Here is a 72,089-nt window from a genome sequence, read left to right on the forward strand (position 1 = left end):
CCACTTTAGGTTCGAAGAAAGTCTTCAGCCTCTCACTCTTAAAGACCAAGGAACTCTCTGTGTTGTCTAAGGACGGCGACGCCATCTGAAAGGGTATAGATATCAGCGCCTCGGTCTAATATCATCATATTGTATCGTCTCTTATAAGGAACAGCATTTTCTTATTGTAAGATGGCTTCTGTCACAGAAGATGTCATCCGAGAGACGGCGGCCGTCTCTTATAACCAGTATACCTCCTCCTCCTTTGAGGAGAAAGCTCCCTTCAGTAGAGCTGAAGATGGTGGCGTGTGGGCTACTCGTCTCGAAGCAGCAGCAGCGGAAGGAGAAGCCGATAGTCACTTGGACATTATGGTTGAAGATCCGAATCACAGTGACAAGAAACGGGCAGTGCTTGAGCTTATAAGCTTTATTTTCGACGGAAATGCCAAAGAAGCGATAAAAAGAAAGAAAGGCAAGAAGGAACCTCTATACAACAGAAGGGGCAACAACAAATATGCATTTGTCGTCACCGTCAAAGAACTTTACAACATGTTTCTGAGCAGCGTCATGTGCTTCTGGCACGCTTCTGACCTCAAACCGTCCCATGACATAAACAGTTGGAAGAACGATTTGACCGACGACGAGAGGCATTTCATCAAGAACACGCTCGCCTTCTTCGCGACTGCCAACGGCATCGTAAATGAGACACAGGGGCGTTTATTAGATTATGACAATGATGACAGCAATCTATCATTGGATGTAAAGATGGATTATCCCTCGTTGAGACGATTACTCTTTTTGGAAGAACAATGAAGGAGTCCCCCTCAGATGAATCTTTTCTTCTTCTCTTTCCCTTTTTTCCACTCCTAATAAACTGTGCAGGCTTTTGATGTTCATCTGATCAACCCTAAAAAAGCTGCACAAGGTTTTGGTGTAAAACTCTATGCAGGCTTTTGATGTTCATCTGATCAACCCTAAAAAAGCTGCACAAGGTTTTGGTGTGATCAACCCTAAAAAAACTGCGCAGGGTTTTGGTGTAAAAAGCTGTGCAGGTTTTTGATGTTCATCTGATCAACCCTAAAAAAGCTGCGCAGGGTTTTGGTGTAAAAAGCTTTGCAGTTCTTCTGAAAGGCCGAACGATACTGGCGATTGAGCCAGGTCCGGAACGGAGAGGGGACATACGCGCACGGATTTAATCGGAGAGAGAAGTTCCGACCTCAACCCTCACTCTCCTCCTTCCAATTGTTAGAGTTGAATTCAGTGGTTGTTGCGCAGCTTTTTCTGTTCCTCTCTCGCTCTGCCCCTTTCTATCTTTTTGAGTCTCTCTCACAATTTCCGTCTAAATCTACAACGAAAAAGCTGCGCAGGTTTTTGGTGTAAAAAGCTGTACAGTTTTATGATGGTTAGAATTTTTTTTATTTTCTGAAGCCCTAACGATACTGCCGATACCAGTTAAGCCGTTCCCGGGATGAGCCGGGATGAATTCCCAGAGCTGCATGTGCGGATGCAGCCAGAGAGAGAAGTTAATACCGATCGCGACCCTTACTCTTCTACCTCCATATGCTAGAGTTGAATTCAGTTGTACACTCGAGCTCGGCTCAACTGGTGTCGGCGTGGTGTAAATTTGGTTGTTTTTCAGAATTTTTCTTGACACAAGATCAACATCAAAAACCTGCACAGCTTTTTGGGGTTGATCTGGTAATACGCTAAATAATTGCCGGTGGGAGCTCCCAAGCCAAATTCTGTCACACTATCGAACTGCTATAAACGGGCGCGCGCCGCGGGCTTTGACACCACACCCCTCCCATGCTCAAAACTGTAAACACTCGCATTTCTCAATTGCTATTACCCAGCTGTCATCTCAACCATGTGGTCTTCAATTAACGACAAGGACTCAGAAGTCCTTTCTAAGTGCAACACACACCTAGAACTTGCAAAGGACAAAGTAACAAAGATCATCGGCGACTACAAAGAGATCATGAGCGTTCTAACACCCATCACGATGGTGGACACCCCCAGCAGTTCCCACGACGTGTCATCGGCAGCCAAGACGGCAACTAAAAGCGAACTGTACGAGACCACGGTGGAAAAGTACGATGAATTGATAGAGTTGACCAAGAAAACATCGAATATGGGGTAGAAAGACTAGAAGAGATTGAACAGAGGATAAGGCTGGAGAAGGTGGCATCGTTCCTTTTCGAAGGCGGTAAGATGTGCAAAGAGATCATCTTCTGCTTCCATCACGAAGACGACGGAAAGAAGGGCGTCTGCGTTCGTCTGGGCGGTGTGTACGTCACAGCCTTTGCCTGCAGTGAGGACAGGGAATCCCTATTCTTCATAGATTGCAGCTACCCTCTGGTGGCCGAACCCGCTACGTTTATCACTGGCGTAGAACTGGCCTTTGACAATCACGATGCAGACCTGATAGTTGAACACTTCAACTATGCAGTATTAGAACCGGGCAAAATCAAAGTGTACCAAGACGATATCGAGGAGGCTAATCAATTTATTGATGGATCGTCTGTCCAAGACCGGGAGCAATGACTTGAAGGAACATTCCAACGTGTTTGACTTGCAAGTGTTTAATAGCGAGGGCCGCGGGCCGACGTTGTCAATAACTAGAGACATCAAGGACTGGATCTGTACCCAGTACGGTTCCACTCTGTCTCAATCCGACTCGAGGAATATAAAGACAAAGAACTTCTTCTCTACTGTTCAACAGTGTAAAAAGAGGAACATACCTTCTTCTGACAACGAAAAGAGTCGTAGGCGGCGCAAGAACGAAGACAGTTCGCCTTCTAACGTTAATGAAGAAGAAAAAAATGACGCAGAAGCCACTTGTAAGACACAAATCAAACAAGTTGGAACTGTCATACCGCCTGTCATATTTAGTGAACCCAGAGAAGCCTCCTCTGGTAACATTATGAGTGAGATCATCGGAGAGTACGCCAGTGTCATCGCTAAACACACTGCCGAAAGTCCAAACGGAAACGTGAGACTAGCTTCGACCATTAGGCTCTTACTTTCGTTGAAGAAGCGTCTAGTAACCAAGATTACGATATCCAGCGATACGATTTCGTTGATTCAACCCGTCGAACTACCCTCCTCCACCGGCAGCTTGTGCGAAGCACTCTTTGCGAGAAGCGAAAGCGCGTTTGCGGAACGAGAGGCTACCGAAGATGCGGGCATTGTTCGTCTGTTGGAGAAGGCTCGAAGACGGAAAAAAGAAAAAGTTGGCCGACAGGATGAAGGGTTTAATAAACATGAGACGGTGTTGCGAAGAGCGGGCCGCCTACAAGCATCTGATGAGCGTATCTATACTAGATAAGATGGTGGGCATCGTGAGTGGAGAAGGAACCGTATACAGCCCACCCCTGAGGAACACAGCCAAGTGGTACGTGAAAGTGATAATTCACAACAGAGTGTGTGATTTAATTGATGTTATGAACCCAGAGAGTGCCGAGTTCATACCCGAACTCATTCGGCAGATCATTTACTCGCTGGATTGTTTTTTTTTTTTAATTTGACATCAATTACAAGTACCTTTTGGACAGAAACATCATTAGCCCTACCGAGTTCGAAGATGTTCGCATGTCTTCGCCTCACAGCCTCTACTCACCCGGGACTAGACACGCTTTCCTCATCGAACTTAAATCCAGAGAAGCTGCGCTACCCATCGTGGCGACAAGATTACCCTTTATGACGAGTATGATTACGCAAGTGCACATTGGTGACTCGTTCTATCTGTGTGTCAACAATTATAGTACCGGTAACTTTTTTTTTTTTATGTAGGAAGGATACTGGCCAAGGGCAACAAAAATCTAATAAAAAAAAATGCCCACTAACATGCCAGTCCCATAAAAGGGTGAAAGCAGTGGTCAAAAATTGGTGGATAAGTGTCTTGAAACCTCCCTCTTGAAGGAATTCAAGTCATAGGAAGGTGGAAATACAGAAGCAGGCAGGGAGTTCCAGAGTTTACCAGAGAAAGGGATGAATGATTGAGAATACTGGTTAACTCTTGCGTTAGAGAGGTGGACAGAATAGGGGTGAGAGAAAGAAGAAAGTCTTGTGCAGCGAGGCCGCGGAAGGAGGGGAGGCATGCAGTTAGCAAGATCAAAAGAGCAGTAAGCATGAAAATAGCGGTAGAAGACAGCTAGATATGCAACACTGCGGCGGTGAGAGAGAGGCTGAAGACAGTCAGTTAGAGGAGAGGAGTTGATGACACGAAAAGCTTTTGATTCCACCCTGTCTAGAAGAGCAGTATGAGTGGAACCCCCCCGGACATGTGAAGCATACTCCATACATGGACGGATAAGGCCCTTGTACAGAGTTAGCAGCTTAGGGGGTGAGAAAAACTGGCGGAGACGTCTCAGAACACCTAACTTCCTAGAAGCTGTTTTAGCTAGAGATGAGATGTGAAGTTTCCAGTTCAGATTATAAGTAAAGGACAGACCGAGGATGTTCAGTGTAGAAGAGGGGGACAGTTGAGTGTCATTGAAGAAGAGGTGATAGTTGTCTGGAAGGTTGTGTCGAGTTGATAGATGGAGGAATTGAGTTTTTGAGGCATTGAACAATACCAAGTTTGCTCTGCCCCAATCAGAAATTTTAGAAAGATCAGAAGTCAGGCGTTCTGGGGCTTCCCTGCGTGATATGTTTACCTCCTGAAGGGTTGGACGTCTATAAAAAGACGTGGAAAAGTGCAGGGTGGTATCATCAGCGTAGGAGTGAATAGGACAAGAAGTTTGGTTTAGAAGATCATTAATGAATAATAAGAAGAGAGTGGGTGACAGGACAGAACCCTGAGGAACACCACTGTTAATAGATTTAGGAGAAGAACAGTGACCGTCTACCACAGCAGCAATAGAACGGTCAGAAAGGAAACTTGAGATGAAGTTACAGAGAGAAGGATAGAAACCGTAAGAGGGTAGTTTGGAAATCAAAGCTTTGTGCCAGACTCTATCAAAGGCTTTTGATATGTCCAAGGCAACAGCAAAAGTTTCACCAAAATCTCTAAAAGAGGATGACCAAGACTCAGTAAGGAAAGCTTGAAGATCACCAGCAGAGCGGCCTTGACGGAACCCATATTGGCGATCAGATAGAAGGTTGTGAAGTGATATATGTTTAAGAATCTTCCTGTTGAGGATAGATTCAAAAACTTTAGATAGGCAGGAAATTAAAGCAATAGGACGGTAGTTTGAGGGATTAGAGCGGTCACCCTTTTAAGGAACAGGTTGAATGTAGGCAAACTTCCAGCAAGAAGGAAAGGTAGATGTTGAAAGACAGAGCTGAAAGAGTTTGACTAGGCAAGGTGCAACCACGGAGGCACAGTTTCGGAGAACAATAGGAGGGACCCCATCAGGCCCATAAGCCTTCCGAAGGTTTAGGCCAGTGAGGGCATGGAAAACATCATTGCGAAGAATTTTAATAGGTGGTGTTAAATCTGAAATAACCTCAATAGTCTTAATTTTATGAGTGTTGTTCTAGTTTCTTAAGTCTCCCTCAAAATGGACGGCCAAGCTCTCGTTTTCGTTTACTGTCACATGGTCACGTTCCTATAATGTGCCAGTATTTCTTGCTGCTGTGTTTCTAGTCCTAAATAAGGGACTTTAGCCAAGGAAAAGAACTTTAGTAATTTATATTCATAAGTATTACATTTGCTAAGTATAAGTTTATAAATCAAAACTCATTGTGTGATAGTTTTTTGTATTTTTGTAAGAATGTACTGAGAAAGGAAGAATTAGAGCTGTTGACAAACATGATGGCGTCTCACTTAGCCCTAGAATCTTCTCCTATTTCCGAGTTCTGCACGATGGAGAAATAGACATTCTTCATTTTGGTGCCCAGACCCGGGAAAGCAAGTACCTAAGTTCAAGATTTAGACAAGTTTGTGCAGTGACAACGAAATGGAGAAGCTTAAGAAGAAGAGAACGGCGTGTAGGGGCTGGGTGACAAGATCCTCACAAGCTCTCTCAGAGGTGCTAGCTCAGCCCACTCCCACCCTTAGTGAAATGGAGTACGCCATTCAAGAGTTTAACAAAAGACTAACCAAGTTAGATGAAGTACAAGAAGAACTAGAAGGTGAAGTCGAAGCTGAAGAACTGGACCAAGAATTAGATGAAGCTCACGCCTTCAGACAAGAAAGTATGAAACCTAGACTTCTAGCTGAGGACAAGATAAGAAAGTTAGCAGCAGCAGCACCAGGTGGGTCTCCAGTTCCAAGTAGTGTAAGTGGATCTCAAGACTCAGAAGCTGTGAATGTGAAGTTACCCAAATTGGAGCTGCCAAAGTTCAGCGGTGAAATCACACAATGGCAGTTCTTTTGGGACCAGTCCAACTCCCACATTAATGCTACTAACCTTCCAGTAATTAGTAAGTTTACCTATTTGTTGTCTTTACTGGAGGGGGATGCCAAGAGTGTGGTCAAGGGGTTGGCACATACCAGTGAGAATTATCAAGTTGCCTGTGACTTACTGAAAGACCGCTATGGGAAGCCAGAAAGAATTATTTTTGCACACGTCCACGCCTTGCTTTGTGGTCATGTCAACCTTAATCAAAATGGAACAAAGAGTGTTGCTCAACTATGGAAGTTGCGCGATGAAATCCTAACACACATTCGTAGTTTAGAAGCTTTAGGTGTCAGTGGGAAGCAGTGTGAAGTGTTTCTCACCCCTATTATCCTGTCTCGTCTACCCAATGAACTGAGGCTAGAATGGGCCAGGGATGGGGATGGACACGAAAGTGATTTGGAGTGGCTGTTACAATTCCTTCACAAAGAAATATCAAGATTGGAAAGATCTGAAGCCTTTAAGGGTAAGAAAAGCATTAGTGACGAAAGGAAAGAAAGTAAAGGTTCTAAGGAAGAGGTATACTCAGCTGCAGCCCTCCATGCTTCTTCAAAACAAGAAAGCTCTCTCTGCTCTTTTTGTAGTAAAAGGCATAAGTCGGAGAATTGTTTTGCTGTGTTAAAGTTAGATGGTAAGGAGCGAGGTGAGAAGATAAAAGGTTTGGGTCTCTGTTTCAAGTGCTTAAACAGTGGACATATGTCAAGAGAATGTAAATCCCACATAAAGTGTACAAAATGTAATGGTACTCACAATGTACTTATGTGTGGCGTAAAGTTAGAACCAAGTTTAAAAAAGGAAGAATATAAAGAAAGTAAAAGTAGTGACACTAGTGCCAAACCTGAGAATGTAGTGCTTCTGTCTGGACAGGGTAGTAACTGCACTATTTTACAGACCGCAAAGGTCCAAGTAAGCACAGGAGATGGTAATGTTGTAGTAGCTAAGGTTACGTTTGATAATGGTGCAGATAGAACCTATGTCAGCAGTAGTTTTGTGAAAAAGTGTAAGCCACAATGGGTCACTAGTACACCTATATTGTACTCCAGTTTTGGAGGTCAAAGTGCTGGAATGAATGAACTTAGAAATGTTTATAGTTTAAAGTTATGGAATACTTAAAAGAAAGTTGTACCCATTATTGCAGCTGAAATAGCTAAAATATGTCAGCCTTTAGTGAGACCTATTGTACCCAATGCAGTGCTTAATTCATTTTCTCATGTTGCATTAGCAGATGATTATCAGCAGGACTCTCCTCTTGAAGTTGATATCTTGATTGGATTAGACTTCTATTGGACATTGATTTCACCTACAGATGCCATTGAACTGAATAGTGTTGTAGCCATGAATTCTGTCTTTGGGTATGTACTATCTGGTAAGATATCTGAGTGTGCTCCCACACCCTCTCAGTACTCTGCTCCACAACTGTTATGTATTTCCAGTGTTTCAGATGCTGATTTAAGAAGATTTTGGGATCTGGAAACTGTAGGGATTAAGCCTAAGGAAGTTGTAGAAAGTTACAGTGATGCCAGAGTACACAGAGAATTTGAGAGTACAGTGCAGTTTGTGGATGGCCGATATGAGGTCACTCTACCATGGAAAGATGAATTTGCTAAAGATAGGCTTATGAACAATGAAGGTTTAGTCAGAAAGAGGTTAAGTAAGTTAATGGTTAAGTTGGATAAGGACAAAGAACTAAAGAAAGAGTATCAAAAGGTGTTTGATAGTTATGAGTCTGATCTCATAATAGAAGAAGTACCAAGTGAAGAAGTATCAGGTGTGAGTCCCGTGTACTACATGCCACACCGTCCAGTAGTGAAGTTGAGCAGTACAAGTACTAAAGTAAGACCAGTTTTTGATGCCTCTGCCACTGGTTACAATGGTGTGTCATTGAATGACTGTTTGCTGTCTGGCCCATCGCTCAACCCGGACTTGGTTGAGGTACTCATCCGCTTCCGTCGTTGGCCCTTTGCCATAACAGCAGACATAACTAAAGCATTTTTGCAAGTAAGTGTTCAAAAGAATGACAGAGATGTTCATAGATTTTTGTTACCAAGAGAGGATGGTACGGTGCGGCACATGCGATTCACACGTGTACCCTTTGGTAACACAGCTAGTCCCTTTCTGTTAAATGCTACTATCAAACATCATTTGGACAAGTATCCAGAAACAAGTGTAATACAAGAACTGAAGTCTAACATGTACACAGATAATTGGTTAAGTGGTGCAGATTCAGTTGTAGAGGCATCTGAAAAATTCTGTGAAGCACGTAGTAATTTAGCTGATGCTAGTATGGATCTTACAAAGCTTGTGTCAAATAGTTTCTTGATTACATCCAAGTCCCATGACCAGTACCTTGTAAGTGGAGATGAACCTAATACTGTGTTAGGGCTGAAGTGGTGTAATTCACAGGATACATTCTCTTTTGTTGCCATTAACCCAGACACCAGTGTTGAAATAGCCCCTACAAAGCAGAGCATACTTAGTGTTATTGCCAAAATCTTTGACCCTTTAGGATTAATTAGCCCCTTTGTCATGTACGGCAAAATTCTCTTTCAAGAACTCTGGAAACTAAATGTAAGTTGGGATGAAGAGATGCCTTCAGATTTGAAGTCAAAGTTTCAGAAATGGCTTCTTAGTAATCAATGCCTCAAATCATTTCATGTAAACAGATGCTATTTTCCAGAGCTATCTTGGGGGGAGCTACGCAATGTAGAGCTACATGGGTTTGGTGATGCATCAGAGAAGGGCTATGGAGCATGTGTATACTTGCGAGTAACCTTAGAGGACAATTCATCTAAGGTATCGTTAGTAGCTTCCAAGTCAAGAGTCGCTCCCATAAAGACTGTTACCTTGCCGAGATTAGAGCTAATGGGAGCTCTTTTGTGTTCAAGACTGGTGGACTTTGTTAAGACTTCCCTTAAGTTAGATAGTAACACTCAAGTTGTGTGTTGGACAGATTCCACTATTGCCCTGTCATGGATACAAGGAGAAACTAGTAAGAAAGATGTATTTGTGTCTAATAGAGTAAGGGATATCTTAGAGTTAACACCTAAAAATTGCTGGCAACATTGCAGAAGCAAAGACAATCCAGCTGATTTGATAACACGGGGTTTGTTAGCAGACAAGCTTGTGGATAATTCTATGTGGCTGTTTGGGCCTAGTATGCTAACAAACACCCCTTGTCATCATAAGGAAAGTAGTACCTTAGTCAGTGATACGAAGGAAACGAGCACCAAAAGTACTGTCTGTCTCAGTGTTCAAGGAGAACCAGAATCTCCTTTCATAGACTTAAACAAGTACAGTGATCTGAGTAAGGCTCTAAGGGTTACAGCTTATGTTTTAAGGTTTATTAACAACTGTAGAAATGTGAAGAATAAGTTGAAAGGTTCCATCACTACTGAAGAGATTGATTTGGCTAAATTGAAGATGATTTATCTCATCCAACGAGAAGAATTCTCTGATAAAATAAAGACCCTCATGAATAATAAAGCTATTCCTCAAGTGTCTAAGTTAAGCAAATTGGACCCATTCATAGACGATAAGGGATTGTTAAGAATCAAAGGCCGTCTTAAGTTTTCAGACTTAGATTATGACACTAAACATCTTGTTATAATACCCAAGGGTCCTCTTGCCAAGCTTTTGATAAGATTTCAACATAAATTTCTGAAGCATGCAGGTGTTGACACTGTCATTTCATCTCTAAGGACCAACCTTTGGATCATAGGAGTGAGAAGACTAGCTAAGACAGTAGTGATGGAGTGTTTAAGCTGCCGTTGTCTTGATTCTAGACCATGCAGCCAACCTGTGGCTCCATTACCTAAGGAAAGAGTGACATCTGCTCCACCTTTCAGTGTCACTGGACTAGATTTTGCTGGCCCTTTGTTTTGTGCTGATTATTCTAGTAACAAGTTTTATGTTCTCTTGTTCACTTGTGGTGTTACAAGAGCCATTCATCTTGAACTCACAGAGTCACTATCCTTGTCTGACTGCCTCTTAGCTATAAGAAGATTTGTTGCTAGGAGAGGCTTACCTAGTATCATGTACTCAGATAATGCAAAGACTTTCATAGCTGCTCAAACTGAAGTACAGAAGGTATATGGTCATCTAGCCCCCAAATGGAAATTTATAGTCCCTCGGTCTCCTTGGTGGGGTGGCTGGTGGGAAAGACTCATTAGGTCAGTTAAACTTGCCTTAAGAAAGACTTTGAACCAAAATTATGTAAGTAAGACTGAATTAGAAACCATACTAGTAGAAATAGAGTCATCCATCAATTCAAGACCCTTGACCTATGTGAGTAACGATCCTGACTCCTCTCAGTATCTTACCCCCTCACATTTCCTCCTAGGTAGGGTGCCTCACAGTAAACCCTCACAGGATTTAGAACCACGTATAGTAACTTCCAAGGATTTGACTGAGAGGGAATGTGTGAAGAATCAGAGGCTAGAACATTTTTGGAAGGTCTGGAGTAATAATTATATAACCAATTTACCTCAAGTTGTCAAAGGATTCACTCATAATTGTAGTTTGTCTAAGGGTGATCTTGTGTTGATCAAGGAGGACAACATTCCAAGACTGAAATGGCCTCTTGGAGTTATAACTGATGTTTTTCATGGTAAAGATGGACTTGTAAGAAGTGTAAGGTTAAAAACAAGTAAGGGAGAGATTACTAGGTCTATCCAACGGTTGTATAACTTAGAAGTAACTAGATCTGATGACTTTGATCTCTCTTGTAAGCCTATGATCTATAATAACCCTGATGTTAATGGAAATTCATGTGATGAGGACACCAGTTTGTTTGTGGATACTATTAGTGATGATAATGTGATTTCTAAGACTAGATCTGGTAGAATAATCAAAGTTCCTGCTAAGTTAGACTTATAAGATGATGAAGTGAAGATTGTAATATGTGTCATTAAGTTTAAGGATTTTTGTAAGATTTACATATATATTCTTAAGATAGGTGGCTTTAACGCCCCCTATGGGGGGAGAATGTTAAATCTGAAATAACCTCAATAGTCTTAATTTTATGAGTGTTGTTCTAGTTTCTTAAGTCTCCCTCAAAATGGACGGCCAAGCTCTCGTTTTCGTTTACTGTCACATAGTCACGTTCCTATAATGTGCCAGTATCTCTTGCTGCTGTGTTTCTAGTCCTAAATAAGGGGCTTTAGCCAAGGAAAAGAACTTTAGTAATTTATGTTCATAAGTATTACATTTACTAAGTATAAGTTTTTAAATCAAAACTCATTGTGTGATAGTTTTTGTATTTTTGTAAGAATGTACTGAGAAAGGAAGAATTAGAGCTGTTGACAAACATGATGGCGTCTCACTTAGCCCTAGAATCTTCTCCTATTTCCGAGTTCTGCACGATGGAGAAATAGACATTCTTCAGATCTGATGTTATATATGACAATATAGTACATCAAGCGTAGTTTGGGACAATTTCCGCAATTTGAATCTACCGCCTTTGACGTGGTATCCCGCCAGTAGAGGGGAGTAGTAGCGTCGCCACTCGCCAGTCCAGCAGCCATCATTCAAAGCTCAAGATAAGGACCCACGTGGGCTGTGCCTCCTTCATTTCTGGTAAGTTAATCATTGATGTTGTTTCTGTATTGATTAATGTTGGATAGTTATGGCTGAAGTTTGTGTGTAGAATCAGTACATGCAGTTGTGGGGCTGTATGATGCTGGTATGTTCTTGCTTGGGTAGGGGCATGTTATGCAATGTTACAGGAGGCTGCAATGGTCATCTGTAATCACTTTGGTTCTTGAAGCTTGTGAAGGGCCAGAATGCATATTCTTGAAGTCTGGAAGGAGTCGTCTGCCAGCCTGTATGGACACTAGGCTGTAGCTCCAAAACTAACTGTAGGATTCTCTCTAAAATAGTCTCATTGAGATTCTCGCACAAAATTATGTATACGTAACTTAATCTAACCTAACCTAACCGCCACAAGAGTAAATGGGCCGAAACATTACCAGACTTCGGAAATATGCCTCCTGAGGGATACGGGTTAAGGTCTCTGGTAAATTTATAGTTTAAGCCAATGTCCCCAATCTCTACCCACGGCCCACGGCGTTATTATTAATTTCCGACAAGTAGTGTAATCATTAGAAATGATGTGAATAGTGAGAAGAACAAAATGAGGTAGGTTATTACCACGTAGTGTGTAATGGCTTAAACTATAATAAAACCCTAACCTAACCTAACCTAACCTTACCTAACAACTGAAGTTCAGGCAACAATACACCATTTATGTTTACCTGTGGACTTAGAAAAAGTTGAGAGCCCTGTGCATTCCCAGGCCTATTGTGGCGTTATTATTAATTTCCGACAAGTAGTGTAATCATTAGAAATGATGAGAATAGTGAGAAGAACAAAATGAGGTAGGTTATTACCACGTAGTGTGTAATGGCTTAATCTATGATAAAACCAGGTCTCTTCACGCATATCAGTGCCGTATTCGTTCCGTGCTGTTTAGTGCTTCAGTGTCAGTTAAAAAAAAATTTGTCATTTTGGAATTCGGCGGAAGCATTTACACACGTCCGGCGAAGTACCGTGTTTTGACTGAAGTGATTGTTACGTCTCCGTCCCGTGAAATGGAATATCATCGTCACTGGTATTTTAAAAAAGATGTCGGACGAGTGTTTGAAACAAAGTAGAAGAAATTGAAATGGTGATAAATACTCTTTTTAATTGATGTAATTAATCACATTGTACATCATACCTTACCACAACACACCACATCACACCACACCACATCATAACACACCACACCATACCACACCACACCACACATCACTGAGCAATGTCATCAAACAGTTTTTGGACATTCTTAAGTACTGGAAAATTTTTGTTTCATCATTAATTAATTCCTCGTACAGAGTAGCAAAGTCTCCTTCAGTTTCTCTTTTTCTTCCACGTTTCATGTACCCACTTTTCTTTTCTTCATTTTTTGTTAAGCAAGCATCTTGCTCTTCATCAAGAATTACGACAATCATAGCCAACTCCACATCTGAAAGGATATGTGTGCATAGACGTCACGAAAGCGACATGGATATCACTGATACTAAACCTATACGATACTAATACGGCACTGATAGGTGTGAAACCACCTTTGAGTGTACTATTCAGGTAGTGTACCCACTATCTGCCAATTTCACTGGGACAAAAGCACAATTAGGTGATTGTTTAACAACAGCAATAATAATAATAATAATTATTATCATAATGATAATAATAATGATAATAATAATAATAATATGATAAAAGGAGTTAAGCCATCCATATAGTTAGCTAGATTGATATTATCATTATTATTGTTATCATCATTATTACATATCAAGGTATCATGACATTATTATTAATAATATATTATTATTATTATTATTATTATTATTGTTATTATTATTATTATTATTGTTATTATTATTATTATTATTATTATTATTATTATTATTATCATCATTATCATATTTCAGCTATCCAACATCAGAACAGTATATGAATATGGCAAATGCTGTTTTGACATCATTTCCTGCCATCCTGAGAAACAGTGATCTCGAGGAGCATGAATTGCAGCTGCAATGGAAATTGTGCATCCAGCGCAAGTTTCAGAATTCAAGGAAGAGGCAGGATTCCTCAGTGACTGAGGTGACATCAAGGAAAAGAGAGATCCCTTGCATAGCGCCAAAAGAGACTACGTGTCCACTGATGTATGGAGTAAAGGCTTACCTTCCACCAAGGCCCCATTCAGAAGATGATGAGTCATTAGAGAGACATAGACAGTGGCTTGCTCTACATTGGATGAAGAAAGATCCCGAGTTAGATAAGGTATGTGATATTTGTACGCTTGATTTATCTTTTTTATATTTCAGAGACTTCTTTACTGGTGTTGTTTAAAAATACCTGCTCTTATGTAAGCAATTTCAATGGTACTGGTGGATGGCCACTGAAAAATGATGCTCATATATATATATATATATATATATATATATATATATATATATATATATATATATATATATATATATATATATATATATGAGGGAGAGAGGGAGGCTGGCGGGACAGTCAACTTATGAAAACTAATTTTACTTTAATGATTTTCCTCAGGCTGAACACCTCATGCAGTTGACTCTCTCTGAGAGACGCAAAAAAATAATCAATGGGAACATTCTTGTAGCAGAAATCCTGAACTTGTACCCGTGGATTCAGACTTTTGATGGTGTAAGTGTGTATATATGTACACTTTATGGATTTTGCTACCTATTGTTACTAATTGTCAACTTTATTTGTAGGGCTATAATGTATACAGCTATTTATATTTTATAGTAGGTAATTGATATTTAACTACCGGTACTTCCATTCTCCCTCTCAGACTCAAAGGCCTCAGTGACGGAAGATGAGCACTCATAACTAAGTACAGTTATTGCAGATGCTCATCTCTGTAACCTTCACTTATAATTATTTGATGCTTATATCTTTACAGATAATCAAGGAGTTCTTGAGATTAGAACCACAAGCGGATGAACCAGACCCAAGAGTAGCAGTTTTGAAAGGGCTGGAGAAATATAGGCTCCCAATAATTGCCATTCTCAAAAAAAGAAAAGCAGTTCCTCTGTATATGGAAACCTTACTTGAACTCTATGACCATGATGAAAGTCAATGTGAGTAATGTCTAGTTCAACTTGTTCATTTCAGTAGCTGGTAGCAATTTAATATATGTATCTTTTCATCATTAGCAATGCATCTTTCACTTTTATAAGCATAGTATTAATGAAAGTATGCTGCATGCAAAAACCAAACATTGTATTAAGCATGACCTATCTACCTGTAATGCTTGCACCAGTTTCTATAAAGGTACTCATTTAATTGTTAAATTCCTGCTCTTCTATCAATTTTTTGGCTGAATGCTATGGCTAAATAATTGTTTGCAGCATAAGTGATGTTAAAGATTTTAATAGTGTAAAGCATCTCTCTCTCTCTCTCTCTCTCTCTCTCTCTCTCTCTCTCTCTCTCTCTCTCTCTCTCTCTCTCTCTCTCTCTCTCTCTCTCTCTCTCTCTCTCTCTCTCTCTCTCTCGTAAGGAAAGACATTATTTCTAGTGTAAATAAACCCGATAGGCTGTCCAATTTGAAATTTAAAATGTAAATATTATCAATCTTTTTAGAATTGTTAGCTGCATCCTCTTCCCTTGCAGTCCAATAAGACAGGTCACTAATCCGCGTGGAGATAGAATTCTTGGAGTCACCTTTGCCGGCGATGGCACAAGTGCAAACAGTCTGATAAAGGTTTCTTCCATGGTTGTGATGAAGTTCAGGACTTTTCACACTGTTTTGGTGGATATGATGAGAAGAATCGGGAGTTCGGAACATCAATACGTTATGTCCATAGGAGGAGGCAGTAGACACATGCCGAAACGATAATTACTCCCAGTGAGGTCTAAAGCACTGTTCAGGGGGTGCTGTGAACTTATCATTAAACCCAGCTGTGACCTCACTGAACGTTTCCCTTTGTGTCTCACAACACAAGGGGGCAGTCACAGCCTGCCTTCTAAAGACAACTCTCTTCCTCCACACAAAACTAGAAGCACCTAATAACACACACACCCTTCACTCAAAAATTTTAAAATCATCATGGCGACTCCTACACCAGCCTCGGAGTCCCCATCTGGGGAGGGGACCATAAATGTCCCCAGGTCGGACTGCCTTTCTGTCGACGACCCTAAGTGTCTTGACACCCCCCTCAACTTTTTCTTCATTAACTTCTGCAACATTCGTGGTCTAAGATCTAATTTTCAATCTGTAGAACACCACCTCTCCTCTTCTAAACCTCATCTTTTCCTCACTGAAACTCAGGTGTCTCAGGCAACTGACAGTAGCCCCTTTTTTGTTTCCTCCTACTTTCTCTATCCTCATTTTCAATCCAAAGCTGGATGCTGCGTTTATGTGCGCAATGACTTAACCTGCTCTCGTGTCCACGCTCTTGAATCTTCCGAGTTTTCCACCATCTGGCTATGACTACAGTGTCACTCTCATACTAAATTTATCTGTGCTGTATACCTCTCTCCTAACTCCTCTGACTATAAGAAATTCTTTGACTACTTAACTTCCAAAGTGGAGCACATTCTGACCTTCTTCCCTTTTGCAGAGATCTCCATTCTTGGAGATTTCAATGCTCACCACCAGCTTTGGCTTTCCTCTCCCTTCACTGACCATCCTGGTGAACTAGCCTACAACTTTGCTATCCTCCATGACCTAGAGCAATTGGTGCAACACCCTACTCGTATTCCTGACCGTCTTGGAGATACGCCCAACATTCTTGACCTTTTCCTGACTTCTAATCCTTCTGCTTATGCTGTCACCCTTTCTTCTCCATTGGGCTCCTCCGATCACAATCTCATATCTTTATCTTGTCCTATCACTCCAATCCCTCCTCAGGATCCCCCTAAGCGAAGGTGCCTCTGGCGTTTTGCCTCTGCCAGTTGGGGGGACCTGAGGAGGTATTCTGCCGATTTTCCTTGGAATGACTACTGCTTCCGTGTCAGACACCCGTCTTTGTGTGCTGAGCGCATAACAGAGGTGATAGTGTCTGGCATGGAGGCGTACATTCCTCACTCTTTTTCTCGACCTAAACCTTCTAAACCTTGGTTTAACACAGCTTGTTCTCGTGCTATACATGATAGAGAGGTGGCCCACAAAAGATACTTAAGCCTTCCATCACCAGAATCTCATGCACTTTATATTTCTGCCCGGAACCATGCCAAGTCTGTTCTCCAACTAGCCAAAAACTCCTTCATTAACAGAAAATGTCAAAACCTTTCAAGATCTAACTCCCCTCGTGATTTCTGGCATCTAGCCAAAAATATCTCCAATAACTTTGCTTCTTCTTCTTTCCCTCCTCTACTTCAACCAGATGGCACCACTGCTATCACATCTATTTCTAAAGCTGAACTCTTTGCTCAAACCTTTGCTAAAAACCCTACCTTGGACGATTCTGGGCTTGTTCCTCCCTCTCCTCCACCCTCTGACTACTTCATGCCATGTATTAAAATTCTTCGTAATGATGTTTTCCATGCCCTCGCTGGCCTAAATCCTCGGAAGGCTTATGGACCTGATGGAGTCCCTCCTATTGTTCTCCGAAACTGTGCCTCCGTGCTTGCACCTTGCCTAGTCAAACTCTTTCAGCTCTGTCTGTCAACATCTACCTTTCCTTCTTGCTGGAAGTTTGCCTACATTCAACCTGTTCCTAAAAAGTGTGACCGTTCTAATCCCTCAAACTACCGTCCTATTGCTTTAATTTCCTGCCTATCTAAATTTTTTGAATCTACCCTCAACAGGAAGATTCTTAAACATCTATCACTTCACAACCTTCTATCTGATCGCCAGTATGGGTTCCGTCAAGGCCGCTCTACTGGTGATCTTCTGGCTTTCCTTACTGAATCTTGGTCATCCTCTTATAGAGATTTTGGTGAAACTTTTGCTGTTGCCTTGGACATATCAAAAGCTTTTGATAGAGTCTGGCACAAAGCTTTGATTTCCAAACTACCCTCCTACGGTTTCTATCCTTCTCTCTGTAACTTCATCTCAAGTTTCCTTTCTGACCGTTCTATTGCTGCTGTGGTAGACGGTCACTGTTCTTCTCCTAAATCTATTAACGGTGGTGTTCCTCAGGGTTCTGTCCTGTCACCAACTCTCTTCTTATTATTAATTAATGATCTTCTAAACCAAACTTCTTGTCCTATCCACTCCTACGCTGATGATACCACCCTGCAACTTTTCCACGTCTTTTCATTGATGTCCAACCCTTCAGGAGGTAAATATAGCACGCAGGGAAGCCACAGAACGCCTGACTTCTGATCTTCCTAAAATTTCTGATTGGGGCAGAGCAAACTTGGTATTGTTCAATGCCTCAAAAACTCAATTCCTCCATCTATCAACTCGACACAACCTTCCAGACAACTATCCCCTCTTCTTCAATGACACTCAACTGTCCCCCTCTTCTACACTGAACATCCTCGGTCTGTTCTTTACTTATAATCTGAACTGGAAACATCACATCTCATCTCTAGCTAAAACAGCTTCTATGAAGTTAGGTGTTCTGAGACGTCTCCAGCAGTTTTTCTCACCCCCCCAGCTGATAACTCTGTACAAGGGCCTTATCCGTCCATGTATGGAGTATGCTTCACATGTCTGGGGGGGTTCCACTCATACTGCTCTTCTAGACAGGGTGGAATCAAAAGCTTTTCGTGTCATCAACTCCTCTCCTCTAACTGACTGTCTTCAGCCTCTCTCTCACCGCCGCAATGTTGCATATCTAGCTGTCTTCTACCGCTATTTTCATGCTAACTGCTCTTCTGATCTTGCTAACTGCATGCCTCCCCTCCTTCCGTGGCCTTGCTGCACAAGACTTTCTTCTTTCTCTCACCCCTATTCTGTCCACCTCTCTAATGCAAGAGTTAACCAGTATTATCAATCATTCATCCCTTTCTCTGGTAAACTCTGGAACTCCCTGCCTGCTTCTGTATTTCCACCTTCCTTTGACTTGAATTCCTTCAAGAGGGAGGTTTCAAGACAGTTATCCACCAGTTTTTGACCACTGCCTTGACCCTTTTATGGGACTGGCATTTCAGTGGGCATTTTTTTTTTATTGATTTTTGTTGCCCTTGGCCAGTGTCCTTCTTACATAAAAAGAAAAAAAATGTCGGGGCATGTAGGTTCGGCTGGGGTTTTCTTTATTTTTCTTTTTTTTTTTTTCGATCAGTACTCATCATATTCTTACAAGGACTTGCTACGCGAAGCATTACTGCATTATGATATTACTAAAATAGTGTCTCAAATAAAAAACATAACCGTATACTCGTACAAAAAGGTTTGCTGCTGTGACACAAAGGACAAAAATCATTAGTATACTGGTCGTTCTGAGTATTCAGTCAAAATGCTTGTCATTCATATAATTAGGAGGAGCTTTACTTTTGTTAATTCTTATGTGATAAAACAATAATTACAGGAGGCTTTTAAAAGATTGGTACTCAAATTAGTGGACTGTCCTATTGGATGTGACCATATCTTCACTTTTTCCTTACACAGTTAATTTTCTTTTCTTTATTTGATTTACTTATTATCAAATTTATTTATATATTTATTTATTTGCACCAGATGCTTGCTTAATTATATTGGGGTTACTTCACCTGCTTGGAGAAAGGAAAGACTCCATTTTTACTAAGGTTAAATTTCAGTACCTTTCATTTTAGATTGGTGTGTATATATTGAAATTTCTGAATATATTATAACCTTAAGATATACATCTACATATGAATTTTATTTTAATGTCAAAATGTTATTAATGTTTACACTATTATTTCTTCCTTAAGGTACCAGAAGAAGAACTAAGAACAGGGCAGTCTAGTGTGTCCATTCAACATGTTGGGGACATACATGTCAGACAGATTTTGTGTATTATTTGATGGTGCACCTGTAGCTGAACCAACATGTATTTTTATGGCTGTAGTCTCATTGGTAGCAGGGCTTTATGTGTTTAATATTGAACACCCAAAAAATTGTGAACATTTTCCTCCATTTCACAACATCCCTATCTCTTAGGTATCAAGTATGACTAAGGTAACACTTCAAAAACAAGATCTCTACTTGTAAAACTCAATGAAGTAAAGACAGAATTGAGCTAACAAAAATGCATAAATCTGCTTTCCAAATATATTAAACTCCACACATAATGCACTCTCTCTCTTCTCTCTCTCTCACTCTCCTCTCTCTCTCTCTCTCTCTCTCTCTCTCTCTCTCTCTCTCTCTCCTCCTCTCTCTCTCTCTCTCTCCTCTCTCTCTCTCTCTCTCTCTCTCTCTCTCTCTCTCTCTCTCTCTCTCTCTCTCTCTCTCTCTCTCTCTCTCTCTCACTCTCTCTCTCTCTCTCTCCCTCTCTCACACACACACACACACACACACACACCACACACACACACACATACACACACACTAGTTAATTACTAGTTAAAGATTAATCAGTGAAATACATAACATTATGTTAATAAGTTTTCTAAAAGGAAAAGGAAATACTTGTACTTCCCCTTCTTTCCACCCAGTATTCATGAAATCTTACTGAATTGTTATCTTATGTTATATATATATATATATATATATATATATATATATATATATATATATATATATATATATATATATATATATATATTATATATATATATATATATAGTATAATATATATAATATATATATATATATATATATATATATATATATATATATATATATATATATATATATATATATATATATATATATATAAAATGAATGGAGAGTACGCTCTCCTCACTCTCTCTCCTCTCTCTCTCTCTCCTCTCTCTCTCTCCTCTCTCTCTCTCTCTCTCTCCTCTCGTCTCTCTCTCTCTCTCCTTCTCTCTCTCTCTCTCTTCTCTCTCTCCTCTCTCTCTCTCCTCTTCTCTCTCTCTCTCTCTCTCCTCTCTCTCTCTCTCTCTCTCTCTCTCTCTCTCTCTCTCTCTCCAAATTGGGTAGTATTCTTCATGTACCATATGATGCATATATTTTTATTTTTTATACATTTTTTACCTTTTTTTTAAATTTTATTTCTCTATGTTATTGCAACTGATACGTGAAGCTTCTTTATTACTGTTCTGAGCATTTCTGTAGATTTGTTTAGTTAGTATATCCCATAGAAATACTCATTTTCTTTTTTTGTGTGGCTTTAAAGGATTAATAGTGACATATGGATATGATCTGGGTTAAAAGCTCGTACAAATAAGGTTAAATGTCTATTTTTGCACTGGTTGTTTCCCCAAGTTTCTTAAAAGTAGTGTGATATAATGATTAGCAGTGGACTAATTAATTATTCTTTACAGGCTCTGTAACTCCTTACATTTCCTTTATGTTAACTTTACTTACATATTTTTTCCTTTAGTTTATGAATGGGAGGAAGGTTTAATATTCATATCTTAAGAGATGCTTACTTTCTTTTCCACATTGCAAGTTTTAGTGATTAATACTCACAAATGTGTATTATTTACTTAATGGCTTGTCAAAACAGGTTTTTTTTTTTTTTTCTCATACTAGGATGAAGTGTTACTAATGGAGTTTATTTTTTACATCTGTTTTATATATCATTACAGTTTTGAGGGGAGCTTTCTGTTAAATGTTCAAGTGAAAAGCATATTATACTATAGATGATAAATATTAGTGTTTTTTTTTTTTTTTTAATGCAATGGAGTGGAGGGAACATTTAATTGTATATGAATATATTGAATTTATTACCTATTTCTTTCCCTAACCTTCAGACAGCAGTAGCTAGCTCCTAGTATTAAAGATACTAATGATTCATCATCTGCCTAAGAAAGACTAACTAATTAGTCATTTAATTGACTAACACCTATGATCCACTTTACTAATGTGGTTAGTAGAAGCAGTGAACAGTACGAAGGCATTAGTCAGATATATTTGAGTAAGACCATACTCAGGTTGAGTGCTCAGTTAGTCACAAATTGACTAACATTATGTTAGTCACTGTGACTAATGCTGCCACTCGTTCTAGACCCCATGGGTTTTACTAAGAAAAGTTAGTAAGCACGACTAATTTTGGTTTTGTGTGTATGCTTTCCCTCACTGACTAATATACTGCGAAAAATACCTTAGAGGGTAAATCTTTCCTGGATTACAAAAAAGCGGTCAAAAAGTACAGTTTCTTTTAACGAAAAGAAAAAGAGTCTAACCAAGATAGACTTGGTAGTGTCTTGTACGGATAGTGGAAAAGAACTATGCAGGTGCGAAGGGTTAAATGATTGCAGGACCATGTACAAGAACAACACAATCAAGTAGTTGACGTGTACGAAGGCAGAATGATGAGGAATGGGGGAAAACTGAAGAAATATATCGCTTCCGGCAAGACTTTAGCGACCACCACAGCCACAACCGGCGACGATAAAGAGACGACTGAGGAAGAGAGAGGAGTAAGCGCCACTCTGTCCACTGTTGCTGCGCAGTGTACCAAGGAGGAATCATCATCATCAATAGAGCCTGCGTCACTAGGAAAAAAAACAACACTCATGATGAGGCTACGTCGAAAACAAAAAGAAAAAGTGTTGGTTCTGTGTCTGTCATTGGCAAGGCGCCAGCTAGTCCCGTTATAGATACTAGGGAGGAGATACACAGCACTAATATGATACATTTTATATTTGAAATGTATAATGTAATTAGTAATGTAATAATGTATAATTGTATAAATTGATAGGGGGTCGGCGGGAGGAATGACGGAAGCGGGTATAAAAAGAGCTTCGCTGGCTAGCTCAGGCCACAAGTCTACCGGAGTAAGATACCTGGTAAAACTCGGCCCCGAGCACCGAAGGAGAGTGGAGAGAACATAGTCTTTAATGGCCCACAGTCGTTATGTCTTCCTGCTATAGACACCACCATCAGTGTTCCTCCAGCCTTACTCCCGGCGAAGTTCACATTGAAACTGCTGCTGCCCGGCACGAATATCAAGATGATGAAGAAGGACCTTCTGCTGGAGGAGAACCTTCTGCTGAAGGAGGAACGGTATACAGTCTGCTGCCTCTTACAAGCTACGAAGAAGACGAGGAGTCAGGAGCAAACGACGGATGGAGGAGAATACTGACAACTCTACATGTAGTATAGACTCTCAAATTGAAAGCAATAATCTCCTAAACATACCTTTCGAGCATCGAGATCTTCTTTTAGAGGCTAATGTCCGAGATTGTTATATCGCAGCCAGGTGTTAAGCCGAAGACGGCGACTGCCAACGGCATCTCGTCGGAAACGTTTACAAGGATGGAAGCTATATCGATGGAGGGTGCTTTGAAGGATACAACGTATCCTACGGAAAGAATAGCAGAGGTGAACAAAATGTCGTTTTTTGTTAAGTTATTAATCAATTATCTATCGGACTCGATACGAGCAAAAATAAGAAGAATAAGATTGACAAAAAGTGCGTCGTACCTACCAATTATGAACAGGGCAATCTCCGTGGCAATACCCTACTTGAGTACTTACCCGGAGCACTGAGAGGCATGGCGAACCCTACTGATCCAGACAAGCTCATCTGTGTAAGTAAACAGGACATGATGAACACTAATGGAGTCATTCTTCACAGCGGCATGAAGCTCGAAGAATTTATCAAGATGTTGGTCATCACTCTTCGTGCTGGAGACAAGAGTCATGTGACCTTTGTGGGACGGATTTTCTACGTGATCATAGACAACGAAGAACGTGTCAGGATGAAGAAATGTGAAGATGTACTGGAAGACTTGGCAGAGTTCATCGCCATATGCACGCCCGTTACGGACAAGAACATGCACGCCCGTTACGGACAAGGACCGCCTTGGTGTGCCGTATTGTTTGATGGCGACTACGATAGTATGGAGGTTGAGAAAAAGCCGAGACAAAAGAACAAGAGAGCTGCGATGGCACCCACCGCCTCAAACAGTAACGATGATGAGTTTGTCGAGACAACGGATAGATTCAAGAAGGCTTTTAAGTACTCTGATCTCACTAGATATCTCCATGAAATGTCACTCGAGCAGCTGGGAAAAGGCAATGTAGAGAGTTCTTTGGTGAAAAAGATGATAAACTGTAATATGAAAGCTGCCAGGAACGTTGAACACGACAAGATTCTCGATGATGCCAATTTTCATCTGAGAGCAGCCTACGGGGCGGCTATTCAAGGCAAATATTTATACGACGAATCGTCGAGAGGAGACATATACAGTCAAGAATACGACAGTGATGAAGATATCTACAATCCCTTCATTCTCGAGGGAGAAAATGCGTTCTTCTACGTGGCTATCCCGCAAGACATAGAGTACGCTCAGAATGACAATGAAAATAACAAAAATTTTCTCCTTACTCTGACCCCGGCAGAGAAGCTGAGGCAGGAGCATTTTCGATATTGCACCTATAATTCACACTGCAAGAGTAGTGGCAAGGTTTCTCTGCCTCCTTCCGATGACAAGTGATGACAACGTGGTGATAATATTCTAATATTGAGAAAAATGATCCTGAGCGACATCAAAATGACCATCACAGAAGCTGCGAGAGCCTCGTCTTTTGTCTTCTTTGATAGATGCATGAGAAGAATACTCGTATATAGAAATCTAAATAGGATCATTCAAGCTGCAAGTTTTTTACATGAGAAAATTCAGATGGTCGAAAAAGGATATATAAAAGGAGATCACCCCATTAGTCTAAATCATAGAGGCGAGGACCTCTCCAGAAAGAAGAGCTTTACCAAACTATTGCTTCTGCTGTCGCTGTTTGGCGTTGGCACCAAATTCTTCAGAGAACCCATCGAAGTCCGCATATACGGGTCTGAGAGCCAATCACGTCAGAGTCGTGTTTGGCAATGTAAACCAAACGGATTTTGCGGTTATCAATCCTAAAAAAGAGATTGAGGACGAGGAGCGGCACTGTGGACGTATCAATGATCGACGTACAGTCTACTTCGATATAGGGAGTGATAATGCATGTTGCATAATCTTCATCTGTCGGGACTACAGACGTCTTTCATCTCAGAAGATGGCTTCTTCTTTTTCATCTACGGATGGCCGTGCCAATGGCGTCAAGTATCCCTTCCGTTCCACACACACACTGCTATGGAAGAGTTGCGAGCGGGATAACGCCTTTGCAAACACTATGAAGGGGAGCAAAAAGAGAACTGCCGGAACCGCCTCCTCAAATATGATGCACGGCAACAACAATCAAAATGCGTTGGATGTGCGACCGGTATCGTGTTCCACCTCGGCGAGTTGCCGGGTGTGGGCAAGACGGCCACCATCACATCCCTGATCGAAGACTAGGCCGACACTAACATGACCGGCAAGGGCGCAGTCTTACTCTGCAGCAAGACGAACGCCGCCAAGTCGAGTATGTTCTCTTCCTGTGTCGACCAATCGACGCCGGGTAAGGGCAGTGGGTACATGGTCGAGTCCAAGTTCGAGGTCGAGTTCGTTACCATCAACTCGGTCTTCGCCATACCGGTTATGAAGAACAGCGCTGATACTGAAGACGTAATGATCCAGAGTTACATCAACAACCTTAGTCGCAAGTTTATTAGCAACATTTGTCTTTCTGACATGATTGTGATGGATGAGTACACCATGACTAATATCAACGAGATATTATTCATAGATTGTCTCCTGAGAGCTTCCAGAGGCAGACCCAACCTGCCGTTCGGTGGTACGCCTGTGATATTCTTGGGCGACAACAGACAAAATTCTGCAGTGATAGATAGGAGGAACTCTTCCACCACAATGATCAGAGGAAGAGCCCTTGATGTGAACCTCAATAAAGATAAAACGGAAGAAACGAACGTGATTGATTTAATTTTTGAAGTGTTACTCAAAGTATTGGTCACCTTTCTACAAAGCAAAGACTTTATCACTCTGTTCACTAAAGGCTCTTGTTGACAGACACAGTTACGCCAAGAGTCTGATTGATGATAGCATGGCGTAACAAATGAGGTTTCAAACAAACAACCCAGGACGTCTTCTTCTTCGACGCCTCCGGAAGCAGCAGTAGAAGACAGCAGCAGTATGGACGGTCTGGATCTCTTTGACGATCTCGACCTTGAAGAACTCATGACCGAGATGTTAGACGTGTACGAAATTGGAAATTGGAAAAGGAATTGCAAAGCTAGCCAAGATCACAGGCTACGACGTGCTCATAGAGGAAGCTCTTCGAGCCGAGATTGCCCACGTCGACAAGTACCTGACTTGCAAGGGCGAGAGAACAAAGATGGTGGACGACATGGTAGAAGAGATTGTGCACTTTGCCACGCTCGCAATGCGAGAAATTATAAACACTGAACGAGAGAGGCTCTATATCCTATCCGGAATGACGGACGTGTTACAGGACTGTCACCTTCTGTCTTCGGCCAATGAAGAGATCATCAACATTAAACTAAACTGTGGAAAGGATCCGAAATGTTTAGATTCGACCGAAATCGTGGCCAGAATATCGGAAGTAGTAGAAGACGAGAGGGCCGAGCATGTATCCGACGCAATCATGAATCCCATATTTAGATCTTAAGATGAACCGAAAGGCTTCGTTCCGTTAGCCGAAGTGTTCAAGTTCAACATAAAGGAATTGATGGAAAAGATAAGTAGAGAGGATTTGACCGCTCAGAATTTAACAGAGTTGACTAACAGAGCGGCTAGAGGCGAAGTAGCTTCTAAGCAGCGCGAACAGAAACAGAGAACGGCTGTCGAGTACGATAGTGAAGAAGAAGAAGAGGGTTACTATGAGGATTATGGGGATGAAGAACAAGAAATCATAAGTCGAAGCGACAAACCCAAAGAGATTGACATTAACGGATGCTTCATTTGCGCAAGAGTATTACAAGTGCTACCTCCTCTTCTCCCCTGTTTCGCATGCCAGGTTTTGGCACGCCTACCTACTGGCTCGGGACGTTCAGACTGTAAATCGATTCGCTTCGCCCATCGTCTCTCCCTTCTCAAAGAAGAGCGCCGGCGAGGAGACTATACAGTTTCAAGAGCCCTATTGGTTGAGAGCATTGTCTTTGCCCGTTAACTCTTCTTTAGATACTTCTAAATCGGCCTACGCAGCCTACCTCTCTAAAGACGATTAGCATGGCCCTTCATCATGTACAGCATATCCCTATTCGACATGATGGGCGACATCAAAGTTCTGGTAGACTTTAGAGACTTTACTTATTCGATTCCGATCGGATTTGATCACAACTTTCAATCAATATTCCCTTCCATACTATCAGAGTTCTTGGTGACGACCAAAGCTACCATCTCTAACGAAGTCAGGGACGTAAAGAGCAGTGGTAAAGAAGATGGGCATAGACTATTCTCGGCAAAGCAAAATCGCCAACTGCGTGTTTATCGAATCGAGCATATTTGCAAAGGCCAACATATACGCAAACATGATGAAAGAAAAGAAAATAAAAGTAGAACAGACGCTTTGGATAAGCTACTCGGCGGAGACAAGGACGCGGCCGTCGCCGAAGGTGTGAAGAAGAGAAGAGGAGGTGGTAGCAGAGGTTCGGTCGGTGCCCTGGCTCTCACCAAGGGTCCCAACCAGAAGATCATCACCAATCTCGTAGAAAAGACCTAGCTGCATTGAGGTACAAATCTCGTTTCGGCTGCACCGAAACAACAATTTGTTCTTGCTGCATCAAGCCATCCCCGTCGTTGTAGTAGCATCGAGGTAACAATTTCGTTGTGGCAGCATAGAGGAAGCAGGCTCATCGTGGCTGCAACGAGGCAACAACCTCGTTCTGGCTGTATCTAGTCAACATTCTCGTTTTGGCTGCATCATGCAAAGAAACTTGCTGTGGCTGCAACGAGGCACCAATTTCGTTGCGGCTGCATCGAGGCAACAATCTCGTTGTGGCTGCATCGGGCTAACCCCCTCGTTGTGGCTGTATCGAGGCAACAATCTCGTTATGGTTGCATCAAGGAAGCAGGCTCAGTGTGTCTGCATCAAGGCAACAATCTCGTTGTGGGTGCATCAAGACATGCACCCACAACTTGTTGCATTGTTGCATTGAGGCGACAGTTGAGCTGCATCTAGTCAACTCCTTAGTTGTGGCTACATCGAGGCAACAATCTCGTTCAATCTACATCGAGTCACTTATCTCGTTGTCGCTGCATCGAGACAACAATCTCGTCGTGGCTGCATCAAGCCAACCGCATCGTTGTGGCTGCATGGATACAACAATCTCTTTGTGGCTGCATCTCTCTATTCCCCTCGTTGGGGGTGCATCAAGGCAAAAAAAAATGTTGTAGATGTATCAGGACAGCAAGCTCGTTGTGGATACATCGAGGCAACAATCTCGTTTGGTAGCATCGAGCTTACCCTCTCCTTCATGCTGCAACGAGGCAACGTTCTTGTTCTGGCACAATCGAGGCAGGAATCTCGTTTTGGCTGCTTCGAGGCAACAATTTCGTTGTTAATCCAACGATGAAACAATCTCGTTATGGCTGCATTGAGCCAACGCCCTCATTATGGCTGCATTGAGGCAACATTCTTGTTGTGGCTGCATCGAAGCAACAGTCTCATTATGGCTCCATCGAGGCAACCCATCGAGGCAACATTCTCGTTGTGGTTATATCAAGGAAACAATCTCGTATTTTGGCTATTTCTTTGCTTCATTACTTCGTTGTTGCCTTAATGCAGCCATAACGAACGCGTTGGCTCGATGCAGACACAACGAGATTAGTGCAGCTTCAACGAGCTTCTTGCCTCGATGCCACTACAACTAGATTGTTGTCCCGATGCAGCCACAACGATATTATTGCTACGATACAGCCACAACGACATTGGTGCCTCGATGTAGCCAGAACGAGATTGTTGCCTCGATGCAGCCACAACAAGATGTTGACTCAATGCAATGAGTTCGTTGACTCGATCCAACCACAAAAAGATCGTTCCCTCGATGCAGCCACAACGAGGTGCTTCGCTATATGCAATCACAACGAGGTTGTGACTCGATCCAGCAATAGCGATATTGTTGCCTCGAGAAAGCCACAACGAACATGCATGTTCGGTGCAGCCAAACGAGATTATTGCCTTGATACAGCTATAACGAAGGGGTTGGCTCAATGCAGCCATATTGATTGTCTCGAACTTACAAGGAGGTCGTTGGCTCTATGTAGTCACTACGAGATTGGTGCTTCACTATTACAGTCACAATAAGCTTGATGCCTCGATGCAGCCACAACGAGATTTTTGCCTCGATGCAGCCACAGTGAAATTCTTCTCTCTAAGCAGCCACAAAGAGATTGGTGCCTTGATGCAACCACAATGACATTCATGCTTCGATGCAGTCACAACGATTGTTGTCTCGATGAAGCAAGCTCGTTTTGGCTGTATCGAGGAAACAATCTCTTTGTTGCTGCATTGAGGCAAAAATCTCGTTGTGGCTGCATCAACCCAACCACTTCGTTGTGGCTGCATCGAGGCAGGATTCTTATTCTGGTTGCATCTATGTAATCCCTTCGTTGTGCCTCCATCGAGGCAAACATCTCGTTGAGTGTGCATCGAGGCAGCTCGATATGGTTCCATCGAAGCAACAATACCGTTCTGGCTGCATCGAGCCAACCTCTTCGTTGCGGTTGCATCGAGGCAATAATCTTGTTGTAGCTGCATGGAGGCATCAAACTCATTGTGGTTGCATAGAAGTGACAATCTCGTTCTGGCTGCATCAAGCCAAACCCTTTGTTGTGGCTGCATCAAGGCCACAATCTCGTATTTGCATTGAGGCAGCAGGCTCGTTGTGACTGAATCGATGGAATATTCTCTTTGTGGCTTCCTCTATCCAAGAACCTCGTTATGGCTGCATGGAGGCAACAATCTCGTTTATGACTGCATCGAGGAAACAATCTCGTTATGTCTGCATCAAGGCACCAATCTCTTTCTACCTCCATCGAGGCAACAATCTTGGCGTGGCTACCTCGTGTCGTGCCACGTTGTTGCTACATCAAATCAACAATCTCGTTGTGGCTGCATCGAGACACCAATCTCGTTCCGGCCTCATCGAGGCATAGATCTCGTTGTGGTTGCATAAAGGTAAAGGTATTCGTTGTGGCTGTATCGCTCCAACACCTTCGTAGTAACTGCATCCTGGCAACAAACTTGTCGTAGCTGCATCGAACTATACCCTTCTTTATGGCTGCATCGAGGGAATCTCTTTGTGACTGCACTGAGGCAACAATGCAACAATGTTGGCTGCATCGAGACAACAATCTCGTTGCACTTGCAATATCGTTTTGGCAGCATCAAGCCAACCTCCTCGTAACTTTCTAGTTGGGGCTGCATCGAGGAATGAAGCTCGTTTAGGCTGCATCGAGGCAACAATCTCATTGTGGCTGCATTGAGACAACAATCTGAGACTGAGACGACCCAATCCCTTCGTTTTGGTTGCACCGATGCAAAATTCTTGTTGTGGCTGCATCGAAGCAGCCCCTTCGTTGTGGCTGCATCGAGGCAATATTCTCTTTGTGGCTGCATCGAGGCAGCAAGCTCGTTGTTGTTGCATCAAAGCAACGTTCTGGCTACATCGAGCCAACCCCTTGTTGTGTCTGCATTGAAGCAACAATCTCGTGATAGCTTCATCGATGCAACAAGTTCGTTGTAGTTGCATCGAAGCAACAATCTCGTTGTGGCTGCATCGAGGCAACCTCTTCGTTGTGGATTCATCGAGGCAACAATATCGTTGTGGCTGCATCTAGGTAACAAACGCGTTGTAGCTGCATCACGGCAACAAGCTAGTTATGGCTTCATCGATGCAACAATTTCGTTTTGGGTGCATCGAGCTAACACCCTCGTTGTGGCTGCATCGAGGCAACATTTTCGTTGTGGCTGCATTGAGGCAGCAAGCTCGTTTTGGTTGCATTGAGGCAACAATCTCGTTGTGGCTGCATCGCGGCAACAATCTCATTCTGGCTGCATCAAGCCAACCCCTTAGTTTCGGCTGCATTGAGGCAAAGATTTATTATGACTGCATAATAAATAGCAAGTTCGTTCTGGTTGCATCGAAGGAACAATCTCGTTGTGGCTGCATCGAGCCAACCACTTTGTTGTCAGTGCATTGAGGCAACAATATCGTTCGAACTGCCTCGAGGCAACAACCTTATTATGGCTGCATCAAGGCAATAATCTCGTTTTTGGCTGCATCGAGGCAACAATTTAGATGTACTTGCATCAAGGCACCAGTCTCGTTCTGGCTGCATCGAGGTAACAATCTCGTTTTGGTTGTATCCAGCCAACCCCATCGTTGTGACTGCATCGAGACTGCAAGCTCGTTGTGGCTGCAATGAGGCAACAATGAGGCAGCATGCTCGTTGTGACTGTATCGAGGCAACAGTATCAATGTGGCTGCATCATGCACACCCCCCTCGTTGTTGCTGCATCGATACAACAATCTCGTTATGGCTGTAACGACCTAAGCCCCTTCTTGTGGCTGCATCAAGGCTACAATTTCGCTGTGGCTGCAACGAACGATCCCCCTCGTTATGTCTGCATCGAGACACCAGTCTTGTTCTGGCTGCATCGATGAAACAATCTTCTTGTAGCTGAATCGAGGTAGCAATCCCGTTTTGGCTGAATCAAAGCAGCAAGCTCATTGTTCCTGCATCGAGGCACCAATCTCCTCGATGTTAAATCGAGACAACAATATCTTTGTTTCTTCATCGAGCCAACCTCTTTGTTGTGCCTCCATTGAGGCAAGAATCTCGTTGTGGCTGCATCGAGGCAGAATGCTAGTTGTGAATGTATCGAGGCAACAATATCATTGTGACTGCATCATGCCAATCCCCTCATTAAGGCTGCATAAATGCAACAATCTCGTTGTGGATGATGCATCAAGCCAAACCTCTCGTTGTGACTGCATCAAGGCAATAATATCGTTGTATGTGCATCTACACAGCAACCTAGTTGTGTCTATATAGAGGAAACAATCCCGTTCTGACTGCAATGAGCCAACCCCTTCCTTGTCGCTGCATCGAACCAACCCTCTCGTTGCATCGAGTGAGCAGAGGCTGCATCGAGGCAAGAATTTTGTTGTGGCTGCATCGAACCAATCCTTTCGTAGTGGCTGTTTCGAGGTAACAATCTCATTGTGGCTGCATCGAGGCAGCAAGCTCGTTGTGGCAGCAACGAGCCAAATATCTCGTTATGGCTGCATCGATACAACCACCTTCGTTGTAACTTCATCGTGAGAAAAATCTTGTTGTGGCTGCATCGAGATAGCTACCTTGCTGTGGATGCATCGAGGCAACAACGAAACCAACAACGAATCAACCACCTTTTTTGTGATTGAATCGAGGCAACAATCCCGTTCTGTCTGTGGTTGGCTTGATATAGCTACAACGAGATTGTTGCCTCGATCTTGCCACAAAAATGGGGGTTGGCTCGATACAGACAAATCTAGATTGTTCCCTCGATGCAGTCACAACGAGCTTGCTCTTTCGATGCAGCCACAACGACATTCTTGCCTCAATGCAACCACAACACAATGCTGCCTGGCTTCAGCCACAAAGAATGGGTTGGTTCGATGCAGCCACAACGATATTATTGCCAGCCGCAAAGAGATTATTCTCTCGATGCAGCCACAACGAAGGGGTTGGCTCAATGAAGCCACAACGAAAATATTCCCTCGATGCAGTCACATCGAGCCTGCTACGAAGGGATTGCCTCGATGCAGCCACAACGAGACTGTTACCTCGAGTGCAGCTACAACGAGTTTCCTGCCTTGATGCAGCCAGAACGAGATTGTTACCTCAATGGAACAACAATAAAGGCGTTGCCTCAAAGCTGCCACAATGAAGTGGTCGTTTCGATACAGGCAAAACGAGATTATTGCCTCGTTTCAGTCACGAGTAGGTTACCTCGGTGCAGCGACAACGAGATAGGTGCTTCGATGCAGCCACAACGATATTACTGCCTCCATGCAGCCACAATGAGCAGGGGAGTTCCTTTCAGCAAAGTGTTGGACCAGTTTCTCGGCCTCTTCTGTTTGTGTGTTGTGTGTCAGTGGTGAGTGATGGCGTGGGTTGTAGATGACGCGCACTCGTCGCCACATCTTGGCATGTATGATGACGCTTTGAAGATACTGCTGGGCTTCAAGACTTAAGTGACGTCGGTAAGTTCTTCGTGCTGCGCTGATGCGCCTGTTAAGTTCCTCAACCCTGGGACCATATATCCAGTCATATTTGTATGTCCTATGGCATGGTTGAACGAAAGTAATGGATTGGTGGATGATGATGTAGTTTAGTGCTGTATATCTGTCATCGAGAGATAGGTTGTGGTCGATCTCCCTTAAACGAGTTTCAACAGTGGTGGTAAATAGGTGCCTATCAGCAAATTGCATATTGAATCTTCTTGGCCTAAGTTTGCGTAGCATAAAGCAAAATTCGGTGTCTATGATGATTCCATAGTGATCATTTGAGAGAGGGGGGTGTAGAAACCAGGAAGGAGCAGGGTCAAGACAAGTAGAAGCGAAAGCCAGGTCAAGTTGCCCATTGTTGACGTGAATTGGTGTATTAAAGTCATTAAGGAGCATCACCCTTGTAGAATCTTGCTATGCTGCATGAAGATCTCTGCCTGCTTAGTTGGTCCTACCAAGTGATCCAGGGAGAGGGTGTGCATTGAAATCCCTCTGCTATGATTATGTTTTGTGTGGCAGCAAGGCCAAAGAGCTCTGTCAGATCAAGGGATGTGGCTGGTGGTTTGTAGAGATTGTTGAGTGTTATGTTGATAGTAGGGAGGCAGACAGCTTGGGCTTCTACGCTTTCCCTACATGCCACAGGATTGATGACCCAATGGCAGTTGAGGGCAATATTGGTGAGGATGGAAAGGCCACCCGCTGTTGCGGCCGGTGTGAGTATGGAATGCTTGATAGCCTTACAATTCGAGGGTAGTCTCTTCAGGAAGAAATGTCTCCTGTAGAAGGAAGATATATATGCTACTTCCTGTGCTGCTTCCATGAGATAGGCACACTGAGATCTGAAGTCTCTGTAGTTACAGTGGATTCTAGTGCTGGTTGGTTGATTTTTGCTACTGTGAGGTCTGTGACGATTCATGCTACTAGCAAGGCCAGGTCCATGGTAAGAGTATGCAAGGTTTCCTGGGTTACAAGGGTTGTGCCTGAGGAAAGGTTGTGCTGTGGTTGCAGGTTGGTTGACGCAGGCGGTGGAGCTGTGGGCGGATTCTTTTGGTTGGGGTGGGCTAGTCTTGGTCATGGGGGCACCTGTTGGCTTTCAAGGACAGGAAATTCGGAATGCAGGGTCTGCAGGGGAATTGCTGCTGGCTGTTTCGGACGCTGTTGGCTCCAAACGAATGTTCCAGCTGGAGCAGGGGTCGTAGTCTTCCTCTGGTGCTTCCAGTTGCTACCCAGTTCACCTGGCGTTATTGTCCCTGGAGGCGTTCAGGGCATGCAGGTGCCCATGGCTACAGTTGGGATATCGGTGCCTTACGGCCTCCTTGGCCTTGTAACGCTTAAGGCTGGAGGTCGTGTGCAATTCGCCCTGTGATGGCATAACTTCTAACACCTGAAAAAGCGTTGTTCTGGAGTTGTTCTGGAGTGTAAGGCCTGAGGTAGTACAGACCCGAATTCCCCGGATCGTTGTGTGTGGGGAAGTGGGCCCCTGAATGATATCAATACTTGTCGTGTTTACTCCCTGGTGCCTTTTTACACCGTGGTGCCTCTACAGGCATCCTGAGGGGGTAGCCCACCTTTGTTAAGATTTTTGGTCTTGTGAGCATGACTATTTTTCATGGTGCTGCTTGGCCTGTTGCCAGTGCTTCCAGAATACTGTAGGTTTCTTCGTTGTATGGTACGAGTATAAAGCTGCCGTCTTTTCCGATGATATTCCTCATCGTTAAGTTGGTGTGTGCATCGTAGCTTGTTTTGGAAGCCGTCCTGAACTGGCACTCAGAAGGCAGGGAAAGCATCATGCGGTGGAGGAGGTCGAGTCTCTCCAACAGAAAGCATGTTGTGTTAGGGTGGAGTGGGGCGTGGTTTGTGGCGCTGGCTGTTTCCCAAATGCTGGTAAGTGGAATCCCGAGCTTTGTTTTTCATGTTTTGGACGAGTATGAAACCCTCCTTATCCTCTGCAGCAAAGGAGTGAAGCGAGACGTCATTTGAGCTTATGTGATTGGCCAGCGCGGCCAAAGACTGGGTCAGGTCCCAAGGGAAGGGCGCGGAGAATGGAATGTGAGGCGGGCGAGGAGTCCCGCCACATTGTTCGGCCACCCATCTTGCAGCGTCCGCGCAACGAACTAAGCATATGGGGTGATGCAAGGACACTGGAGCAATAATTCACATAACAGAGACGCACTTATCTGTGTAAGACACGTGATGTATGCACTACAACCAATCCCAAGGCTCATAGAACAAAAACGTCAGAAAAGAGAGTGCGCACTGGTGAGCTCACATAGCTAGGCATGGGTGCAGAGACAGCCACAAGAAGACACCACGGTTTGCAACATAAGACCAGCGGCTGAGAATTCCAAAGTCTTGGAATGACAGGATCAGCAACAAAGCAGTTGAGTTACGTGACGTAACTCGATAAAACGCTAAAACGCATGGGAAACACACTTTATGGATAAATATAATAACATTACGAGTACCATAAAAGTATTTTGAGTTTTTGAGCATGTTACCTATAAAAACGCCAAAATACAGAAAACGAAAACACATTATGAGAAATGTATATGATATAAGTGTTTTTGAGCTTAGGTACCAGAACGTTTCCCCATATATAGAATTTTCCATACTTTTTTTTTTATTTTTCTACGTAACAAGCTTAAAATCACTCAAAAATCTTGTTTTTTGTAATGCTATTCTGCTTCTACATAAAGGGTGTTTTACATGAGTTTTAGCGTTTGTGTTATGAATACGAGTATACTGTCTCTCCGTAAAGAATTTTTTACATGTGTGTAAGCGTTTTGGTACGTAAATATCTCAAAAACACTAAAAGAAACACTTTTTTTTTTTTTTTTTGGTAACGGGGACGCTCATAAACACTGAAAATACACGTGTCTGGAAATCTCGTTCTCTTTCCCTATATCCGTTTTTAGTATGAATATACTGTCTCTCCATAAAGCATTTTTTATATGTGTCAGCGTTTCGGTACGTATCTCAAAAACACTAAAGGAAACACTTTTGGATATATTGTTTTGTTTTCCACTTAAGGTGCTTTACATGTCTAGAAATCTCGTTTTCTTTCCTCATATGCTTTGTTTGCATTTTTGGCGTTTTCAAATCTGAAATACACTCAGAGTCTTTATGATTCTCCATATAAATCGCTATTCATGCCTTTTAGCATTTTGGTGCCTAAGAAGCTAAAAAAAAACACTCATAATACACGTTTCTCGTAAAGTTTTTCCGTTTCCACATATAGGGTACTTTGCATGCATTTTGGCATTTTTCTTTGTAACAAATTGAGAAAAAAACGATCAAAATATTTGTTTTTAGTAAATTTATTCTGTTTCTCCATAAAGTATGTTTTGCATGCGTTAGAGAGTTTTGGTACGTAAGAAATTTAAAAAACGCTCTCAAAAGAGACGATTTTCGAGATGTTTTTTTTTTTTTATTCATATATAGGGTGAATTACATGTTTTTTTCTTGTTTTTTTTTTTGTTCTAAAACACTCAAAAGACACTTTCCTGATAATGTTGTTTCCTTTTCCCAATAAAGGAGGATTTGTGTGTTTATAGGCGTTTTTGTACTAGCTATGTGAAATACGGTCAAAATATACGTTTTAGTGCTATTTGTGCGTTTTAGAGATATCATATCTAAAAACCCAAAAATCACATATAATGGATCTTTTTTCGTAATGTACTTTCGTTTCCCCATATAGGATACTTCATATTCATTTTGGCGTTTTACTATGTAACAAGCTCAAAGAAATTCAAAATACTAAATAATAATTTTATTTTCTTTCTCTCTAAAGTGTGATTTGTATGTATTTTCTTTTTCGTTTTGTTACGTAAGTAGCTGAAAAACATTGAAAGAAGATTTTTTGTAATCCTTTTTTTTTTATCAGTATAGGGTGTTTTCCCATATGTTTTAGTGCCTAACATGTTCATAAAACGTTTTTGGAATATACACTTTATATATATATATATATATATATATATATATATATATATATATATATATATATATATATATATATATATATATATATATATATATATATATATATATATATATATATATATATATATATATATATATATATATTGTTCTGCTTCTCCATATAGAGTGCTACTCATCCTTTTTAGCGTTTTAGTACCTAAGCTGAAAAACACATAATAAACCTAATCGTAATATCGTTTCGTTTTCCCATATAAGATAATTTGCATGCATTTTAGCGTTTTTATACGTAACAAGCTCAAAGATAATCAAAATACTTTTCTTTGGTGATGTTATTCTGTCTCCATAAAGGGTGTTTTCGAAGCTGAAAAAACACTGAAAAAACACGATGTTATAACGTTGCTTTGTATTCCCATATAAAGTAATTTCTAAGCTTTTTCGCATTTTAGTGCCCAACATGCACAAAAATGCATTTCTTGGAATGTCGTTTTGTTTCCATGCATTTTGGTATTTTGGTACCTAACAATGTGAAAACACTCAATTTACACGTTTTTGGTAATGTTGTTCTGTTCTCCATATAGAATGCTATTCCTACGTTTTAGCATTTTGATACTTAAGAAACTCAAAAACCCTGATAATACATGTTTCTCCTAATGTCTTCTATTTTTGACATAGAGGATACTTTCCATGTATATCTTACATAAGAAACCCAAAAGCACACAATACATGTTTCTCAAAATGTCTTTTTGTTTCCCCATATAGGGCAATTTTCATGTCTTTTGGTGTTTTACAACGTAACAAGCTCAAAAAACATTCAAAATACGTGTTTTTCGTAATGTTATTCTGTTTCTCCATAAAATTTTTGGCAGGCGTGTTTTTTTTTTTTTGCGTTTTTGTATGTAAATAAATCAAAAACATTCAAGAGACACATTTTTTATAATGTTTTGTTTCCCTGTATCGCGTGCTTTTTTTTATGCTTTTTATCGTTTTGGTGCCTGGTACACTCACAAACACTCAAAAGACACGTTTTTTTTTTTTTTAATCGTGTTTCCTTACCCCATACAGGGAGCTTTCCATGCATTTTGGCGTTTTGGTATCTATCAATGTGAAATACACTCAAAAAACATATTTTATTTTGTACTGTTCTTCTGTTTTTCCATATAGAGTGGTCTCCGTGCGTTTTTGCGTTCTGGTACCTAAGAAGCTCAAAAACACTCATAATACATGTTTCTCGTAATGCCTTTTCGTTTCCACATATAGGTTAATTTGAACGAATGTTGGCGTTTTTGCACGTAATAAGCTCAAAAGACATGAAACACTTTTTTTTGGATCCCTTTTGACTTTTATACCCATTTAACCACAGTTGTAACTCCTATTCACACAAAATTGAGGTCGGCAGTCGTGATATACAGTCGCCACCGTGACAGTCCTCTTACTGCCCAACAAAGTGTTATAACCTCAAGCCAAGTAGTGTCGTTTCACTGCCTCCTGGACGACAGCCCTTCTCAGGACCTGATGAGGAAGTTTAAAGTTTACTACTCGGCTAATTAGGTTCTCTGAGGTCGAACTGCATTAGCCCGCAGTAGCATTTAAGACAAGCAATGTCACTAACAAGAGACACAAGAAAATACAGCAAAAAAGAGTCCCACATACACAGGAGAGTCAGTCACTGCTCACTGCTCACTGCTCCAGCTCGATCTGTACTCTCACACAGGTAAGGTGTCACTTCCATGGGTATAGTGTGTAATTCATAACTACCCTTACTGGCAGACTATGTAGACTTCTAGTTTATATAAGTAGGCCGGGGCGTACGACCGATGATGACTCACTTATCTCATTAAGGCAACTGACCCTGCTAACTTTATCCTGCCTTAGTGTCCTTCAAATATTATAGTATGTCTCAGTACCTCGGCTCCATCCAACTGCTGGGTAGTGATAGTGTGAGAAAGCACTCCATCCACTTTCACGCGCTGCTGCTAAGTGGAGGGGGGTACAAGGAAAAAGGGGGTAGGTGCGACACACACACATACAGACAGGCGCCCCCACTCATTACCCGCGCGGTCTTCATGTGAATAAAACATTTTACTTTCAAAACCTCTACTGACTAAACAAAGGGGCTGGATGAATATTGATTTAATTGCCAAGGACATCTCTTCTTCTGTAAACTATGTGAAAATCAAACTGACTGAACAAAGGGAAATACGGTAAATTGATCCAGGAACGAGAGTGTCCGGGCGCGGAAACTCTCATCGTAAGTTTATGGCAGCGAACGGCCCCCTCTCTCTCTCTCTCTCTCTCTCTCTCTCTCTCTCTCTCTCTCTCTCTCTCTCTCTCTCTCTCTCTCTCTCTCTCTCTCTCTCTCTCTCTCTCTCTCTCTCTCTCTCTCTCTCTCTCTCTCTCTCTCTCTCTCTCTCTCTCTCTCTCTCTCTCTCTCTCTCTCTCTCTCTCTCTCTCTCTCTCTCTCTCTCTCTCTCTCTCTCTCTCTCTCTCTCTCTCTCTCTCTCTCTCTCTCTCTCTCTCTCTCTCTCTCTCTCTCTCTCTCTCTCTCTCTCTCTCTCTCTCTCTCTCTCTCTCTCTCTCTCTCTCTCTCTCTCTCTCTCTCTCTCTCTCTCTCTCTCTCTCTCTCTCTCTCTCTCTCTCTCTCTCTCTCTCTCTCTCTCTCTCTCTCTCTCTCTCTCTCTCTCTCTCTCTCTCTCTCTCTCTCTCTCTCTCTCTCTCTCTCTCTCTCTCTCTCTCTCTCTCTCTCTCTCTCTCTCTCTCTCTCTCTCTCTCTCTCTCTCTCTCTCTCTCTCTCTCTCTCTCTCTCTCTCTCTCTCTCTCTCTCTCTCTCTCTCTCTCTCTCTCTCTCTCTCTCTCTCTCTCTCTCTCTCTCTCTCTCTCTCTCTCTCTCTCTCTCTCTCTCTCTCTCTCTCTCTCTCTCTCTCTCTCTCTCTCTCTCTCTCTCTCTCTCTCTCTCTCTCTCTCTCTCTCTCTCTCTCTCTCTCTCTCTCTCTCTCTCTCTCTCTCTCTCTCTCTCTCTCTCTCTCTCTCTCTCTCTCTCTCTCTCTCTCTCTCTCTCTCTCTCTCTCTCTCTCTCTCTCTCTCTCTCTCTCTCTCTCTCTCTCTCTCTCTCTCTCTCTCTCTCTCTCTCTCTCTCTCTCTCTCTCTCTCTCTCTCTCTCTCTCTCTCTCTCTCTCTCTCTCTCTCTCTCTCTCTCTCTCTCTCTCTCTCTCTCTCTCTCTCTCTCTCTCTCTCTCTCTCTCTCTCTCTCTCTCTCTCTCTCTCTCTCTCTCTCTCTCTCTCTCTCTCTCTCTCTCTCTCTCTCTCTCTCTCTCTCTCTCTCTCTCTCTCTCTCTCTCTCTCTCTCTCTCTCTCTCTCTCTCTCTCTCTCTCTCTCTCTCTCTCTCTCTCTCTCTCTCTCTCTCTCTCTCTCTCTCTCTCTCTCTGTATGATATGTTGGGCTAGCTGGCATCACCAGATACGCGGGCAAGCTTGGGCAGTGTAGAGCCACCCTTGTCGTCCAGCAAGGTCACTTCTTGTACGCAACTCCAACTTCATAGGAAGCTGGAGTTGTGTCCATCCACACAGTAGGATGCAACCAGAACACACCAACATGAGTGCGTCAAGACCAAGGCTTTTCACACCTGTTGGCAGGCCACGTCCAAACATCGCCGGTTCTTCCCGGTGTCCGACGCCTATGGGCTGTCCGAACATCACCTTGGACATGGACGACCTGGTTAGCTTGTCTTTCTCTGCACACACGGGCAGTGGTAACTCCTGGCCTGCGCAGGCCCCTGAGACCATGTGGACAGAAGACGGTGGCCACGCCGCCGAAGTGCGGGGCTGACATGACGGCTGTTGTTTCAATGCAGCCACAACAGAGTTGGCTCGAAGCAGCCACAACGAGATTGTTGCCAGGGTGCAGCCAGAATGAGGGGCTTGGCTCGATGCTGCCACAACGAGATTATTGCCTCAGTGCAGCCAGTAGGGGATTCGCTTGATCAAGCTACAACGATATTGTTCTTTGATGCAGTCATAATGAACTTGCTACCTCGATGCAGACAAAACGAGATCCTTACCTCAATACAACCACAACGAGCTGCCGCAATGCAGCTGCCCCAATGCAACGAGTTAGTTGCATCGTTCCTGACACAACGAAGGGGTTGGTGCGATGGAGCCACAACGAAATTGTTGCATCGATGCAGCAAAAATGAGAGGGTTGGCACAATGCAGCTACGACAAGATTGTTGCTTCAATGCAGCCAGAACGAGATTGGTGCCTTGATGCAGATACAAGACTGTTGCCTCGATGCAGCCAAAAATGAGATTGTTGACTCGATGCAGCCATAACGAAGTTGTTGCCTCGATACAGCTACAACAAGAATGTTGCTCCGATGGAGCAACAAAGAGGGCGTTGGCTCAATGAAGCCACAACGTCATAGTTGCCTCGATGCAAACAGAAGCTTACTGCATCAATGCAGCCAAAAAGAGATTGTTGCCTCGATGCTGCCACAACGAAGGGGTTGGCTCGATGCAGCCACAATAAGATTGTTGCCTCGATGAAGCCAAAAAGAGCTTGCTGCCTCGATGCAGCTACAAAGAGATTGTTGTCTCCATGCAGGTTTGGGTCGATGCAGCTAAAACGAGATTGTTGCCTCGATTGAGTCACAACGAATTTGTTGCCTCCATGCAGCCACAACAAAGGGGTTGGGCACGATGAAACGAAGAAGAGATTGTTGCCTCGATGCAACAACAACAAGAGGGTTGGCTAGATGCAACCACTATGAGATTCTTACCTGGATGCAGCCACAACGAGATTGGTGTCTTGATACAGACACATCGACATTGTTGCCTCGATGCAGCCAAAAACGAGATTATTGCCTCGATGCAGCCACAACGAGGGGGGATGGCTTGATGCAGCCACAACGAGCTTGCTGCCTCGATGCAGCCACAAAGAGTTTGTTTATTATGTGCAGCCACAACAAAGAGGTTGGCACAATGCAGCCACAACGAAACTGTTGCATTGATACAGCCACAACGAGGGGATTGGCATAATGCAGACACAACAAGATTGTTGCCTTAATACAGCCACACCGAGATTCATCCCTCGATGCAGAAGCAACAAGATTATTTCCTCGATGCCACCAAAAACAAGATGATTGCTTCGATGCAACCACAACGAGCTTGCTGCTTTGATGCAGCCACAACGAATGGGTTGGCTCGATGCAGCCACAACGAGATTGTTGTTTCGATGCAACCACAACGTAAGGGTTGCCTCGATGAAGGCATAGCAAGATTGTTGCCTCGATGTAGCCAAAAGCTACAAGCCATCCAGCTACAGTGAGATTGTTGTTTCGATGCAGCCACAAAGACTGTTGCCTCGATGCAGACAAAACGAGCTTGCTGCATAGATGCAGCAACAACGAAGGGGTTGGCGTGATGCAGCCACAAAAGAGATTGTTGCCTCGATCCATCCACAAGAAAGGGGTTGGCTTGATACAACCACAATGAGATTGTTGCCTTGATGGAACCAAAACGAAAGGGTTAGGTCGATGCAGCTACAACGAGATTGTTAGTTGTTTGAAGCCAGAACGAGGTTGATGCCTCGATGCAATCATAACGATATTCTTGCCCCGATGCAGCCACGAAGAAAGGATTGGTTTGATACAACCACTACAATATTTTCGTCTTGAACGATTAGATTGGTTCGATGCAGCCACAATAGGATTTTTGCCTCCATGCAGCCTGGGTGCAGCAAAAACGAGATTGTTGCCTTGATCCAACCACAGCGAAGTGGTTAGCTCGATGGAGCCTTGTTGTTGCCCGATTGTTGCTTCTATGCAGCCACAACAAGCTTGATGCCTCGATGCAGCAACAACGAGATTATCGCCCCGATGCAGACACTAAGGGGCTGACTCGAAGCAGCCATAACAAGATTGTTGCCTTGATGCAGCCACAACAAGGGGTGTTGCCTAGATTCAGCCACAACTTGACTGATGCCTCGATGGAGTCACAACGAGATTGTTGACTCTATGCATCAACAACGAGATTGTTGCCTCAATGCAGCCACAACGAGCTTGCTGTCTCAATGCAGCCCTAACGAGTTTTTTGCCTCAAATTCAGACAACGTTATTGATGCCTAGTTGCTACCCGGATGCAGACACAAAGACTGTTGTTGTTATTGACATGATGCAGCCACAACGAGATTGTTGCTTCAATGCAGCCATAAGGAGGTTGTTGGCTTGAAGCAGCCACAACGAGATTGTTCTCTCGACGCAGCATCAACGAGCTTTGAGCTTTGGAACGATGGAGCCACAACTAAAGGGTTGGTTTGATGGAGCCACAACGAAATTGTTCCCTCGATGAAGCCAAAATGCCTCGAAGCAGCCAAGCGAGATTGGCTCGATGCATCCACGCAGCCAAACATAGATTGTTGCCTAGATGCAGCAACAACGAACTTGCTGCCCCGATGCAACTACAACGAATTTGTTGCCACGAAGCAGCCAGAACGAAGAGGTTGGCGCGATGCAGCCACAATAAGATTATTGCATCTGTGCAGCCACAACGAATTTGTTGCCTCGGTGCAGCAACAATGAGAATGTTGCCTCGATGCAGCCATAACAAGGCTGTTGGCTCGATGTAGCCTCAACGAGCTTGCTGCCTTTATGCCTTTATGCCACAAAGAGATTGTTGCCACAACGAAGGTTTTGTCTTGATAGAGCCACAACGAGATTGTTGCATTGATGAAGCCTCAATATTTGGGTTGGGGATGTAGCCACAACGAGAATGTTGACACGATGGAGCCACAACGAGCTTGCTGACTCAATGCAGCCATGAAGAGCTTACTGCCTCGATGCAGTCAAACGAGATTATTGCCTTTGTACAGCCAGAACGTGGTGGTTGGCTCGTTGCAGCCAGAACGAGATTGGTGCACAACGACATTGGTGAATCGATTCATCCACAACGAGATTGTTCCATCGATGCAACCACAACGATGGCGATTGCTCGATGCAGACACAACGAGATTGTTGCCTCGATGCAGCCACGAGATTATTGTCTCGATGCAACCACAATGAGGATATTACCCAAAATGATTTTGTTGCCTTGATGAAGCCACAAAGAAGGTGTTGCCTTGAGGCAGCCACAACAAGATCGTTTCCTCGATGCAGCCACAATGAGCTTGCTGCCTTGAGGCATCGTTAACGAGACCATGATGCAGCCACAACAAAGGGATTGGCTCGATACAACCACAACAAAATTGTTGCCGGCATGCAGCCAAAAGGATGGGGTTGGTTCGATGGAGCCACAACGTGATTGTTTCCTCGATGTACCCACAACGAGCTTGCTGCCTCGATGCAGATAAACGAGATTGTGTCCTTGATGCAGTCACAATGAAGGTAATGGCTCGACCAGCCACAACAAGCCAAACGAGCCAAACAAACAAAACAAGCCAAACGAAACAAAAACAAGCCAAACAAAAAAACAAGCCAAACGAGATTTTTGCCTCGATGCAGCCACAACGAGCTTCCTGCCCACAATACAGCCACAACGAGATTGGTGCCTCGATGTAGATACAACAAGATCGTTACCTCGATGCCGCCAAAAGAAGTTCTTGCGTCGATGCAGCCACAACGAGCTTGCTGCCTCGATGTCTCTATGTAGCCACAACAAAGAGGTTGGTTCGATAACAAGATTATTGCCTCGATGTAGCCACACCGAGTGGGTTGGCTGGATGCACTCAAAATGAGATTGTTGCCTCAAAGCAGCCACAAAGATTGTTGCCTCGATGGAGACAAAACAAGTTTGGTGCCTCGATGAAGCCACATCAAGAATGTTGTTTCGATGCAGCAAAAACGAGGCGTTGGCTCGATGTAGCGAAAACGAGATGCAGACACAACGAGGTTGTTGTCCTGATACAACCTTAACGAGATGCAGCCACAAGAAGGTTGTTACCTCGATGCAATCACAACGAGAATGTTGCCTCGATGCAGGCACAGCGAGGGAGTTGGCTCGTTTCAGCCACATTGTTGCCTCGATGCAGTCTCGATACAGCCACAACGAAATTCTTGCCTTGTTGTAAGCACATCGAGGGGTTTACCTCGATGCAGCAACGAGATGTTGGTTCTATGAAGGCACAACGACCTTGATGCATCGATGCAGCCACAACGAGATTCTTGCCCCGATGCAGCTACAAAGAAGGTGTTGGCCTGATGCAGCCACAACGATATTTTTGTCTCGATGCAGCCACAACAAGATTGTTGCATCGATGCAGCCACAACAAGGTTGTTGTCTCAATGGCTTAACAGCAAGCCTGCTGCCTCGATACAGCCACAACGAGATTGTTGCCTTGATGCAACTAGAACGTAGATGAAGCAGCCATAACGAAACTTGCTGCCTCAATGCAGCCACAGCGAAGGCGGGTTGGTTTGATGCAGTCACGAGATTGTTGCCTCGATGCAGGAACGAGGAGCTTACTGCCTCGATGCAGTCAAATGAGATTATTTATTGCCTTAATACAGCCACAACGAAGGAGATGGCTCGGTGCATCCATAACGAGATTGTTACCTCAATGCAGACAGAATGAGGAAGTTGGCTCGTTGCAGCCAGAACGAGATTGGTGCATCGAGGTTGCAATAACGAGCTTGCTGACTCGATGCAGCCACAACGAGATTGTTGCCTCGATGCAGCCACAATTAGATTGTTGCATCGATGCAGCCACAACAAGGGGTTTAGCTTGATGCAATTACAACGAGATTGTTGCCTTGATGCAGCCATAACATGGAGTTTAGGCTCAATGCAGCCAGAACGAGATTGTTGCCTCGATGCAGAGACAAGAAAGGGGTTGACTCGATGCAGCCACAACGAGATATTTGCCTTTATGCAGCCAGAACGATCTTGTTGCCTACATGCAGCCAAACGAGATTGTTGCCTAGATTCAGCCACAATGAGGGGGACTAGCTGGATGAAGCCAAAACTGAGATTGCTACTTCGATGCAACCACAACGAGCTTAGTACCCCGATGCAGCTACAACGAGTTTGTTGCCTCGTTAGATCCATAACGAAGGGGTTGGCATGATGCAGCCATATCGAGCTTGCTGCTCGTTAAGGGAGTTGGCTAGATGCAGCCAAAATACAGGCTGCTTCGATGCAGCAACAACGAGCATGTTACCCCGATGTTGCTACAACGAGTTTGTTGCCTCAATGCATCCACAACTAGGGGATTGGCGAGCTTTTTGCCCCGATGGAGGTACAACGAGTTTGTTGCCTCGATGCAGTCAAAACGATGAGGTTGACGTGATGGAGGCCTCGATGCAGCACCAACGAGATTTATGCCTCGATGCATCCACAACGAAGGCTTGACGAATCGATGCAGCCACAAGGTTATTGGCTCGATGCAGCCACAACAAAGGGATTGGCTCTATGCAGCCAAAACAATATTGTTGTTTCGATGCAGCCACAACGATTTTGCAGCCTCGATGCAGTAACAACGAGATTTTTGCCTTAATATATCCACAACGAAGGGGTTCACTCGATGCAGTCACAATGAGATTGTTACCTCGATGTAGCCAGAATAAGGGGGTTGGCTCGATGCAGCCGAAACGAGATTGTTGCCTCGATGCAGGCACAACCAGCTTGCTGCCCCGCTGCAACTACAGCGTTGTAACTATATTTCTTGCCTCGATGTAGCCAGAACGAAGGAGTTGGCGTCATACAGCCAAAGTGAGATTATTTATTGCCTTGATATAGCTAAACGAGGGGTTTGCTATATATATATATATATATATACGAGTATATATATATATATATATATATATATATATATATATATATATATATATATATATATATATATATATATATATATATATATATATATACTCGTATATGGCTCGATATATGGCTCGATGCAACCACGGCGATATTGATGCCTTGATGCAATCACAACGACCTTGCTGATTTGATACAGCCACAACGAGAGTGTTGCCTCAATGCAGCCACAAGGAAGAGATTGGCTCGACCCAGCCACAACGAGATTGTTGCCTCGATGCAGCCATAATGAAGGAGTTGGCTCGATGCAGCCACAACAAATTAGTTGCCTTGATGCAGCCACAACGATATTGTTGCCTCGATGCAGACACAATGAGGCTTGTTACAGCCACAACAAGCTTACTGCATCGATGCAGCAATAACCAGATTGTTGCCTCGATGCAGCCATAACTAAGCTTATGATTGCCTGCTGCCCAATACAGCTACAACGAGTCTGTTGCTTCAATGCAGCCATGATGAGATTGTTACCTGGATGCATCTACAGCAAGATTGTTGACTCAATACGAGATTTTTGCCTTGATACATCCAGAACGAGCTTGCTACCCCGATGCAGCTACGACAAATTTGTTGCCTCGATGCAGCCACAACGATAAACAAAACAAAAATGCGCAAATGCTACTACACTACGCAGCCACTACGAGGGGGTTGGCTTGATGCAGCTACGACAAAATTGTTGCCACGATTCAGTCACAATAAGATTGGTGCCTCGATGCAGCCACAAGAAGATTGCTGCCTAAATATAGCCATAACGAGATTGTTGCCTCGATGCAGCCACGACAAGGTTGTTGCCTCGATGCAGCCACAATGTGATTGTTGCTTCGATGCAGCCGCAACGAAGGGACTTGCGCACTGCGCACTGCACTGCGCACTTGCGCATTGCAATTCAATATTTTTGTTTCAATGCAGCCACAACGAGCTTACTACCTCAATGCAGAAACAACGAGGTTGTTTCCTCGATGCCGGCAGAACGAAGGGATCGGATCGATGCATCCACAAGATTTGTGCCTCGATGGAGCCACAATGTGGTGGTTGCCTTGATGCTTGTTGCCTTGATGCAGCCACAACGAGCTTGCTGCCTCGATGAAGCTGCAATGACATCATTGCCTCGATGATGCTACAACGAGCTTGTTGCATCGATGCAGCCACAAAGAGATTGTTGCCTCAATGTAACCAAAACGAGGAGGTTGGCTGGATGCAACCACAATGAGGGGTTTAGATGTAGCTGCCTCGATACAGCAAGAACGAGATTGTTGTCCCTATACAGCCAAAACGAAGGGGTTGACTCGACGCCGCCACAACGGGATTTTTCCCTCGATACAGATACAACGAGCCTGCTGCCAATAAACAGCTAAAACGAGATTGTAGCCACAACGAGGTTCTTGGCCTCGATGCAGCCACAACGAAGGGGTTGCCTTCATGCAGTCACAATGGGAATGTTGTCTCGATGCAGCTACAACGAGCTTTTCTCCTCAATTCAGCCATAACGTGATTGTTGCATCGATACAGCTACGACAAAGGGGTTGGCTCGATGCAGCCACAAGAAGATTATTACCTCGATGAAGACACAACGAGCTTGCTGCCTCGATGCAGCTAAAACGAGATTGTTGCCTCGATGTAGCTACAACAAATGGGTTGGCTTGATGCAGCCACAACGAGATTGTTGTATCGATGCACCCACAACGAGGTGGTGTGATTGATGCAGCCACAACGAGATTGTTGCATCGATGCTGGAACAAGGAAGGGTTTGGCTCGATTTAGCCTCGACGAGACTGTTGCCTCGATGCAGCCACAGCGAGATTAGTGCCTCCACACAGCCACGGCGACATTGTTGCCTCGATGCACCTACACCGAGTGGGTTTGTCTGAAGCAGCCTCAGAGATTGTTCCCTTGATGGAACCACGAAGAATTTGCTGCCTCGATGCAGCTACAACGAGGGAGTTGGCTCGATGCAGCTAAAAAGAGATTCTTGCCTCGATACAGCCACAACGAGATTGCTGACCCGATCCTGCTAAAACGAGTTTGTTGCCTCGATGAAGCCACAACGAAGAAGTTTGCAAGATGCAACGACAAAGAGATCTTTGTCTCGATGCAGCCGCGACAAGGGGGTTCACTATGCAGCTACAACGAGATTGTTCCCTCGAGGCAGCTAAAATAAACTTGGTTGCGATGTAGCCAAAACGAGATTCTTACCTCGATGCAGCCACAACGAGCTTGCTTCCTCGATGCACCCACAAACAGGAGGTTGCCTCAATGCAGCCTCAACAAGATTGTTGCCTCGATGCAGTCATAACGAAGGGGTTGGCTCGATGTAGCCAGAACGAGATTGTTGCCTCTATGCAGCAACAACTATCTTGCTACCTCGATTCAACCACAAAAAAAATTGTATCCTAGATACAGCCACAACGAAGAGGATGGCTCGAGGCAGCCAGAACAAGATTGTTGTCTCGATGTAGCCACAAAGAGGGTTTTGGCTCGATGCAGCTATAAAGAGGTTGTTGCTTTGATGAGGCCACAACGAGGTGGTAGGCTTAAAGCAGAAACAAGGAGGTTGTTGTCGCGGTGCAGTTAAAACGAGCTTCCTGTCTCGATGCAGCCAACGAGATTGTTGCCTAGATGGAGCCACAACGAGAATGTTGTCTCGATGCAGCTACAACGAGGCGGTTGGATCGAATCAGGTTTCGATGCTGACACAAAGTGGGTGTTGTTTCGATGCAGCCACAAAGAGATTGTTCTCTCGATGCATTCACAACGATAAGGATGGCTTGATGCAGCCACAAAGAGATTAGTGCTTCGATGCAGCCACATAAAAGGGATTGGCTCGATTCAACCACAACGAGATTGTTGCCTCGATGCAGCCAGAACGCGATTATTGCCTCGTTGCAGCCACAACCATATTCTTGCCTCGATGCATCAAGAACGAGCCTGCTTCATCCATGCAGCCACAACGAGATTTTTGCCTCGATGCAGTCACAACAATAGTATTGGCTCGATGCAGCCACAACGAGATTGTTGCCTCCATGTTGGAGCAACAAGTGTGATGGCACGATGCAGTCACAAAGAGAGTGCTGCCTCGATGTAGCAACAACGAGTGGGTTGCCTCGATGCAGCCACAAAGATTTTTGCATTGATATAGCAGGAACGAGATTATTGCCTCGTTGCAGCCACACCGATATTTTTGCCTCGATGCAGCCACAACTAAGGTGTTGGATCGATTCAGCTACAACGAGATTGTTGCTTTGATGCAGCCACGATGCAGTTAGCTCGATTTAGCCACAATGAGATTGTTGCCTCAATGCACCCGTAACGATTTGCTGCCTCAATGGAGACAGAACAAGATTGCTGCCTTGATACAGCTACAGCAAGTGGTTTGGTTCGATGTTGCCAAAACGAGATTGTTGCCTTGATTCAGCCACAACTAGCTTGGTGCCTAATAAGTCCACAACAAGAGGGTTGGTTCGATGCAGTCAAAACTAGATTGCCTCGATGCAGCCACAACGAGCCTTCTACCCCGATGCAGCTAGAACGAGTTTGTTGCCTCGATACAGCCAAAACGAAGGGGTTAGCGCGATGCAGCCACAACGAGACTGCCTCGTTGTTGTCACAACGAGGGGTTTGGCTCAATGCAGCCTTGACGAGATTGTTGCCTCGATGCAGCCACAGCGAGATAGGTGAATCGATACCGCCACGACAAGATTGACCCACAACGAGGGGGTTTAAAGTATCCACAACGAGGGGGTTTGAAGTATCCACAACGAGATTGTTCCCTCTATGAAGCCACAGAATCCTTGCTGTCTCGATGCAGCCACAACGAGAGGGTTAGCTCGATGCAGCAGCCTAAAGGAGGTTCTTCACTTGATACATCCACAACAAGCTTGCTGCCCCAATGCAGCTATAAGGTTGTTTGTTTCCTTGATACAGCCACAACGAAGAAGTTAGCGCCAAGCAACGAAAACGAGATTGTTGCCTCAATGCACCCACACCGAGGGAGTTTGTCTGAAGCAGCCACAATGAGATTGTTGCCAAGGGGGATGGCTCGATGATTCTTGCCTCGATACAGCCAGAACGAGCTTGCTGCCGCGATGCTGCTACAGCGAGTTTCTTGCCTTGACGCAGCTATAACGAAAAAGTTGGCACGAAGCAACCACAACGAGATTGTTGGCTCGATGCAGCCAGAACAAGAATATTGCATCGATACAGCCACAAAGAGCTTGTGTCCTCGATACAACCACAACGAAGGGGTTGGCTCGATCCAGCCACAACGAGATTGTTGTCTTGATGAAAGAGGGGGTTGGCTCTTTGCAGCCACAACGATTAGCACAATGCTTCGATGCACCAAAAACGAACTTGCTGCTTCGATGCAGACAGAATGAAGAGATTGGCTCGTTTTTTTTTTTTTTTTTATGTAGGAAGGATACTGGCCAAGGGCAACAAAAATCTAATAAAAAAAAAATACGCACTGAAATGGGCTACAGCTACAACGAGATTGTTTCCTCGATTGAGCCACAACGAGACTGTTTTATTGATGCAACTACAACGAGCTGATTTTTTCGATGCAGCCACAACGAGATTATTGCCTCGATGCAGCCACAACGAGAATGTTGCTGCGATGCCTCCTTCACAACGAGACTATTTCCTTGATGGAGCCAGAAGGAGATTGTTGCCTTGATGCAGCCACAACGATATTGTTGCCTCGATGCAGCCACAAGGAGATTTTTGCCTTGATGCAGGAACAACGAGATTTTTGTATCGTTGCAGCCACGAGATTGTTGCCAAGATGGAGTGTTGTTCATCTCGCTGTAGCTGCATCGAGTAAACAATCTCGTTGTGTCTATATCGAGGCAACAATCTCTTTGTGGCTGCATCGAGGCAACAATCTTGTTGCAAATGCATCAAGCCAACAATCTCTATGCATTCATAACGAGATTGTTGCCCCGATGCAGCCACAACGAGATTGTTGCCTTGATGCAGGTAAAACGAGGTTGTTCCTTCGATGCAGGCACAACGAGATTATTGCCTCGATGCAGCCACTACAAGACTGTTGCCTCGATATAGCCACAACGAGATTTTTGCCTCGATGTAGCCAGAACGTGCTGGTTGGTTTGATGCAGACACAACGAGATTGTTGCCTCGATGCAGCCACAACGTGATTGTTTTCTCGATGCAGCAACAACGAGACTGTTGCCTAGATGTAGCCACAAGGAGCTTGTTTGCTCGATGCAGAAACAACGAGAATTTTACCTCGAGGTAGTCACATCGAGATGTTTGGCTCTACATATTTACAACGTGCTGGTTGGCTTTATGCAGTTTTATGAAGCTTATTAGTTTATTGTACTGGCTTTGAGCCAGGTGTGGATTGTTACTTTCCGTGCACCTTTCGGGGCCGCCTTGCCTCCTGGATGGGTGCTTGACGAGAGTGCCCGTGTTGGCTATCAAAGATAGCCCTCTTACCTTCTGTTGGTTAATTTGCTTAAGTATCTGAAAGAGCTTTGCAGCTCGGCTGTGATGGGTATTTCTGTCAGCAAAACCATTGTTGGCCCAAAGTCCCAATTTGTTTTACGAAAAAAAAAAAAAAAAAATTAAATATCTTCCCCCCACTTTCATTGTCTTGTACCAAATGTTAAAAAAAATGTATGTGTCGTCAAATTTCATATCAATATTTATTACAGCGATAATTTCTAATCTGGAATTTTTATAGTCCAAGCCTCTGACAGTTCTGGATAATTATCAATTGTCCCTAAATATATAGTGATGCTCTGACCTATGTAAGAACAACCGGTGTCCTCGTCTTCTTGGTTTTGTAACTGTCTCTCTGTCTCTCTGGCTGTTGTCCGTAACTCTATTTTTTCTGTCTGTTAATTTCATTGTTTCTATGTATTTCTCTGGTTGTCTACCCCTTTTTCGTTTTTTTGTCCTTGTCTGACTGGCTGCCTGTCTCTTGCTCAGTTTCTCTGGATGACTCTCTCTATCTACTTGGTTATCCATTTGTTTCCGCAATTCTGTCTTTCTATCCTCTCTCTCTCTCTCTCTCTCTCTCTCTCTCTCTCTCTCTCTCTCTCTCTCTCTCTCTCTCTGGTTGGCATTTTTTTATGTCTTTTTTCTGGCTATTTGTCTGTTTGTATCCTTATCTAGCAACATATATAAGCAACCCCTAAGATAGTCTTGACGATACATATGACATGAATTCCAAAGTCAGGCCATCATCTCGGCATCTCCAGTAATGGAAATTAAAGAAGAACAAACAAATATAACCAGTATACAAGTTTTATCTCCATTTCTCGTATATCATCGTCTCTTAGCATTCTTTCATGGTCATCGTTATTTTTTACAGTTGTATCACTGTCATTTCCAACTGAGACATCATCCCTTGCTTCCCTTTTTTTTGGGGGGGGTATTTTTTTTTTATTTGATTACAATTTCCTAATTCATTATTCAATTTCACTGGCATTTTATTCCTTTTCTTTTTCTTTCTTTCAATATCATTCTATTTTATTCTTTCGCTTTCATTATTCCTCCATCAGTCTTTTCGTTTAATTAATAAGTTTCTGTGTGGGCGGTTCAGAATTAGGAACAACTTCCAAAATATCCTATTCACATCATCTTACGGGATCATTTTTATTTATTCCTTTATTTACATTTAGCATAAGTTTCCTGAACTGAAATGCATAGGGGGCTATGAGACCCGGCCAGGGTAGTAAGTGGAACTCATAATATTCTCCACGAGTGCCAGCAAATGAACTTTAATACACTTGTCTCATCTTGTCACGTCAGTAGCTTGTTGCCATTATGCTGATAAGGGAAGCTGGAGAGATGAGTGTGAGAAAGAGAGACATAAATTAGGCGTGATAAGTTAGTTGAAAATTTCTCGTAAGATGTAATTCGTGATGTCAGTGGATGTGATCGCCAGCAAGGGAGTTAAGTAAAAAAGTCCACAGCAGGTGAAAGACTGTTTTTAAGGGTGATAAGCCATAAACCTAAGATTTTGCTAAAAGTATCTGGCGGCTGGCTGTAGGCAGATGGCAACATTTCTAACGGCTGTTCCTTCCTTTCTTCCTCCTCTGTTTAGCGGTTTGTTGAGTTACGAAAAAAACAAAACTGAACTAGAAAGTTCTTGTATAATCCTGCCGATAAGATCAATACCAGTTGTTTATATTAGCTAGAGGACCCAAATGTTTCTATCTGCCTCACCTAGTGTATATATAATATCGTAATTTGTGATTTATTGAAGTTTCCTTACATGGTAGGATTTAATCTAGTAGTTTGTAATAATATAGAAAATGTTTCAGTCATGAATAACAAATCATGTATACAGGTAGACAAATCATGTATACTAACAACAAAAAATGTATAGAGAGTAACAACTGACGCCATGTACAAATCACTACATATGCGGAAAAAAAAAACAAAAAAACAACAACAAAACCTACATACATGTATACACACCAAAAAAAAATACACAGAATAAACAAACAAGCCACAATAAGCAAAAAACACTCTCAAAAAAATAATAATAAAATAATTAACTAAAACTGCTAAGGTGCTATTAGAACCCAACGATCAGCGGATGGCAGCGGAGGTGGAGGCGGACCGGACCTCAATTTTTTTTTTTTCATATCATTAGCATTTAGTCCCTCACAGCTAATGCAGCAACACGTACCCATCCCTCTTATCATCCCGGTGCGTTGGGCATCTTGGAATCAAGGCAAGATAAGGTGGCGTGGCTAGAATGGCTATTCATGGCGTATTTGTCTTTTCAATATTATGAGTAGAAGAAAACTTCGTGTAACTTCCCGTCTCCTGTGTTTACCTATTCTTCTGGAGGTGTGTGGGTTCTGTGGGTGAATGAGGAGACGCCCTGGGTGGTGGTCGGGTGGAGTCAGGGTATGGTGTGGCCTGAAATAAGTGGCTGAACAGTAGTAGGAGAGCTTACAGAAAATGTTGAGGCTTATCAGAGAGGTTCGTGCTTTGAAATGTTTGATCATTTTAATATTATTCGTGAAGGTCATGGTGGTGATTAAATGACTTTTATCATGAGAGGTGAGTCTTCCCCTTACTGTAGGTGACTATGGAAGCAAGCACTTGATATAAACAAGGGTGTGACAGGAAGCGAGATAATTAAGCTAGAGTGGATGTCATAGGTAGGTTTGTGCTCAGCTATTGGTCAGTGTAAGGAGAGTTACCGTGGGAGTAAGTAACTGATAATGATAGAGAGTGTGACAGGAAGCAAGAGCAGTAAGCCAGTAGGGTCGTCTAGGTTTAGGCTCAGCTTCGGGTCAGTGTAAGAGGAGGCAGTGTTACCGTGGGAGTTGACATGAAGCAAGGGGAGCAAGCCGGTGCGGAGCGTCTAGGCAGCCTTGCTTCTCTTACCTATAGGAAATTAAGAGTTGGCAACATTACATAGGAGGTGACATTACTTTACTTTTTCTTTCACAATTCTATGAAAATTGCTTTAGTTATGTTTGTATCTTAGATGTAAAATTTCAAAATTTCACTGATACAATCATGTGGAGAAAAAAGCCACAACTTTATTTTGAATGATATTGAGATAATGTTAGTGTTTTCATCCGATGGTTAGGTTAAGGTTAGAAACACTCAGTTCATTGGTTTTCCTGCTGATCCCTTCATTGCTGTAGATCATAATTGGAAAAAAAGTGTCATATTTTGCCGAGAAATAACGACATCGTCTGGAAATTAGTAATTTTCCTTAATCTTTCCTTTTATTATTGGTATAGTCTAAGCTGTATCTTAAATGTAGATTCCCTAAGTTCTATTAAGGCATGATCGTTAGGAGAGAAGAGATGACTCCTAATTGTTGCTATTGGTATATTGTAAGCTGTGATTGAATGGAAAAGTTAACCTTGCCTTACTGGACATGTTGGAGCTAGGTGGGCAATCCTGCCATCATAACTTTTAGTGACATACACTTGCTCACACTTGTGTACATATTTTATTTCACTGACTGTGGGCTGATACAATGAATTTCTTTTTTACTTGAGTTTTTTTTTTTTTTTTTTTTAGATATGTGAGTTTAAAGGACTAAAACCATCATCACTTAAGGGGTAGAGAACGGTCTCACTATGAAGGGGCCAGTGTAAACCTATGTATGCTGTGGGGCCTTGATGCAGAAGTGTTCTAGTGATCTAGGTGGAAGCCGCCAGGAATATGAGAAGAGAAAACCGACAGGTAACCGTCAGCAGTTGCAAGTCCTTTAATCTCTTAACTCGCCAGAGATAGAGAAGAGAAAACCGACAGGTAACCGTCAGCAGTTGCAAGTCCTTTAATCTCTTAACTCTTTTTGTTCACCAGCTAAGGTTGTATTTATAGCCACTTGTTAGACTGGTTAAACTCTCTCTACCTTTATTTAACAAATACATGAACATATATACAAGAAATACTGAACATAGAAAATGATTTACATAAAGATATGGACAAAGAGAGTGAAGGTGTATGTGTATGTCTGTGTGAAGAAAGGAGTAATATGATGTATAGAAAAGACGTGTAACATATGTGTCGAAAAGCGTGCACAGAATGTGTATGTATAAAAAAATGAGGAAGAAGAGATGAAAGACGAAAAATCTGTGCAGTAGAAAGAGAACGGGAGGCTGAAAACATATAAGAGAAAACGGAGTGCTTGGAGCGGTGACTTGTGTTTACATTACTGGTTCTGAGAAGCGCGTAAGCTTTAGTGTACCCTGAATATGAGAGAAAATGGGATATTTCTATGGCTGACTAGATTATTTGCTACATAACTTCCCCGAGTGAGGAGGCACGACGAACGATACGTGCTGCTTAGCTGTGGCGCGTGGTGCTGAAGGCGTGGCCGGCGATGTCGGATCGTGAGGTGCCGTCGGGGTGTGCAGGATGTAGGCGGGCTTGACTTGGTCTATGGCTATGACGTCGGAAGAGCCGTTTCTGTTGATGGTGATGTTTTTCCTCGTCCTGCGGAGGACCTCGAAGGGGCCTTCATAGGGGCGCTGTAGTGGTTTACGGACAGCGTCAACCCTGACGAAGACGTGTGTGCAGTCTTCGAGGTCCTGGCTGACGAAGGTCTTGGCGGGGTGCGTGCGAGGTTGCACCGGCTGCAGGCTTCTCATCGACTCCTTAAGACTGCTGGCGAAGTCTTGGACGCTGCAGGGGCCGGCGTCGGGTGAGCTGGTAAGGAGCTCGCCAGGGAGTCGAAGAGTGGTGCCGTATACGAGCTCGGCAGAAGAGTGGTGAAGGTCCTGCTTGAGGGACGTCCGGATGCCGAGGAGGACGAGGGGTAAGGTGGCGTTCCACTTCTCGCGTTGGTCGCTGGAGGCCATCAGTGACGACTTCAGTTGGCGGTGGAAACGTTCCACTGTAGCATTGGCCTGAGGATGGTAGCTGGCAGTCCTGTACCGTCGAATGCCGAGTAGTGTCATCAGTTTGTTCCAGACACTGGACTCAAACTGGCCGCCGCGGTCAGAAGTGAGGCTGACAGGAACACCGAAGCGTGAGATCCACGTGCTGATAAAGGCACGTGCAACGGTGTCAGTGGAGATGTCAGTCAGTGGTGCAGCTTCTGGCCAGCGAGTGAAGCGGTCGACACAGATGAGGATGTAGCGGTAGCCGTCGGAGTGAGGAAGAGGGCCAACGAGGTCGATATGGACGTGTTCGAAGCGTGTGGAGACTGGCGTGAAGGTGGCTGTAGGGGAGCGTGTGTGCCGCGTCACCTTGGAGGCCTGACAGGTGGTGCACCTACGTGTCCAGTCTCTCACGTCCTTGTTGATGGCGGTCCAGATGAATCGGGACGTCATCATGTGTTGTGAAGCCCTGATGCCAGGATGTGAGAGGTCGTGCAGCTGACGGAAGAGTGGATACCTGTGCCGTTGAGGCAGGTATGGTCTGACGGTGTTGGTCGAGACGTCAGCGTAGATGTGCACTTGAGTGCCTGGTAGCTGTACTCTCTTCATCTGTAGTGCGATGTTTTCCTTTAGTTGCTGCAGCTCGGCGTCGTCGGCCTGATCGGCAGCAATGGCGGCGTAATCGATGAGAGAGGTAGATGTGGCACAGATGTTGCGTGACAGGGCATCGGCTGGGGCGTTATCTTCACCTTTCACGTAACGGAGGTCCGTGGTGAACTGAGAGATGAAGTCTACGTGGCGCAGTTGACGTGGTGAGTAGGATGACTTGTTCTTGATGAAGGTGCTCGTCAGCGGCTTGTGGTCAGTGTAGATATGAAACTGACGTCCTTCGACAAAGTACTGGAAGTGCTTCAATGCCTTGTAGATGGCGAGGAGCTCTCTGTAGAAGGCGCTGTACTTCTTCTCGGCAGTGTTGAGTTTCTTGGAGAAGAAGGCGACGGGTTTCCAGGCACCGTCGATGTGTTGCTGTAGCACTGCTCCAACTCCGGTGTCTGAGGCGTCCGTGGCGATGGAAGTAGGGGCGTCTGGGGCAGGGAAACTGAGCGCTGTGGATGTGAGCGCCTTCCGGGCAGCGAGGAAAGCGTCCTCAGCTGCGGGCGTCCAGGCAAGGGTGACGGACTGGCCTCGTTTGGCTGGCTTCACTAAGGCGTAGAGAGGCTGGAGGAGGAGCGCGCATCGGGGAATGAACCTGTTGTAATAGTTCAGCATCCCGAGGAACTGCTTCAACTGGCGCTGAGTTGTTGGCTTCGGGAAATTCTGGATGGCAGTACAGCGACTTGCAGTTGGGGTGAAGCCTGAGGAGGACACAGTGTGGCTGAGGAAGTCGACTGAAGGCACGCCGAACACGGACTTGTCGGCGTTGACCTGGATGCCGTAGTCCTTCAGACGAGTGAAGACTTGCTCGAGGTGTTGGCGATGAGCAGCGTCGGCTGGGCTGGCAACTAGAATGTCGTCGACGTAAGTGAAGCAGAACTGCAGTCCTCGCAAAACTTCGTCCATGAAGCGCTGGAATGTTTGAGCAGCGTTCTTGAGACCGAAGGGCATCCTAGTGTATTCATATAGTCCGAAGGGCGTGATTATGACCGTCTTCGGGATGTCCTCGGGGTTGATGGGGATCTGATGGAAGGCCTTTACGAGGTCGATCCTGGAGAAAATTGTAGAGCCGTGCAGTTGTGAGGAAAACTCCTGAATGTTAGGCACTGGATACCTGTCCATCTCGGTGCGGGAGTTTAGGGCTCTGTAGTCCCCGCAAGGGCGTATGTCACCGTTTTTCTTGGGGACGACGTGAAGCGCAGACGACCAGTTGCTGGAGCTTGGGCGGATGATGCCTTGCTGCATCAGAGACTCAAACTCGGCCCTGACCTGTTTGTAGCGTTCTGGTGCTAAGCGACGAGCCTTGGCGAAAACAGGTGGTCCGGTGGTCTCTATGTAGTGCAGGACGTGATGTTTCACTGGCTGCGTGGCTGAGTATGGCTGTGTTAGTGTTGGGAAACCCTTGAGGATGGCGGCGAAGGGGTTATCTCGGCAGACTGCGGAGATTCCGGTGCTCTCGCCAGGTGCCGTTCGGCCACGGGTCCGCAGGGAAGTGAGACGATCCAGCAGCGTGCCGTGCTTCAAGTCGACTAAGAGGTCGTGGTGGCGTAGGAAATCGGCGCCTAGGATGGGTTGGGTCACAACTGCCACGTAAAAGGTCCAGTCGAAGGAGCGGCGGAGGTTGAGTTCGAGGTGTAGTGTCTGCCGCGCGTACACAGGAATTTTCGAGGCGTTGGCTGCATAGAGGTGCGTGGTTACAGGCAACCTCTTCTGGCTGTCTGTGGCAGGCAGGACACTGACCTCAGCGCCGGTGTCGACGAGGAACTTAATTCCGGTGCGTCGGTCGTAGACGTGAAGTAGCTGTGACTTGGGCTGGCGGATCGTACGCGCCGTGAACGTCCGCCCGTTTAGTTTGACGCCGGGGTGGTGTTGTAAGTGCAGGGTTGGGTGCACTTAATGGCCTCGCTACCGAACCTGCTGTGGTAGTAGCAGACGCCCGGGGTGCGGGTAGTGCTACGCGACCGAGAGCGGTAGCGAGGGCGTCGAGGTGACGGTGGGCGGCGACGCTGGCGGGTATTTAGTTGTTCCTGCATCGCGCTGACCTGCAGGGCCAGCTGCGACACAATGTGGGTGAGTTGCTGGACGTCTGCTGTGTTAGTGACAGTGGCGACTGAAGACGGTGGCGTTGCCGACGGAACTGTCGACATATAGTCGTCAGCCAGCTGCGCGAGGTCTGCTAGGTCGAGCTTATCTTTCACGCTGAATAATCTGCTCTGTAGTGCTGGAGGAAGTCGCTGATAAAAGAGGTGGGCGAACATGGTCTTGTCCATTGTGTTGGGCTGATCGCCCAACAACCTCATCATCCGCCTAAGCAGGTCTGATGGCTTGTTATGCGAGTCGTGGAGCAGGGTGTAGTGACGCCTGTCGGCGAGGCGCGGGCTCCTCCGGCGCCAGGTGCCAGTGAGAGGTGGCAAGGGACGCCTGCTGGGCGCCACTGTGCAGTGCTGAGGGTGTGACAGCGATGGTCCTAGGCACGTACTTTACCGCACTCGCACTTACGGCTTGGAACGCACTGCCGTGAACGAAGTGTGTAGTCTGTGTGTGTGTGTGTGTATGTGTAGGTGTTGGTGTCTGGCACACGGGGGTTGGTACGCGCTGATGCACACTAGGGAGTTTTCTAGGGGCAGGGGTTAACACACACAGGGGGAGGGTGGACGACGGGGGAGAGGGGAGGGACGGTCGGGAGCACTAACACTTTGGTGGGGGAACGTTGCAGGGAACGCCGCCCTGTTGTCGAGCGGAAGACGGGAGTACCGGTGCAGGGGGCGCCGCCCTGTTGTAGAGAAGCGAAATCAGGGCCAGTGGGGTCACGGCCGGGTGGCGGTGACCGTGCGTGGTGAGCCGGAGAGGTGTTGCTGCTGCTGTGGTGGTGATGGAGGCTGGGCAGCAGGTGTGGCAGGTGACCAGGCAGCAGGTGGAGTTGGCGCGGTGGGTCACGGCAGCAGGAGAGGGAGTGACCTGGTGGCGGTGGTGAGGCGGCAGGTGAGCGTGGCCTCAGTGGCCTGGGTGGCTGGCGAGGCGTGGTGAGTCACAGCTGCGAGAGAGGGTGGCTGGTGACTGGTGAGGCAGCTGCGGTGACCACGGCTGCCGGGCTGGGTGACGGTGTGTGTGTGTCACGTGGCGGCTGGCCGGGCTGGGTGGCGTCGGTGGGTCACGGCTGGGCCAGGCTGGGTGGCGGTTTGGCCGTGGTGGTCCGTGTCAGGCGGGGGCTGACCTGGGCGAGGTACCTATAGCTGTGGCGACACTATAGTGCTAAAGAACCTGGGACACAGCATTGGTGGAGCTGGCCACTACGGTCTAACTCCGAGTCACCATTTCTAGTGATCTAGGTGGAAGCCGCCAGGAATATGAGAAGAGAAAACCGACAGGTAACCGTCAGCAGTTGCAAGTCCTTTAATCTCTTAACTCGCCAGAGATAGAGAAGAGAAAACCGACAGGTAACCGTCAGCAGTTGCAAGTCCTTTAATCTCTTAACTCTTTTTGTTCACCAGCTAAGGTTGTATTTATAGCCACTTGTTAGACTGGTTAAACTCTCTCTACCTTTATTTAACAAATACATGAACATATATACAAGAAATACTGAACATAGAAAATGATTTACATAAAGATATGGACAAAGAGAGTGAAGGTGTATGTGTATGTCTGTGTGAAGAAAGGAGTAATATGATGTATAGAAAAGACGTGTAACATATGTGTCGAAAAGCGTGCACAGAATGTGTATGTATAAAAAAATGAGGAAGAAGAGATGAAAGACGAAAAATCTTTGCAGTAGAAAGAGAACGGGAGGCTGAAAACATATAAGAGAAAACGGAGTGCTTGGAGCGGTGACTTGTGTTTACATTACTGGTTCTGAGAAGCGCGTAAGCTTTAGTGTACCCTGAATATGAGAGAAAATGGGATATTTCTATGGCTGACTAGATTATTTGCTACAGTGTGGCCACCTATGTTGTGCCTAAGCTCCTGGGGTATGAGCCTCTCCATGTGGGATTGCCTGCCTGGTACATACAGAGATAGATAATTCAGTCAGCATATTTATATGGAAGTGTTTATGTGCGTGAAGCCTTTAATACTTTTCCTTTTTTTTTTTTTTTTTCATTTAGTTTTTAGTCTCCTGAGCTACATTTACGCTGGTGTGGTTAATGTGGCTCAGAATGACCTTGCCCGACTGATCAAGCTCCACATGCTGCCGAGCTCCACATGGTGAAGGGGCTGGCGGTGCCCGACGAGCCTCCCCAGGAAGTGGAGAACAGAAAGAAATCTCCCTCGCAGAGCTCCCACGACGACCGCTCCAGTTCGCACCCCAAGAGAAGGAGAAGAAAAACAGCGACGGGGCGGCCGGGGAGCAGCACGGCACCAACGCCAGCCCGCCCACCTCCCCAAGAACCTCCCCCTACCACGCTACCTCTGAGTTCCACCGGGATAACTCAAGGACACACAATGAGGAACACGTTTGTGAACACAGAACTTTAAAAAAGCATAGACAAATTAGAGCACGATGTGAGTAGTGATGCAAAGTCTACTGGTGACCTGAATCCCGACCAACTCAACCTCGACAAGCCATGCTCTCCACTACAGGTGACGTCCCTCTTCGAACAAACTGTTACGTTAATGCATGAATGTTGATTGATTGATTTTACACATGTATGGGATCGTGTAGTGGTAAAGGAGGGAAGGACTAACCAAATAAAAAAAAAGTGATAAAGAAATCGAAGAGCTCTTGTTTAGGGAGCAGCACATCAGTGGGCCTTCTTATATATATATATATATATATATATATATATATATATTGGTCTTGGCCAGTACACCTCTGATATAGGAAAAAAAGTGTAGATCGAATGCTCAGGATTTGTGAATTAGCATAGGAAAAGACTCAGGGACTGTATTTATTAATCTGGGTTCAACTGAAAAGCAAGGGGTTCGATTAGGATCAGCCAGTGTTAGGGACTTCGCAGACTGGTGTATTAATTGCAATAAAGCCTGTAATATATTTTTAAGTATGATATATCCATTTATCTATATACAAGGCTGGATATCTCACATGGGGTGGCCCAGGCAGAGCATCACACACTCACACATCATTCACACTCTTAGTCCTGTCAGCCCTTGATGGAAAGAAACAGTATGATAGTGTTACAATTTTTTTTTTTTTTTTTTTGTGTGTGTGCGTGTGTGTGTGTGTGTGTGAGGAAGGGGGGAGAGTAAAGTTTATTTATTTATTTTCTTTATGTATTAATTTGAGAGACAGAAACAAAAACAGAGACAGGAAGTAGATGTTTGTGGCTTCAGTACATCCTTTGTGGTGAATGTTTGAGCTGCATGAGGCCATGAATCACTAGCAAGGATCAAGAGAGAGAGAGAGAAATGTGGGCAGCAGAATAGGATGTACAAGTCAAGAGTGCTTGCTGTGGAACAGAACTGCCTGGGACGAGCATATGGGGTGGCAGGATGAAATGAGTGAGAGCACTGAAGGCAAGATGAAAGAGTGAGAGCACTGAAGGTGGGACTGGAAACTCCTACTCTCTAGTATATATATATATATATATATATATATATATATATATATATATATATATATATATATATATATATATATATATATATATATATATATATATATATATATATATATATATTTTTTTTTTTTTGCTTTTAAATATTTACCAAAAAATCTAAATTAACTTCAATCAACATTTCAGAGAGTAGGAATTCTTCTTCTAATATAATATTATAAGCTGCAATAGCCCATATTTTCGTAACATGAATAGCAACGGAGGAGATATTTTTTATATGGCAAAATCCACCATTTTGAGAAATGGCGCGTTAAAGTTAAAAAAAAAATAATGTAATTTACCTAATGCAGTTAGGGAGTTGAAATTCACAGAATATATACATCAAGATATATGTAAAAAAGCAGACAGAGATTCTTTTAGCTACTCTGATTGATTGGTTTTGTACATAGGCCGAGAGCGATTAATGATGTCAGGCTTACTTAATTAACGGTCTCTTGGGGGGGAAACAAGAATATTATTATATTTCGCTATATTTCGCCATATTTCTAAGAAAAAACAGTGTTCTGCCGTTTAAAATAAATAAAATACTAGTGAAATACATATCTGATGCAGATACATTGATTATTAGTTGGATTTACAACTTTTTTTTTTTTCGTAAATAAATTCGGGGGAAATTTGTTATATCTAAAAATTTCCCATTTTCTAGCTATATGTAGAACGAGAACCGTAGATTTTCACTCAAGCTGCTATAGAAAGCCTAGGAAGAAAATAAGTAGTTAACATGAGCTCTCTCAAAACTCAAAAGTCTTGTACAGTGAGGGTGCGGGAAAATGAGAAACTACGAAAATAGCTGTTGAAGATACCTAGAGATGCTGCATTGCAACAGATCACATGATGTTGAAAGTATTTGAACAAGTATTGTTCAAGTAACAACAACAACAAGTTCAACAAGTTAAGTTCAACAAGTAAGTTGAAAGTATTTAAACAAGGAAATTACTAAAGGCAATAATTCCTCTGTCACAGTCATACATTCTGGGTAGACTGTGGACATAATTAGAGTGAAGCATCAGAAACATTAGTGCATGAATCACTGAAATAAATCACCTGACACTGAGGGCTAACGGCTAACCTCACTCTCACCGCTGCAATGTTGCATCTCTAGCTGTCTTCTACCGCTATTTTCATGCTAACTGCTCTTCTGATCTTGCTAATTGCATGCCTCCCCTCTTCCCGCGGCCTCGCTGCACAACACTTGCTTCTTTCTCTCACCCCTATTTTGTTCACCTCTCTAACCCAAGAGTTAACCAGTATTTTCAATCATTCATCCCTTTCTCTGGTAAACTCTGGAACTCCCTGCCTGCTTCTGTATTTCCACCTTCCTATGACTTGAATTCCTTCAAGAGGGAGGTTTCAAGACACTTAACCATCAATTTTTTACTACAGGTTTTACCCTTTTATGGGACTGTTGCCCTTGGCCAGTGTCCCTCCTACATGGCTGGGCTGATACGAGCTCATATTTTAAACTGAGGAGCACTTGGCTCATGAATTGTTCCATCCGCAAAACTGCTTTTATCTCCTCGGCTGTAGTGGCTTCCTCGGCCTTCAGCCACCGGTCCAGTTTAAGAGCGACCTCTCGAGCCATCCCGAGATAAGTAACACCGGGGGCGTTTTGTGATCCTGCGAAACCTTTCCTGGTACACACCCGGACTTAGACGGGTTGATCCTAACACCGCTTCCTTTATCACTTCATAATCACTCGCTTCTTGCTCACTCAAATTCACATATGCCACTTGGGCCTTTTCCTGAAATTTAGAGTGGACCAGTAATGCCCAATCATCTTCATCCCATCCCCTCAACTTTGCAGTTTTTTTTTTCTTTTCAAATTGAATGAAGAAGTTTTCTTCCTCCCCTTCCACAAAGTTAGGCACACTGATTACGTTTCCCTCTAAATACCCGTTGCCTTGAGCACCATTTCCTGCCCTGGCCTTATTTACTTTCTTTCTACTTTCAGCTCTAATATTTTCTAATTCAATCTCCTTCTGTATTTGCCGCAGCTCCACTTCTTTCTGCATTTGCATTTGAAGTTTCATTAACTCAAATTTTTCACTACTAGAAAGGCCATATGTTCCACCAAGAGCATCCAGATTTATCTCACTCACCCCGGCACTTTCCTCTACATTCTCCCCATCATTATCCTCACTTTCACCACCATCATTTTCAAACCATCTCCAATCCACGAGAGCATTTTTTAACTCCAACTATATTTCCTCCTTCTTCTTGGATTTCAACTCCACTTAGAACCTTTCAGCCACAGAACACATTTCCTCCCTGGTAAGTGTGTACAAATCATGCACATTCCTCGACAGAAGGAACGCCTCAACACGTTTATCAGCCATGATTACAATCACTACACTCCACAAAATATTCCTCCAAATATTACACCACTGAGTATTCAAAAATACCCAAACAGAATACACCTTCACACACCAATACCGTCACCACAAAATAACACACACAAGAAATATATACACAGTTTTAAAGAAATATTTCACACAGTGAACTCCTCCCAATGACAATCAACATGTAACACTCGTTACACTCCACAAATGTTCAAAAATCCCGAACAGGTCCCCATATTCTGTTACGATCTCTACTTACTTACGATCGTACGATCCCGGTTATCTTTCCAAGAAGGTGGACGTTACACTGATCCCGGAAAGATTTAAAGGTTTCGATTTTTAAAGGCTTCCAGTGCCTACCCGACCTATCCACACAGGTGAGAGGGTGTAAATCGCCAGATGTACACCCTCTCACCGTACTCTTACCTTGACACAGCACACCTAGAATCACCTCTAATACCAAATCAATGTTGGGGGAGTAGAAAACACGATTATTCTATGTTACAACCATATATATTAATACCAATGATAATTCACAAACAACATGAGGTAGTACACGTTAATACATGACGTTCTCGTCACTTCACACAAACCACAACCCATTTACACCTCCACCAGTCACTGGTGGTGGTGGTGGTGGTAGTCGCCCTCTGACTATGAGGAAGACGATAAGCTGGTATATATACTGGCTTAGTGTTTGGTTTTAACCTAATGTGGTGTTCCGCTCGATCGGTCACACCTAAGGATTCTCCAGGTAGTGCCAGGACATTGCGATACTTCCCCAATAAGTCCAAGAGCGCGGGCCTCATTTCGGGGTAGTCCACAACATTGACAAACGAACATAGGGTTGGCGCCTGCCCCAGCTCGGTGTCAACAGCAGACTGACTCACCGAAGAGACGCAGGCTCCAGGCAGAATACTGGGTTCTGGTACCACTTTCTTGTCATAAACCAGGCACTTTCCAAGGAAAAGACCTTGTTTGATCCTTACAGAACTTCCAGTAGTGTTCACCACCAAAGCATCAGTGACATGACCCTTTCTAATTGTGGAAAGAGTCGATTCAACAGCCAATCGCCTAACATTACCTATACCTTCAAGACAGATGTCACTGCCTACAGGAACTTCTGGAACACGAATTGTAATCCGTTTTGCCACACGAGCAGGAATGTCATAACTGGCATTGACAATTGCTTTTGCTTCCCTCCATGCTTCTGTTATATCCTTATCTCTCGTAGGAGACCGGACAGATGGAATCGTTTGAGGCTCCCCATTGGATCTTTGTCCCTTCCGTGATAAAGAACCGTTTCTAGGTTGCCTGGAAACCAAAGGTGCAGGATGTTTCATCCCTTCCAGATGTCGTCCGCAGTACATGACTGTATTTTGCTTTGGATAGATTACTATCTGGTGAGACTTCATGGCTCTTAGCCCTAATAAGCCGTCAGAAGGAAGTTTAAAGTTACTGACTACATAGAAATCAGTTTGAATAAGCTGAGTATGCTTAGATAGACTTATTGGTAAGGAAATTTTTCCTAAGATTTTCAGGGCTGACCCTGTGACACCAGAAAGATTCAAGTCACTTGGACGGAGTATCCATTTACCACCGCGTGAATTCCGTTTCAGAATCTTGTAAGATTCTTCAGAGATCACGTTTACTGTGGCTCCAGTGTCTACAGCCAAAGATAAGCGATGCTTACCTACCCTAGTTGGTAATGCCATTATGTTTGTTTGGTTGTTGGCAGCATTTATGGTTGAATGCACTGACATGTCAGAAGAATCTGCTGCCTCAGCGTCTTGCGCATTTAGATGTTTTAGTCGGGTTTGTTTACTACTGTGCGCTGGTCTTCCCCCGACTGCCTTGTACTGTTCAGGTTAGCTCTGGCCTGTTTTTCAATTCTCATATTGATTATATCTTTACATTGCTCTGATGAGTGTTTACACTGGCCATGTATGAGGCAGTATTGGGTAGCGACGTCCCTGTAGAATCTTGTCCTACCAGTTTTCACTTGGGGCGATGCACCTGGTTTTGGTCTAACAGAGAGATTACCCCCTTTTGTTTTGTTCTCCAAGTCGGATTTATTTGCTGCCAATTTCTGGTCCTTTTGTTTCTTATAATATCTTTTTTCAACATGACCTATTTTATGGCAGTACGAACAGACATTTCCAGGCCTCGCCATGGCTGCCGCACAAGGTTGAGATTGGTCATCATCCATGAGTGGAGCAACCAATGAGGTTTTAGTTTCCGGAGAGGCACCAGATAGCCCTCTTTTCTCCCGAATCAGGACTGCAAGGTCAGCTACTGTGTCTCCCGGTTTAAAGCGAAAATGACTTGCGGTTTTCTTCACTTCCCCATTCACCAATGATATGTAAAAGATGAATTCCAGGAGTCTTCTGAAATCTGTTTCTGTCATACTGTTTCCTTGGAACCAGTTGTTAAGTCGTAAGACATCCATGAAGTCCGTTACGAACTGGTGTGTAGGGATTAAGGCTTTCATTTCATGAAGAGAGTTAATTTCAGCTGCAAATCTAAGACCCACCTTGGAGGCTAGTACCATTAGGTCAGTTTGACTCTTACCCCCAAAAATGTTCAAGAAATTTTTCTTGAAATTTGCATAACTAGTCCCTATTTCAAGCGGACTAAAAGCGCTGGTATTCATCATGTGTGCTGCTTCTCCAGCCAATTTAGATCTGACGAAAGAGATCTTGTCTTCATCGGTGATAGTATTTGCTCTTGTCATAACATCCTCACACAAACGGATGAAATCATGAGCCCTTTCTTGCGGGTTTTCTCCGCGAAATGCTGATATTGTTTCAGGAATAGGAAGTACCTTAAGTGTAGTAGATGCATGCAAGGCATAAGGAGAGCCAGTAGAGGCTGAAGCAGAAGCATTAGGATTAGCCATGGTTGCTGCTGATAATGATGGGTATTTATTCCCTGATCTTGTAATCAACACGTTTCCGTCCTCATGAGGCACGGTATTTTCCACTGTAGTGGCTTTTGGTTCCGTTGATAGAGCTTCTGATGATCTAGTGTCACTATTATCCGCTTGGAAATGACACTCCAGTTCATAAATTTCAGCTAACTTTTCAGCTTTAGCCATAAATGTAGTATTATTACTATCCGCTTGGAAATGACACTCCAGTTCATAAATTTCAGCTAACTTTTCAGCTTTAGCCATAAATGTAGTATTATTACTATCTTAATTAGGTATTAATTACACACTTAAATTACGTTTCCATCGTCCAAAGGCGTTTCCACTCTTAAAGAATGAATGGTTAGTATTTTGAGAAGTGTGAAAATTTTAACAGAATTGAAGGTTTAGGGACAGAAATGGAATTATTCTAGTTATCCCTGAACACTTAAAAGAAAACGAGAGCGAGCGCTCCGTCCAGCAGAAAAGAAAACGGTGTTTAAGAGGCAAACTAAATTATTTTAATTTCCACATAAGTAACATCACTGTGAAATAGGTAAGTTATACATGAACCCTAACAGTGTTTGCGTTACCACAAGTGTTTTATTTAATATTGGTGTGGTGTACCACTAAGTGTCTGTACTCACGACTGTAGCCGGAGAAATTCACACTTAAAAAAAAAATATATATATATATCTTCTTAGGAAGACTCCTTCCGTCTTGGGAAGCTCCTCTTAGGATAGTAGTGTTCTTGTAGAATCCTGCAGGATTCCTGCAGGTGGAAGATGTGTTGGTCTGCGCCGAGAATGTCTGCGCCGATGATGTCTTCGCCGAGAATCTACGACGAATAATTAGACCGAGGGGAAACCAAAGAATTGTTAGGTTTCTCCTCGAGTCTTTTAAGTCTCCTCCTTTAATAACAAAGAGAAGTGAGTCTTGGGAGTGGCAGGCTGGGTGAGTAAGGCGAGACCGTTAGGTGCGTCGCTCTTGGCTTGGTGCGAGTGTTTTGGTGTGTCAGCGTAAGTTTTGTAAACAACGCCGGCTCGCTCCTCTGCTCTCCTCACTACCCTGCCACTGGTTGCCGTTTTCTCCGTTCACTGTGTCCGTTCACCACTTCACTTTCAACCACTGTTTATTGTTGTTGCACTTGGCACTGGAGTAAGTTATTCGTATCTCATTAAGCTGCCACCAAATGTTCCGGGGTGGTTTTGAATTATCAATTACCACTGGACACTGTTTATTAGTATCTTACCTTTATATAATAGGTAAAGTCACTCTTGATGAGTTTCTGTGGTTTTCAGGTGAATGTATAAAAATAGGTATATTTAGATATATGTACAGAGTTCTGGAGAAGGGTGTGGCGCGTACGGGACAACGGATGTCCTCTGCGTGGTACAGCGTTACACCCTGGCAAGAGACTGCCGAAGCCGGCACAAGGGACGCTTAGCGCCTTCAAAAAGTGCTGACATTAGAAATAGGGGCGGGTTGACCGCACTCACAGTACATGCATATATTCATAATTATTACTCTCTAATTACATAAATAAGGCAAAGGAAAAGCTACTTATAGCTAAGAGTAATACATGCCAAAATACATTAGAGAGAGATTAACTATGGAGAATACTTAGATACTGTAATGTAGGTGCTATCGATTACTTATCGATGGCAATAAAAGGAGTATGGAAAGTTCCATGGTGTGTGTGTGACGTAGGGTGGCGTGATCATATCCGCCCCACCCTTATGCGCCAACACCCACTATTTGCACTTATGCATATATGTATACATACACTTATATTGCTAATCAAGCAAGGCATTATAAATACAATACACATTATTATTAATTATGTGACACCGTTACATTGCGTTAAAGAGGAGGACAGAATAGGGGTGAGAGAAAGAAGAAAGTCTTGTGCAGCGAGGCCGCGGAAGGAGGGGAGGCATGCAGCTAGCAAGATCAGAAGAGCAGTTAGCATAAAAAATAGCGGTAGAAGACAGCTAGATATGCAACAATGCGGCGGTGAGAGAGAGGCTGAAGACAGTCAGTTAGAGGAGAGGAGTTGCTGAGACGAAAAGCTTTTGATTCCACCCTGTCTAGAAGAGCAGTATGAGTGGAACCCCCCCAGACATGTGAAGCATACTCCATACATGGACGGATAAGGCTCTTGTACAGAGTTAGCAGCTGAGGGGGGGTGAGAAAACTGGCGGAGACGTCTCAGAACACCTAACTTCATAGCTGTTGTTTTAGCTAGAGATGAGATGTGAAGTTTCCAGTTTATAAGTATTATATAAGTAAGTTTATAGATTATAAGAAAAGGACAGACCGAGAATGTTCAGTGTAGAAGAGGGGGACAGTTGAGTGTCATTGAAGAAGAGGGGATAGTTGTCTGGAAGGTTGTGTCGAATTGATAGATGGAGGAATTGAGTTTTTGAGGCATTGAACAATACCAAGTTTGCTCTGCCCCAATCAGAAATTTTAGAAAGATCAGAAGTCAGGCGTTCTGTGGCTTCCCTGCGTGATATGTTTACCTCCTCAAGGGTTGGACGTCTATGAAAAGACGTGGAAAAGTGCAGGGCGGTATCATCAGCGTAGGAGTGGATAGGACAAGAAGTTTGGTTTAGAAGTTCATTAATGAATAATAAGAAGAGAGTGAGTGACAGGACAGAACCCTGAGGAACACCACTGTTAATAGATTTAGGAGAAGAACAGTGACCGTCTACCACAGCAGCAATAGAACGGTCAGAAAGGAAACTTGAGATGAAGTTACAGAGAGAAGGATAGAAACCGTAGGAGCGTAGTTTGGAAATCAAAGCTTTGTGCCAGACTCTATCAAAAGCTTTTGATATGTCCAAGGCAACAGCAAAAGTTTCACCAAAATCTCTAAAAGAGGATGACCAAGACTCAGTAAGGAAAGCCAGAAGATCACCAGTAGAGCGGCCTTGACGAAACCCATACTGGCGATCAGATAGAAGGTTGTGAAGTTATATATGGTTAAGAATCTTCCTGTTGAGGATAGATTCAAAAACTTTAGATAGGCAGGAAATTAAAGCAATAGGACGGTAGTTTGAGGGATTAGAACGGTCACCCTTTTTAGGAACAGATTGAATGTAGGCAAACTTCCAGAAAGAAGGAAAGGTAGATGTTTACAGACAGAGCTGAAAGAGTTTGACTAGGCAAGGTGCAAGCACGGAGGCACAGTTTCGGAGAACAATAGAAGGGACCCCATCAGGTCCATAAGCCTTCCGAGGGTTTAGGCCAGCGAGGGCATAGAAAACATCATTGCGAAGAATTTTAATAGGTGGCATGAAGTAGTCAGAGGGTGGAGGAGAGGGAGGAACAAGCCCAGAATCGTCCAAGGTAAAGTTTTTAGCAATGGTCTGAGCAAAGAGTTCAGCTCTAGAAATAGATGTGATAGCAGTGGTGCCATCTGGTCGAAATAGATGAGGGAAAGAAGAAGAAGCAAAGTTATTGGAGATATTTTTGGATAGATGCCAGAAATCACGAGGGGAGTTAGATCTTGAAAGGTTTTGACATTTTATGTTAATGAAGGAGG

The 72,089-nt window shown here is 43.8% G+C and overlaps 2 protein-coding genes across 3 annotated transcripts in view; one reads left to right on the plus strand and one right to left on the minus strand.

Moving 5' to 3' along the window:
* The window catches only part of LOC135104617 (baculoviral IAP repeat-containing protein 2-like), an 882-nt gene extending 797 nt beyond the window's left edge, over positions 1–85 (minus strand). Inside the window, exon 1 of the mRNA XM_064012147.1 lies at positions 1–85. This exon is cut by the window's left edge and continues 201 nt beyond it. Coding sequence (XP_063868217.1) covers positions 1–85 — 85 coding nt within the window.
* A 10,833-nt stretch (positions 86–10,918) lies between these two features.
* Positions 10,919–19,855, plus strand: LOC135104674 (uncharacterized). 2 transcript variants are annotated; one of them, XM_064012205.1, is made up of 5 exons: positions 10,919–11,897; positions 13,793–14,144; positions 14,803–14,980; positions 19,471–19,538; positions 19,686–19,855. In XM_064012205.1, exons 2-5 carry the CDS (start codon positions 13,815–13,817, stop codon positions 19,776–19,778), a joined length of 669 nt encoding a protein of 222 aa, XP_063868275.1. In that variant the 5' UTR covers positions 10,919–11,897; positions 13,793–13,814; the 3' UTR covers positions 19,779–19,855. The 2 variants fall into 2 exon arrangements, with proteins under 2 accessions (XP_063868275.1, XP_063868276.1); XM_064012206.1 differs by lacking the exon at positions 19,471–19,538.
* The last annotated feature ends 52,234 nt before the right edge of the window (positions 19,856–72,089 follow it).

This window comes from Scylla paramamosain, chromosome 11 (genome assembly GCF_035594125.1).
Source record: "Scylla paramamosain isolate STU-SP2022 chromosome 11, ASM3559412v1, whole genome shotgun sequence".
Taxonomy (NCBI): domain Eukaryota; kingdom Metazoa; phylum Arthropoda; class Malacostraca; order Decapoda; family Portunidae; genus Scylla; species Scylla paramamosain.

Coding starts and splice junctions, on each gene's coding strand:
- LOC135104674 (XM_064012205.1), top strand. CDS start 13,815: ATGAATATGGCAAATGCTGTTTTGACATCATTTCCTGCCATCCTGAGA. Junction 14,981..19,470: donor TGACCATGATGAAAGTCAAT/GTGAGTAATGTC, acceptor TATTTGCACCAG/ATGCTTGCTTAATTATATTG. Junction 19,539..19,685: donor AAGACTCCATTTTTACTAAG/GTTAAATTTCAG, acceptor TTCTTCCTTAAG/GTACCAGAAGAAGAACTAAG.